This window comes from Colius striatus, chromosome 2 (assembly GCF_028858725.1).
Source record: "Colius striatus isolate bColStr4 chromosome 2, bColStr4.1.hap1, whole genome shotgun sequence".
NCBI lineage: Eukaryota > Metazoa > Chordata > Aves > Coliiformes > Coliidae > Colius > Colius striatus.
This window is the reverse complement of record NC_084760.1, coordinates 67,431,759-67,502,614: the sequence shown is the minus strand read 5'-3', so window position 1 is coordinate 67,502,614 and position 70,856 is coordinate 67,431,759. Positions and strand designations below refer to the sequence as shown.

Sequence of the window (70,856 nt, the reverse complement as noted above, 5' to 3'; positions counted from 1 at the left end):
TTTGAAGATCAGAGCTGGCAGGCCATAAAGCAAGCTCTGGCTTTCTGAAAAATACCCTTCTACCAGTAACTGAGAACGTCTGTCCTTTACCAGACATCTGTGCAGTTTTATTCTAGTACACAGTAACTTATTTTACACTGAATTTCCACAAGGGCATTTGGAGTCACAATTAAAGTCTACTGCATTCTATTGTGTGCATGTGCAGGGACTAGGCTCTCCAGTTGTTCTTTTATGGGAGAAAGATGCACTTTTACATTTATTATTTACATTTCTGAATAGTTCTAGGTTAGGTATGACTGGTGTGGCTGTCTTTCTGTGTTAAATTCATACATATCTGGACTGCATCTATTATTATGCAAGAACATTTTACAGTCATCCTCCTTACATTATAAAGAACAACTGTAATACTGTGCTTAGAGAAAATACAGTTCATGTCTGATGCCATGGTTGCATACTGCATTCCTCGTGCATTTTAGAGACCTGCTAGCTTTTTGAGCACAGCTGTCTTAATTTGCAGGTATTGTCAATATAGTGAATCTTGCAAGTTACTCTTTCCAGCAATGAAACAGGTTTTAGAAAATGTTTACTGGAGTATTCTATATGTCTATAGGAGTATTCTATATTCTATAGTTTGATGTGATTATTGAATCTGTGGTGGGTTTTCTTTTGTTATCTTTTTTAAGTACATAAGAGCAGTTTGGCTTTTCAAATGGCAAAAGTAGTTTTCTTTGGTACAATAACAATACAGTTGCACAACTTACTGAAAATACATTCAAGACAGCTCAAGAAAGGGCTGGCATACTGCAGGTCATCTGACTGACCCAGATTATACAACAGTGTTGAGAAACTAACAGATGCAGAAAATTGCTGTGCAACAGAATGAAACGAGATACAAATAACACCTTTGAGATAATACGTCAAGAATACGACTGGTGTCCCGAGTTTGGAGGGCACAGCAAGATACTGGCACGGGAACGAGCCCCAGAGTATTAGCTGGTGGCATCCTTCATGTTCAGGACATTTACATGATGCAACTTACGGAACAAGTCTATCACCTTGAAGAAAAATTGCACTTCTGAGTCATGAGGTGTTCAGGATTGACAGAAATCAATGGGTAGCTCTTCAGTGAGGCTCCTATCACCAATCCTTCAGAATTTTTAAGTGTGGTTGTTTAGTTGATTTCAGATGAGCAGAACCCCTTTACAGTAACTAAATCCAGTAACAAAAAATAGCGGCCACATATGTGGATTTGAGAGATGAACTCAAATTTTGGCCAGGAATTTCCCAGCTACTGGGTGACAGCACAGAAACAGAAAGATTTACAAGACTGCGGCTCAAACCAGGTTCCAAGGAAAAGGGTATTCTAATGTGTGTAAGCCTCATCTCTGCTCCCTTAGTTTACTCACTGTCAAGGTTGGAATGGGTGTATGAACACTGATTTTTCAGAGAGAGATGCAGCTTGTCTGACTTTTAATTGTTTTTAAAATGGAGGGGTGAAAAGCATAACCTTAACAGTGCATAGAATATCTGCTGATGTTTAAAGTCATCCTACAAAGCTTGGAAGAGCAGAGATTTCAAAATTAAACCATTTAAATGTTACTACAAACTGAAAACATCTTTTCCTGCCCAACTTAACTTCCTAAAATAACTGAAGTTTCCAAAGATACTCCCACTCAAGTACTTGACAGAAGAAATAGTGGCTTGTACAAGCATAAATAATGAAAAGCCTGACTTTTTAGCAGCAATACTCACAGCTGATGTGCTCTGCGTTTCTTTCTGTATCTTGTACAAATTATTCAGGTTGTTCGCTACCCCAATCATCCCCAATCAAATGAATTATTGAAATAGTTTCTGAACTACATTACAAAGAACACATTTTTAAAATTCAGGTAGTCTTAGTTACAACTTTTTTTTAATTCCCTTTGTTTATGAATTGTTTTTATAGGAATATATTCCTTATTAAAAGCTATAAAAGAGAAATCTATAGTAGTCCCATAGTTCTCATTCAAGGATAAGGAAGTGCATCACCTGGTGTAACTTTAAAGTACATAAAAATCAGATTACAAATAACATTGTACTCTTTTTATGGCAAATTTTAACCTATAGGAAAACAGCTATTAGAAATTATGTCCAATATTCTAAAAGAGAACTTATGAAATAACACATCTCTAGAGAAGACCTGTGTACAAAATAAACCTTCTTACTTTGACTCAGTGTGCAGGCAGTGTTAAACGGGGAAAGGGCATCCTCTGTTCTTGGATTAAAAGTTCAGAGTTCCTTGTGCTTACTTTACAATTCAATAGAATTATTGTTTTCTTCATTTGTGGTTTAAAAAAATGCAACAGACAGATTCTCACAGGGAGGCACATGAAGGCAGGAGGAAATAAAAGGGATCATTTTGAAAAGGCATTTTTGTGGCTTCACACACACAGCAGGATTTAATAATTTTAACAACGGCCCTGACCTCTTTCCTGGGAACTGAATTTAACTGAAGATACAGATTTACCTGCCCTGACTGCACAGCATCAGCCAAAGACTTCCTAAAATGAATTCTCCTCTCCCTTGTTATACCTGGGAGGTACTACAGAATTTACAAACTCCACAAAACTGTGGCTACTAACAGAGTGAATTCCCGTCATAGTGTTTAGCCATCTTTCTACCACTTTAAATAAGTATAATAAAATTTTAACACACATGTCCCATCTAAAATGTATTTGCAGCACTACCCACCTCCAGAAGCGACTGGACATGAAACATGGAACGTATTACACTGATTTTTAAAATTCACTTACAAAAGTGAATTTTTTTAGATAGCATGATATTAGGTACCTTTATTTTCACTCCTAAGAGTCTCCAGAGAGTCAGAATCTCCTTCTGTGAGGAGAACATATTAAGAGGTGCTGCATGCCAGCACAGTGGAACTCCTGGCCAGAGCACATGGCTTCTTCCTGAGCCAGCAGATGGTGAAGAGGACCTGTGTAAAACAAGATGTGACTGTCTCTCCTAGTGCCAGTCACAATCAGAGAAGGTCACCTTCACCTTTGTACCTGCATCTCCTCAGCTGACACCATTTCCCCACCACACTAAGATAGGTAAGTGAACCTAGTCTGACTGCCTCACAAATCATCCTCTGCTCCCTAGGCCTCTGCTGTCATCGTTGCAAATACTTCACCTTCTGTGACTGCATTTCAACTGCAACAAGTGGAATATCACAATGCATGATACGTAGAATCACAGAAAAGGTGTGTATCACTTCACACAGGTAATGCCAGATACCTGTTACCAAGTAATACAAAAGATCTCAAAGAGCTCAACTTTCTTACAGAAAAATACAGCACCTGTAAGCCTCTGAAGAAATCTCACAATATGTGCTTACCAGTTATGGGGACTTGAAGAGGAAACAGAATGTTTCACCCTTGGTTCATTGTTTCATACAGTGAAACTATTAACCTTCCTCTTTCTTTGAATGCAGGAAAATCAGATACACCGAGTTTTTAAGGACTGCTTTCTCAATAAAAAGATGCAACAGGAACAAAATACAATACATTTTAACATACTTTCGATAGAACCGGCAGATGTGATTTCCCTACAACCACCTACAAGGCATTTTCTCCGTATTTGTTATTCCAGTACTCTATAATGATCCAAAGTATTTTCCTTGATAGTTTTTCTACCCTCCCATTAAATTACAACAAGAAGTTTCTTCTTAAATAGAGTGTCGATAAAGAAGAAAAATTTTACGTAAATTAACTCCTCTCCCAGAACCAAGGCCAACAGAATGTTGAAAAGCTGTTATTACATTTGCATAATTTTTCCATCCTCATGATTTTATATCATCAAGTTCTTGTGTTGTGGTTTATTTCTTGTTTGTTTTGTTTGGTTTTTTTTTAAACCTTTCATTCAGGCCATTTTGTTATTTCAAAAGACAAAACTGCATGTAGATGATTTTTAGTTAACTGTGATAGTCTGTTTACTTAGATGAAACCATCATTAGACTGACGAGATTCAGGACACTCAGTTCTGTTTTAAAACACAGTTACAAACAAGTATACCATACCCTCACACCCTGCCTGGGATAAACAAACCCACTTATCAAACCCACCTCTTTACTTAAGCCTGCCTAGCTCACCTCTTGTCTCTCATACTCCATCTAACCATCCCATGGGAATTACCCATGATTTTGCAGAGGTCCACAGGCCTCATCAGACTGCCGTGACAGCACAAACACCGTCTACCACTAATGGTGGTTTTACAAAAGCCACATCATGTAATAACTTCATATCGTTTTCTTACTAACAATGATTACCATGTTATCTCCACGAGAAACAATGCCAAGAAAAGTTTCTTTCTAGCCTTTCCTGATAATAGCACTGTTAAAGGTGCAGTTTATACAACCCTGATGTTTGACTTCACCATAGAGACTAAATAAATTTCAAAATATCTTAAAAGAATTTTAGGCAAGGAATTCTTGCAAGACAGATCTCCATTATTCTTTTTCTTAATTAAGATTCTCATTTTTACTTCATTCCATATAGTCCCAGGCCCGAATTTATTGCAGGCTGCTTGTGAAGCCAACATTGAACTCACACAGAGGCACTAACCAACGCTAGTTGCAAAAAGGAAGGGTTCTGCAGTTTCCAAAACTTATGCTCAGGCTTCAAAGCGACATCACATTAAGATATGGCAAAGTGAGAAGAGCGGCAATGGCATGTTTTTAGCTTCTTCTCACGTATCGACTGCTCGCTCAAAGATGTTACATTGTGCTCTGATGCCAACAGATGCGCTGCTTCGGGAGAAACGAACCTTCTCCTTCACCCTGTCCGCCCTGGGCTGCGGTGCGGCAGGACCTCCGCTCCGGCCGCGCACCTGGCCCGGCGAGCCCCCCAGACCCTCCGGCCCAGGCGAGGGGAGCCCCGCGCGGCCGCGGCACCCCCACTGCCCCCTCCCCGCTCGGAAAAAGCCTCGGGGGGCTCCCGGCGCGGTAGCTCTGGGCCGCGGCCGGTACCTGTCAGTCTCCAGCGCTCGGGGTGCGCCAGGGCCAGCAGCCTCCGAGCCTCGAAGCGCGGCGGGGCTCCCGCAGCCCCCCGCGGCGGCGCCGGCGGCTCTGAGCCCGGGCCGGCACTCAGCGTGCGCGGGGAGCTGCCCGCCGTCTCGGGCGGGAGAAGAAGGCGGCGGCGGCATGACGGTGTGCCCGGCAGTGGCGGCAGCAGCGGCAGGGTCGCCCCGCACCTGCTGGCCGCGGACGACGGGGCACGGAAGCCGGCGGCGGCCCGTGCCCAGGGGGGCGGCGCCGCCCGCCGCAGCAGCCAGGGCAGGCGCGGCGCGTAGCCCGCCATGCGGCCGGCGCGGCGGAGCCGAGGCGGCGGCGCGGCTGCGGCTGGTCCCCACCGCGCGCGGGTCTGCGGCAGAAGGAGGCGCCTCCGAGCCGCCGCCGCCGCCCATGGGCCGGCAGTCGGGGGCCCGCGGCGGCCCGGGCCCGAACCGGCCTGCGGCGCGCTGATAAGGCTGTGGTTATCGGCCTGCTCCCGGACACCGGGCCGCGGCTTGGCCTCCAGCCAGCGCCCTCTGCTGCCGACCGTCCGGGGGACAGGATGAGGACGGGGACAGCCGAAATGGCGCCGGCATCTGCCATGCCTTGTCCGGTGACGGCGGGGGCCTACCTGGGAGATGGCCACGGGCTGCGGCAGCCGGCACCGGTAGAAGGAAGCAGGGACTCTGCACCCTTCTCCTGTGCCTCCCAAGCCTGTGTGGGTCACGCTAGGGGAGGCAGTCTCGCGCTAGACATGGGGCCATGGCCTCTGTCCACAGTGTGCCCCTGCCTCTGTCCATGGGTTTGGTCTTGGTCTGAGCGAGAGAAAACCTCTAGCCAGAGGCGAGCTGCCTTTCAGGGACACCCTGTCCTGAATCCATACTCAGGGTGGCACCTACTGAGAATGTGCAGTACTGAAAGCCAGAGCAGGGAGCTGCCCTCACTGTCCACCACAGAGTAGCCTGGTGTAGGGATATTTACACTTTCCAGATTTTGACTCACAGAATCATACAACGGTTTGGGTTGGATCAGACCTAAAAGATCATCTCGTTCCAAGCCCCCTGACATGGGCAGGGTCACCTTCAACTAGACCAAGTTGCTCAAGGCCCCATCCAACCTGCCATTGAACACTTCCAGGAATGGGGCTACCACAACCTTTCTGGGCAACCTCTACCAGTGCCTCTAATCTAAATCTACCCTCTTTCACTTTAAAGCCATTGCCACTTGTCCTATCACTACATGCCTTTGTAAAAAGTCCCTCTCTGGCTTTCTCTTAGCCCACTTTTAGGTACTGTAAGGCAGCTGTAAGGTGTCCCCAAAAGCCTCTTTTCCAAGCTAAATGTCTCCAAGTCTCTCAGCAGAAGTGCTTCAGCCCTCTGATCGTCATCATGGCCCTTCTCTGGACTCATTCCAACAGGTCCATGTCTCTCTCATGTTGGAGGTCCCAGAGCTGAATGCAGTAGCCTCTTTGTAAATTAGTTACCATCAGCCAAGATTTGGTTTGCAAGGGCGCTGTTTGATCAGCCATGCTTTAAACCCTGCAAATAAGTAAAACCATATTAAAAGATCAGGAGAAAACAGGAATACAGCCTTTTGCTACCACAAATGATACAGCCAAATTCCCAGTATTTAGGGAAATTGAGAGGTTAGCACACCCAGCAACCTGGGAAGCTGAGGGATGGAGCCTCATTCTGGGAAAACTACCCTCTTGCCAGAGCTTTTTCCCATGATATTTGAGTAAATTGGCACAAACTTTCCTCGCAGCCGCCAGCTGAGCCCTATGCTGTGAGGGCAGCAACACAGCAACCTCACTTGACAGGTTTTCTCTCCTTTCTCATACCCAGCCTCCTTGCTCCTTACAAGCCCATCCTTTGAGGCTGCGAAATTCCACGATAGTTTTCCAGCCCTTAGGTGCCTCGTGGAACCAAAGCAGAGACAGCCCGGGGACAGTGGAGCACCAAGGCGTAACGACCAGCGCTAGGCACACGCAGGCCGGCGGGTGTTACGGCCACCGCTGACTCCACTCAGGAGTGATCCCAGCCTCACTAGCTGCTGCCGAGCAATTTTAATTTCGGCTTCATTTAACGCTTCGCCCGCCCAACGTTTCCGTCAGCGATGGACCGCGGCGCGTTCCCCTCAGCGCCCCGCGCCACGGCGGCCGCTAGGGGGCAGGACGACGGCCGCGCGAGGAGGAGCGCCAAGGCGTCTTTTCACGCCCCTTCCCCGCGCAGGGACACCTGCGGGACGGGTCTGGCGCGCCCCTGCGCGCGCGGCTCTTCCGAGCTGCCCTCGAAACGAGAGGCGTAACCAATCGATCCCCGGGCAAGGAGCGAGGCTGGCGGGAGGGGGCGGAGCTGCCGCAGGCCGGGCGGTGCCGAGCCGAGCCGAGCCGAGCCGAGCCGAGCGCGGTGCCCGCCCAGTGCCGGCCCGGCGCGGCCTGAGGGGAAGAGGCCTCGGCCTCAGCTTCGACCTCTCCCTGCGCGGAGGCGTCCCGCCCGCCGCCCTGTGAGTGAGGAAGGGCGGGGATAAGCTTGACCAGACCCTTTACCCCAGCCCCAGTTTTAGGGTGGTTTCAGTGTTTCTGGTTACCCGACTCCCCGTTTGGAAAAGCAGTGCGATGCGGTGCCGCTTCCTGAGGGCACGAGGGCCAGGTCGGTACCCTTATGCGGCCTTAGCCTAACCAAACCCACCTCTACTGAACAAAGGGGCTTCTTGGGGCAAAACTATGTGAAATAGAAAAGGGGAACGACCCTATAAGATTATTTTGTTAATAGGAGGAATGTTGAGTTCATCCTCTTGTGGCCTGTGAGGGAGCTGCACACCTGCCATTGTGTGTGGCAGGTACTTCCCAGGGGCAAGCGCTCTTCCCTGTGGCCACGCCACGTCCCACACACAAGGGGGTGGCAGCCCCTTGCTAGCCACCACACTTCAGGGGCTAGGAATTAATTGGGGTCTAGGATGCATACTGAGAACAAACCTTTGACCTGGGTGCAATACTGAGGCCTGGGGATCTTACCAAACCTGCCACAGTCTAGGCTCCCTTCATTTACCTGCAGGATCCTGGAAGGTGAAGACAGGGGACTACAGGTGAAAGGGAAGCAGGTACAAGCATCACAAGAAGGGCATAATCATGAAAGTTTTCAGAGACACGAGTTAATGTCTTCGTAAAAAGCTTCAGATGGTGCAGGTTGTCCTGCTCAGCTGTCCTGTCCCAATGTTATCTGATTTAAGTGTGTGAAAGCTGATGGGGTTACATGTTGTAGATTAAACTGCAACTGCTAAATCTATATTTAGTTATTGCATAATACTGAAATAGTTTTGTAACCTGTTCTGCATCTGCAAGGAGAAACAACTGGAGACTGCAGAACAAAAGCCTTTGCTTTGGGTGAAGCAAGCAGTACAAAAGTGACACAGAGCATTTAAATCCCACAATACATGTTCTTTCACAGCGCTATTTGATGGCAAATGAAACATTTCCATTGTGAAATTAAACCTGTCTGAAGCATGTAGTTTCCACTGCCAGGTGCAGAGTACATCTGCATCAGAGGAGTGCACATAGTTCCAGCAGCAAGGCATGAGGAGTGGAGCTCTGGCATTCCTGCACGTAGATGTCACTGAGGTATGCGAGGTGACCTCTTGACAAAATTCGGCAGGTAAGAAGCACCCCAAAATAAACCACCTTGCAGTAAGACAATCCATACAGATGCAAACAGTGCTTTAGGAAAGCAGGTCCTCTACACTTGGGTGTTTCCTGCGCTGTTAGAGAACACAGGATGTTTTCTTTTGAGACACTAAGGAGAAGGAATAAATATTTATGGATAAGTAATTTAAAAAAAAAAAGCAAAAGACAAAGCCAAGCACTCCCTATCTCCTCCAGGACAAGGAGCTCTGACTGGCAATGATGACAGGAAATTTAGGTGCAGCAGAGCTTTATGTTCCAGTTTGTTTTAGGCTTTGCTTCTGGGGAAAAAAAAAAAACAAAAAAAACCCCAAACCAAAAAACCCCCACATTTCCCAAACTCATAGATGGTTATATAGTTATCCTAAGTAGTCATGAAATATTTACACCTGAGGAGTGGAGTTGCCAGGAGGGAAAAGAGGGACTAAAATTCTGGCTATTCTTTTCCAGTTTGTTTGTCACATGAAGATTGTTCTGCTATTGCCTTAAGCAAAAATGGCAAAACCAACATCATCCCAGCACAAAAGTCTCTAGCTAAGCTGGTCACCAATACAACAACAACAAAAAAAGATCAAAAGCTGTGCAAATGTGCCTCATTTCAACTCCAGAAATAGTCTGAGGTTGTGATGTGCTAGCGTAAAATACTACAAAGTTGCATGTCCTCTCACAACTCCAGACCTTGGGATGACTGAGGTAATGGTTCAGGCTTGGCTGATTTCTGGTGTTGGACTGTAAGCAGCTCTAGAAGGATGTGTGCTAGTTCTAAGGGGCAAGTTGTCATTGCATGAGCATTGCTGTGCTTTTCTGGGTGCCAGACAGTGGCCATCCTCCAGATGCAGTTGGCATAGGTTTGTCTGGGGTTGTCTTACAGCGGGACCTCAGTTTATCACTGCAGCATGCACACAGCAGTTTCTACACTGTTCTTTCCCTCTCCATGAACTACAAAACATCAGTAGCTATTGCAAAGCCAGGTCCAGCACCGGCCTAAGGGAGACATCAAAATGGACAGGTACTATCATCGGTGTCCAAAGACCAAGAAACTCCAGGTAAATAGTGGTTTGTTGTCTAGTGGTCTTGTTCCCCTTAGTGCCCACCTACCTCTCCTCTAACCATTGATCTTAGGAAAGTCCTGAGGCCCATGTACAACTCAGCCTTTGGCTGCTTCAGTAAGAGCATTGCTGCACCATGAAATATAGCTGTGGCACTCACTGCTGCCTAGGTAGCCACCTTACCTAAGCGTTAAAGGGAAAGTAGAGTCTGATCTCACACCTTCAAAATGTGGGGAGAAGTGGTTCAGAATATCCTCTGAATATCCCAAAGAATATTACAAGATCAAAGGCTTTTGTCAAATGGAAACTAGTAGTTGAATATGTGACAGCCTACTGCTGTTAAAACAATGTTAAGCCACAGGGAAAAAAGAAAACCAAAACAAGAAAACCAAACCCGGGCTTAAGGAAATACAGGCAATTTACAAGCAAGGAAGGCAGCTTGACTATTTCAACAAGCTGCTTGACCAGCCCTGCTATGCTACCAAAGCTGCTGGAGTTCGTAGTGTTGCATGATGTGTAGAAGTGTGAACAGAAGCATCACTACTGGGTGCGGGAAGAAGCGATAGCAAAGAGAAGCGGACACCATCATGATCCTAGTCTTGTGCTCTGACACTCAGAGCTTCTGCATTGCCTTCCATCCCCTTCTCCAGAGCTGGGGCAGCAATACCAGTACACCACTTCCCTTTGACAGTGGAGTAGAGGGACTCAGGTGGAGTTTCTTCCTCTTTTTCTCAGACAAAGGGCCAGAGGAGCATTGCCCACATGCACATATGCTTGTGTAGCACCAAACACCATGAACTCCTGTTCTTATCTGATCCTCTGTCTGTATATGCTAAAATATTTTTGTTGTCATGACTTCACTGAAGAGCACACACCTGTGCAAAGAAAAGAGAATTTTATCCTAAATGGAACTGCAAAGATCCAGTAGGAAATGAGTGCTACTGATAAAGCAGTCTTCTGAAGAAATCTTCCTCATCTAACCCTCAGCTTAATGCAGCTGATCTGTTTGAAAACAGGATGGCATGTTTTAGTTACAGAGTAATACCTATGATATCAGGTTACAGAAATAGCTTTCACAGCCTTGTTCAAGCATTTTACTGTCTCCAAAGAGTATTTCTGCAGGATGACACAGTGGATGATGCCTTGTCTTAAATGGGGTGTTTAGAATATACAATCTTCTCTGTACAAGCTGCTGCTCAGTGTTACTGAACAGCAGTGTCCAGGAAACAGAAAGCCAGATGCATGTTTAAAATTGTTAAAAAAGGTTACCAGTCCAGAGACACATTTTACCAGTATTTAGTACTTGAAATAGATTGAGCATGGTGAGCATTGTTGAGTTATTTCAGTCAGTTTGGGCTCTTATCCAGTACTTTAAAAAAAAAAAAAAATCAACTCCAAACCCAGAGCTAACATGCAGCATGACAGGATAGTCTTTGGCAAGGGACATCTAGGCAGTTAATTTAACTGTCACATCAGGGTACGGTTTTAGAGCCTGGCTCACCATGAGCAACTAGACACCACTCAGAAGGAAGGCCATTTGAGGACTTTGTTGAAGAACTTACTGAGGCTGGAGGGCTAACAAAGTCAGCAACAGTTGAAATAAGGTTAGCAAAATGGCCTGAAGTCCTTTTTATTTTCCTTGGCAAACCTGAAGAATCTGTTAATGGAAATACCATTTCTGTAAAACATTTTTAGACTTGAAAGACACTTGTAAGAGTCAGTGTTGTCAGAAAGGAATCAGAATGGGGAGGAACGAGATGAACTTCACCATTGGGGAAATTAAGAGGTTTAGATTAAAAAGCATGGCAGCACGCTGCTCAGGAGATGCCAGTGGAATGGGTAATTTTAACACAGACCTGTAAATGGGTGTAGCAGTTTTTCCAAGCAAATACCCTTTCCCTTCATTAGTATTTGGTGACTAAACACAGACTTGCACCTCAGCTTTTTCTACATGCACTGTGGCCTGGACTACCTGACACCTTTTGAAAGGGTGTTTTGCTGTTCACTGCCTAGACATTAGGGAACCGCATATGTAATTATCAGAGAGTGGATATTAAAACCAAGGAAACAAATTTTGTCCTCGTAAAATCAAGGTGAAGAACTTCTTGCTGCAGCAAACTGTGGAAGCTCTAAGTATAGAGCTGATAAACAAAAGGGATGAAACAAAATTAATGGAAACTAAATACATCAGTGGCTACTGCAGATGCATATCTTGCAGCTCTGGAGGTTTATATAAAAAACAACCCAAAAACCAACAAACACAAGCTGTTAGAAGACAGGAGTATGTAAACCATGTAAACTGTGGAAGGATTGTTATCTATAAGAAGCACCTCTGCCCATGTTGTTAGCCATTGGCTGACACTATGCAGTGCCTGGTACATGAGCACAGAGCTTGGCAGGGCAAGGAGCACCTCCTTACATGCAGACTCACAAGCAGCAACAGTCCCTACTATGACATTTATTAGTACTGGAGTGCTTAACTATGCCAACTTAAATGCTTCTGTGTTTATGACGTATTTAAAATAGAATAAGGCGTATGTGGAAATGCATATTTCTGAAGAACAGTTAATAGAGATTACAGTCCAGACTTTGCTTACACTTAATGGTATTCCTTACTCCCAACCATATTTTTCTCCCAGTTCTGCCGTGAAATTCAGCCTGTCAATCAATTGCAGACATCTCTTACAGTCTAGATTATTTCCTGGCTTTCTGCCTTCAAACATTTACATTCCATGAGCAACAACTCCACACAGTTAATAAAACTCTATAGGTTTGACATGCATCATTAGTGATACTGTTTTTCCAACACCTCAGAAACAACTTTTACATCTTTTAGCCTATGTATGTATAAAAGGATTTGCTTCCTAAGTCTCTTTACTCTCACTTGACAGTTTTGTATGCAACATACTTCAGAATAACCCAACTAATAAACATCCCAATTCCAGTGCAGAAGATGTGAAAGGGAGACTTTGTTCTCTGCCTATCTCACCTTTATCTCCCCCTTTTCGGTTGCTGTTTGCTGTGCTTCAGGACCAGAAGTCCATCTGCTCTAAATCTAAACACTGCTCACAACATATGGCAACAGACAGAAAATTCAGAGTTCCACTGAACACTGGTGAATCATATCTTTCCTAGGTATTCACAAAGCTGTTCAGCCAAGCACTTTTACTTTGCTATGATACAAAAGCAGTCATTTCACAATGAAATATTTGTGCTAGAATGTATAGAATTGAGCACAGAGGTTACTTCTTAGGTTATTTGGATGTTCTCAGGAGAATTCTCTCAAAGTCTATAAGGTCTGAGAGGAGCTGAAGAGAATTACCATTTCATACCAACAGCTTGTCTGTAAGACATTATGATTGTGCCTTAGCTCAAAAGAGGCATTTTAGAATATCAAACTACAAAGTAAAGATCATGCAGCACTATGTAATGAGGCCTTCTGGTCTGGTGCACAGTATCAACCTCAGAGGGCACCTAGATCCTCTATGTGTATTTCAGCTGACCTACAAAGCTGTGTCAATACCCTACTCCATGATCTGCCAAATCAGCTCTGTGGAAAACAAATAGGGGTATACCAAACTAGCACACAACAAGTAAGCAAGGCCACCAGATTCAGCCCTTGGGCGCCCAGTGGGCTCTAGCTTGTGCAGTGTAGGAGAGGCATGCTCCTGGTCTTCTCCTTCCCATGCAAGTCACAAGTTTCCCAGAAAGGGACCAAACAATTTTTTTTTTTAAACTAAATGCTTTTAATAGAAAACAAAATACAAAATAACTCTTTCCAGAAAGCAGAAATATTTAATCTCTCCAAATGACAAACTAGAACGTGCTTTTTCTGCAGATCCTCGTCGTAAATGCTGATGATTTATCTCACAAAGTGTTCATGAAACTGATATTGCAATATTTTGAGAAAATTCCTACTCTGGCAGAGCTGCCTCTGTGTACGCACAATAATTTAGTAATACTATTTTTCCCATGTTACTTTGTGTGTGTGTGTCTCTCTCTCCCTCTCCCTCAACTGCCAACTTCCATTTATGGAAATTCTTCTGTGAGGTGCAGTGGTGGATTGACATGGCCCATTTCCATTAGGAGTCCAAACTTAGCTGCTTCAGCTCTATTGTGCCCTCCCTCCAGAAAAGGCGAGTCATTTATTACCTTTAAAGTCACCACCCTACCCCTAGTGTCTTCCCATCCTCAAAACACAGTGCAACCAGATTCAGAAAGATTCCTAATTAATGGAACATAAATACAAATATCACAGCTAGTACCAGGAACCAAACCCAAATGACAATGCAGAGATGGGCCCCAACTGAGGTCAGATTTCCAGCCCCTTACTAGAAAGATGGTATTTTCTACTTAGCTAGTCCAAAATATTCCCAAAGTGCTATAGGGAGCTGTAATATTTAGGACCACTATCACTGTAGAAGCTAGAAGGGTCTTAAAATGCTGGTCCTCTGGAATACCTGGGAAATAAAAGCAAAGCAAAACAAAAAAACATGAGGCCAGTAGTTCTCCACACACTCAAGCCTCAGTGAACAGTAGGTATGATGTGACCATCAGTCAATCAATATAGGCTATTTAAGTGCAGGTCAACAGCTTATCTGGTTGGCAGTTTCACTTGTCTGGACCACGCTGTTGGTTTCCCCAAGCTACTGGATTTACTCCCCCTTTCCCCATCCCCACAGGTACAAGATTAGAACGTATACATATTTTCATCACTCTTTTTTCCCCTTGTTCCATTCAACAGCACAGGCCTTTTTGTGGGCAAGACATTGTAAAGCATTTGCATCACTCTGAACATGCCTTTCATGGGGGGCAGAGGAAGAGAAGCATTTCACAGTCAGTAATCTCAGCTTGCAATGTACTCTGGCATTCAATACACCCGCCCGCTTCCCTAAGAAAAAAACCCAATAATTAATGTTCCTGATTTTCTTGTGCAATTCCAGTCACTAGAAGAAGATTACAGGCCATAAACTGTACACTCAGTACGTTATTCATCTGTCCAGTATATACACCAACCAGTTCACTGGAAGACCCGTCTGCAGGGGCATTGCAGTAAGTGTTCCGAATGTCCCAGACCCGGACCGAGTTGTCCATCGATGCTGAAGCAATTAAACTACTGTCGGGGCTAAAAGTAAGGCTGGTTATGTTGTCCGTGTGCCCCCTCAGCTCTTTGTAAAGAGTTCCCGAGGCCAAGTCCCACAGCTTGAGCCGCTGGTCTTCGCCTGCAGATGCCAGGTACTTACCATTGGGAGAAAAGGCGAGTGCCAGCACGGGGCCACGGTGCCCGGTGAAGAGACGCACCGAGTTGCCCTGCTGAGTGCTCCACAGGCGCACGGTTTTGTCCGTGGAGCCCGTTGCCAAGTAGTTGGAATTGGGGTGGAACTTGACACAGTCCACGTCGGCCAAATGGCCCGCGTATATCCGCAGCGGGTACGTCCGATCGAAGGACCAGAGCCTTGCTGTGCGGTCGTGGGAACCGCTGGCAAAGTACAAGCTGCAGGGGCTAATATCCAAATCCCAGACAGGGTAGGCGTGTCCTTGGTACAACACAGTGTTTGTAAAACTTCCGAGGTCCCAGTATCTGATGGACATGTCCTCAGAACAAGATAAGAGTCCTGAACTGTCTGAAAGGAACCTCGTGCTGTACACTGGTCCACAGTGCCCTCTCAGGATCTTCATTTCCGTGCCTGCGCTGTCATCCTCTTCCTCCTGGTCGGAGAGGAGAAAAAGAAACAAAAAAGGAATGCATGTTTATGTGTTCCAGCAAACACAGGAACCACCATGAGGAAAACAGGAGAGTTACAGAAGTTATTTTAAAGGTGGCACGCTTTGTGCAACTCAAAGACAAACATTGCTAGCACATTTGCTACATCCAGGTTAATGCTGAAAGAGATGGCAAGATAGGGATTGTACATAAACAGGGGAAAAAAAAGGAAACATTTAATGACATTTTCACACTTGCAAAAAACATCTACTTGTTCCCTATCTGCTCTCTACTAAACATTTGGCTAAGATGTTGAAACAGATCTTGGTATCTGCTCTTTTGGTGTGGCTGTTATTGGAAATGAATCTCCCAGCAGAGAAAAAGAAACGCAGGTGTCTTAAAAAAGGCAGGAGATGAAAAGACAAAGCCTGTTTGACAAGCTGTTTGCTGGACATTCCTTCCTAGCTCCATAGGTGAACAGAAACCCAATAAGGCCATATCTATTTCTCTGTGCCAGCTCCATCAGGATGCTTTCACACCCTTACCCTTCAAGAACAGCAAATATATGCAGCTTATTTAGGTCAAACGATCTATTTTGGGGGAGGAGAAGATGAATAATCACAAAAGGGATGCTACTGGAAACTTCTTTATCCTGCAGTTCTCCAATCCGAGTGCCAGGCTACATAGTCAACAAGTAAAGGCTTTCACATTTAAAGGTTTAGTGAGCTGAGCTGAGCTAAAGGACTCTCCCAAAGAGTCTTTGGAGGTCTACTCCAGTAGCTCTTGACACTCAGAGGCTTCAGACTGCAAAAGTTTCAACAAATCTCAAGAGTATCCTTGACTGACAAGCTGTGGTCTCACTGGCAGAGTGCAAGACTTGGGGTGCACCTGTGTGGTAGCTCAAGCCCATCCTTCCTCAGGGCTATCAGGCAGATAGTTTTCCTCAGTATTGAATCAGTAACACTCATCTCTAGACAATCTCTGCACATCAAATTCAACACAACCCTCCTTTGTGAGCAGCCCCTTTAATTTTTATCATCATAAGGTTTCCTGCAAAAGGAGCACTTCCTGCCCTGGGAGGAAACCCAACTCCCCAGGGCTGCCGGACAGCTGCCGGACTGCTGACGACCAGCAGGAGTCAAGTCAGCGTGTTGTGAACGGCTCTCTTGGCTGACACAACATGTCCCATCCCTCTGACCTCAGAACTCCCAGACAATTTTGCTTCAGACTTAGCAACAGTCCTGAAAGCCTTTCTCTTCCAATGGTTTAAAATCTCACATCAGAGGTGAGCAGACTGACTTAGCTAGATCCTTGCCTTTGTCCATCTCAACTTTGTGTTTAGTAGCAGACAGCACATTGTATTTAGCAATGCTAATTCTCTTCAGAGTAGTCAGTGCCCATGGGAGTTTTAAGATGTGGCCAGGAGCCAACTTCATCTCTAATATGGAGGTGAGAGGCAGAAACAGCAGGCTTTAGCATGCAAAGCCCCATTCTTATTCAAATTGTTTTTTCTACCTCAGATACAACATTAAGCTTGCTGGAATCCACAGCATCTCTAGGCTATGTTACCACATTAAGGGAGAGAGGCTGGTACCTGCAGCATTTTTTACTATTTAATTATGACCATAAGATTCCTGACAAGTTACCAGTGGAAGCCCATTCCAGTTACCTATATTGTACTATAGTTTCTGTAAATTCTGCAAGTCCATGTACTTAATTTTATGCCTTCAAATTAATATTTGGGCTGTCTGCAAGCCCATAGTCTTTCTCTCTAACAGGCACCTATTCTCCTTTTCTTGTATTACAGGAGCAGCTTATTTGTCAATGGCTTTGGCAGCACTGAAAGCCACACTCATATATGGTCACAGGTAGCAAATCTTATCTTTGACTTCTGTTTGACATCCACTTACAGTAAAAGCTGCACACTGCTGTTACAGTTCATCGAAAACATTGAACCTATAATGATTCTGACTCCCTACATTTTCCCCTTTCCTCCCTATCCAAGTTAGCCTGCTGCCCATATGAACAAAGCATCTGGAAGTGCAGCCACTGCCTTGCAAAATTAAGCTTTGTTTCTTTGGCAGATCAAGCAAACTCTTCCTTGTATCCCACAGCTACTACCATATAGGTGAGCATTTGCAGCAGCTATAGAAAAGTTGCAACCTAAGTTATAAATCAGCAGGGAATCTTTCCTCATGATATTTTGTCAGGATTTGGATTTCACATGCTGGGTGTGCTCCTTGGATATAACGTACCACTGGGCACTACCCAGATATCCATTAGCTCCCTTCTAAAGTAGTTGCTGCTGCAGGTTAGCACAGATGCCTTGTATTTCCTTAGAATGAACAAGAAATTAAGTGATATAAGCATATTTTAATCAATAACCTGCCCACACACTAAAACCTTTTATTGCTTGAACTATCCCTTTTGAAAAGAAGAACTATGAAAACAGATTTTAAGTAAGATGTTAGAACTGGAAAACCTACCAACACTTCTAAAATGAGTTAAAAAATAATTTCAGTCTTTAAGAGTGAACAAGAAATCTTCCTGAGCAAGTACAAGACAAACTATAGTATTAAGAAACTGAAAAGAACAAAAACGTCGGCATGTTTTGTTACACAGGATACCTTCCAAGTGATACACCTATGGACAGACTGGCCAACTCCTCAGCTTTTACTTAAATGAGTAACTGATTTTGCATGACAGTCATTTGGACCCAGAAAAATTTACTGCAGATTCATTTAACCTTGTGAGCAGCACACATTACCTATCTAACAAAAATTATCTTCATCTTTCACCCAGAATAGGCCTCAAGAGAATGAATGAGCCTAAAAAACCAACAATAACCTCAAAGAAACCAAACCAAATCACACCTCACCTAACCCCTCCTCCTTCTTTTTTTTGCTAACCAGTAACAAGTTTCCCTGTCTGTCATCATGTCTCTCATCCTGGAGTGCTCCTAAGATGCCAAAAGGGAAGATCTCTTAGCAGCCTACAGTAGGTATCTCCTACCAGGAACACGTGAGGGAGTAGATATGATAGCTCTCTTAGCAGGACATGCCTTACTGCTCCTTCCAGAATTCCCTCCCATCTGCCACTCACCAAGGTGTCAGCACCATCTCTGCTAGTTATCACTTGAAAGGCCACTGCCATTTAAAACCAGAGCTGAAAGAAGAGTCAAGTCTTAGCCTTCACAGAATTTAAAGGCTGCCACTTTTGTGGCTTGGAACAGAAAGTATTATTTCCTGTTGTTGATTTATGTAGTACCAGTGATGAGCATGGCAAAACTGCACAGAGACAAACAATAAGTTAATTTATACAGCTGCAAGGCCACATTTTTATACTGGATCTTAAGTGACGCTATAGAGTGGCATTTGTGAGATACTACTGTAAAGAAATTGGTATTACTTTATTCCAGAATAGTAAGACTCCTGTTTCCAAGAAACTTAACAACGGTAAAGTGCACTGAGGCATCACACCAGGAAAAACTTTCTAAAACTACACTTAGTACGTGATTTTGACCTTAGTGATACAAAGGCTTTTACATAGACTAGTAAAACCCATAATTTTCTAATACTTTTTTCAAATCTTGACTTCATTTTTTATATATATATATAAATACGTATGTACAAAAGAATGTGGTTTCAGTGCCACCCTGAACAGAGCCACTGAAACTAGCAGAGTTTTAGACTTATGTATCCTCATAAACCGAAGGACCTCCTTGCTTGCAGCAAATCAGAAGCCAAGCTGAAGATTAATTATTTCAGGCACCACTATTTAAACACGGTATCCCAAGCTAATTACACAATAGAGAAACCAACCAAAACAAACAACATTTAGAAACCTCGCAAAACTCAGCCAAGTTTAATATTCTCACAAGTTATCCTACAGAACTCATTGAAGTAATGTCAAACAAAGTTCAGAATTTCTGTTCTTTCTCGAAGTTTTCATCAGATTTATTGCTATGAACTGCTGATCAGGCCGCAGCACTGGTCTGAGGCACAGCCCCTGTTCAAACTGAGCTGTGCTACTGACAGCTGCAGCCCTGTCAGGGATGGTCTTGTTTGGGCTTAGTATCTACAGCTTTCACTACAGTGGCACTACTGGTTTATTTTCACTGGGTATTTTCACTGAGGGCTACCAGATGAAGGAATTTATTTCCTTTGTAGTCAGAAGACATTCATTCGCATTTGGGACACGTAACCCCCAGCACATTCAGGTTGTTATCCTCCCTTAACTCTGAACTCCTGATCAGGTTACTATTTGTTTTCTCAGTGGTGGGAGTTACTCAGGGCAGTGATGACTTTCATCTTTGCTGACCATTTTTTTTTGGTTGAGATCTGTGCACAAATACTGCAGCATATACAAAGTATTAAATAACCAGAAAGAGCCATTTGCACTCAAGCTTCTATGTCTGTTTTATAATATATATATGATGTGCAAGTACGTGACTGCCTGACAAAAATCCTAATACACACTTCTGGTAACTTGTCAGTATCTCACTTTTCTATAGTCTGGAACCTGCTGATTTACCAGAGAAATTCTCTGTTGTCATGTGTCCTATGAACTCTTGCAGCTTATCATGGAAACAAGTCCACAGTTCCTCCTTGGGCTAGTCTGACCCACTTACCTGCTCACTCTGCAGAGAGTTAACCTGGGAACCAATGAGAATGCTGCTGTGTTATCTTAATTGGATGCCTTCCTCAAGTTCTGAAGCTAACAAAGTAATCCCTAACCATAGATCTCTGCATACCAAAAGCTCGCTGAACTCTTCCAAAATAAACAGAATCTTGCCACTAGGTATTATTTGAGAGGTAAAAACAGTGGAAAGAAAAAGGTGTTTCTCCTGCTAAACACTCAACACAAGAACAAATGGGGCTTTTTTTTTTCTTCAGGAGAGGAGTGATTAAACAAAGGAAGAGTCACAAATTCTGATCTTTAACCAGATATAAGATGTTATGTGGGCAGCTGTGGTAGAGGGGAGAAGGACGTGACTAGAGGACAAAAAAAAAAGATGCTATCTAGCCTGACATGTGAAGGCACACACATCCCTGTCTTGACTCTAGAATGGGAAGCTGCTAAAGTTTCTACACTGCAGATTCCTTGAGACATTTTGCATAACTTTCCCATGCTATCTCTTCACCTCTGCTTAAGGTGATTTCTACAGTTTTGCACTTAGGCATCTCTCCTTCTTCCTGAGGCCTCAGACTAGCCTCCTTTGTCTCTTTCCTTACTTTGTCTTTATTTTCCTCTTGCTGCATCTCTCCCTTTCACTCCACCCTTCTGACTGGTTGTTCTGAGCTGCTTTCCTTCACCACTATTTTTACTGCCTGCATCTCCTTGTTTCTTCTTCCCATCTGTTAAGAAGACTCCATGCTCAAGGAAGAGAGCCTCCTCCAGTCACCTGTCCTTGCTGAACTGCCTGTGTAGTCATCTGTTCACAGATAGATGGAGGAGGAAAATCAGCACTTGGGATTAACAAACTATGACCCAAGTATAAACTCACTGCATCTCCTGATTGAGATGGACTTGCATTGGCAGGTGGAGTTGGACTTTAGATGATCTCTAAAGGTCCCTTCCAATCCCTACCATTCTATGACTCTGTGATCTCAGTGAAACATTTACAACCACTGCAGGAAAGAACAAGGATGAGAATAGGCTACAAAATTTGTGCATCAACGCAGATACATAGGTTATGGAACAGCCTCACACTCCCCCATTACTAAATACTCCCCAATGCATGCCCAAAGCATGCCCAAAGCAAAAAGGGTAGGGGGCAGGGGGAAAAGGGGGATCCAGACCTCCTCATCCAGGATGTCACAAGCCAGCCGGATGCGGGACACATCAACAAGGTGGGGCTCGGATTTTAACTTCCTGGCACGCAGGCTCCACAGCTTCACACATGAATTGTCAAACCCAGCAGCGAGCAGCTTGCTGTTTGGTGAAATCTCTGCAGTGTTCAGCAACTGCTCTGTGTTATAGAAGGCATAGAAACAGATGGTGGTTAAGGAAGGGGGCCCATCCTTGACACGTTTAATGCTGTCCTGCAGTAAATCCAGCGCTGCCTCGTTCTGTAGGATGGACGCTGGCACATCGCTGGGCTCTAGGCCGTTGCTCTCACTGCGCGAGGAGCTGCCCCCTGCATAGAGCTGGTAGTCAGTCCTCTTGGCGGGCTGCACGTCCAGGTGAATGTGCAACATCAGGACTTTGCACAGGGCGTTGTTGTTGTCACTTTGGAGGTAGCGAAGAAGGTAGTTGTAGCTGTCCTCTTGAAGGCGGATGACGTACTTGTTGTCCAGAAAAGCCCGGAGCTTCAAGTTGGACAGGATATCTTGAATAGTCATGGTAGTCTGCAACTGCTCAATGATATCCTTCTGGCTGGCATTCTGCAAGAACATGCCATGGAAGCGGCTGTAAAAACTGTCCACTGTGCTTTTCAGGCCATTCTGGACCATGTTCAGATGGAGGTAGACGAAGAGGGGATACAGAAGAGGCATCACTTCATGGCTGTGCTGAGAATCTGAATCTATATTAAAAAAAAAGCAACAAACTTTGAATGATTTCTCAAGCCACTTTCCACCAGGAAGAAAACAGAGCAAGGACAACTACTGCAAAAAGTCTTGACATCAAAGTAGCATCAGAGAGCAAGCAAGAGGAGACTTTTGTTAGCATATCTAAGTCAACGTCTTCTGTCACCTAAAGGGAATACACAGTACCTATTACAGATCTGAAGAGGGATTTTGAAGTCAGTGAGGTAAAATACAGATTTCAAAACACTTTTTAGATGCAAGACAGCTAATAAAATATCATCTCATCAAATACATAACAGCTGAATCTTCCCTCTTTGAAGAAAAACTACATCCTTTGTTTATTGGAATAAGTGGACTTTTAAATTTACTCCTTACATTTAAAAAATAGTATTTAACATGTTTAAGTAAAAATTATTTACCTAGCTTGTGTGGGCTTGGAGTTTTGCTTCCCCCCCTCTTCAGCTTCAATAAAACTTGCATGTGGTGCTTTGGATGGAATCAATTTGTTTTCAGAGGAAAGGAAGCTACAGTTTCCAAAACGGGCTGCAATATGCTGGGCTCTTGTTTCATTTCTGTGCCTGCTCATGTGCATACTTTCTCTGGCTGCCAAGCCAAATCCCAGGGGTAGCTCCTAGTACACAGTGTAACGAACTCCCAGTTCGGCTGTGCCTTTTCTTGGGGCTGTATTTCCCTCCCACCTACAGGGGCTGCAGGAAGCTGCAAGGAGCGGAGCCCTGCCACAGAACACCATGGCAACATACAGGGCCATAACAAAGAGTTCTCAAAGGGAAAAAAGGTCCAGATGACTGGAAAAAAATAGGCATTGATGATTCTCAAACAACACTGTTTCTTTTCAACTTGTTCTTCCCTCCTGCCACTCACCAATGCATTCCTTTTTTTCCCCCCTTTTCCACCAGCTTATTTTTCCTCTCCTGTTGAATGCTCTTTCGGACCTTCTCTGGTCCATACTGCGTCTCTCTCATTTGTACGAGTAACTACACAGTGCGCCTTACACATATGTATTTGCATAGTTAGGCATCATTTTCCTTTCTGTCCCACTGAGATTGGGTCAAAGCCAGTGAAGTCAGTGGTCTGTACGCAGTAAAAGCTCTAAACAGCGAGCAGCTGCTCTTTTCCTTGCAGGTGCTCTAGTCCAGAAATGCAAAAAGGGGAAGGACCTCACTGTAGCAGGGGAACATAGGAAGAGATGGGAAGTTATCAGAAACAAGAATGAAGAAAACATTCCCTAGGAACATAGGAAAAAAGGTCACAGGGCGGGATTTTCTAGCCTGGAAAAGAATAAGGAGGTATCAAACCACTGCCTTCAGTACCCAGTGGGATATTATGGAGGAAAAGGAGCCAGCTCCAAGCTGCTGCAAAGGCAATTCTCAGCACATCACCCAGCCCTGCAGCTGGGGCCCAGAGGTGCAGAGCAATCTCTACACTTTTTGATTTTCAAAACCTTGCTGTACAAGGTCCTGAGCAACTGATGAAACTCCGATCTCAGCCTGTTTTGAGCAGATGGTTGAACTAAGGATGTCTAGAGTAATTCCTAAATGATTCAGTGGTCCTAGTTCCCTGACTGCTCCTCACTGCCCCTTGGGGCAGGCATCACAGGAACAGGAAGTGTCCTGCTGTGCCTTATCTCTGGCAAGTTACTCCCTGGCAGAAATAAAAGCAGTTCACAGGTGTAAGAAGTCAAAAGTAAGCAAGAGAGATAAACAAGATGAAAACAGTCAACCTGGACATGAAACCCACATCTAGCACTTCCCCAAGCAGTATTTAAACCACTGAAGAGAACAATCATACCTCTCAAAAATCTTATTACACTGTAAGAATTCACCTCACAAACTTAAGTGCAATGGTGTTGAACTAAGTGCAACTAAGTGTTGAAGCTAAGGGGCAAGGCTGAGAACTGACAAATTTCTGCCTTCCTCCCTTTCCTTTCAACAACTATCAGGAATATTAATCCTAGTGTTACACACACTGGGATAAAATTCCTACACTGGACAAATCTAGAGGTGCCCAAAGGCAAGAGGGGTGAGGCAACCTCACCTCCCTCAGTATTAGTCCCTAAAATCTTATCTGCTTTCTTCTCCAAACATTTAAGACTAATAGAAAAAATAAGGATATTCTCAGGAGCACCTTTTTTTAAAAATTATTAAAACCAAGAAAAATAATTACTGTCTTCTGCATCACACTACAGAATGAGATTTTTTTAACATTCTGTCATATACCTCCGGTCTCAAAGCCAGTTACAGACGAATTTAAGGGAAAATATTCCCCCTAAAAAATCTAGACCATCACAAACATACAACAATTATGAATAAAATTAAAACCACTGAACTAGAAGACAGCAGAGAACTACACCCATTTCCAAGTTACCTGCCTCTCACATAAAACACACTAATCTTCCTCTTGTCCTGTAAATGTGTGCTTTGGCGTAGAAGGACCTACAAAGGTCAAATGTTTGGTTAAGAAAAGCCAAACAGTCAGCTGTTTACGACAGCCAAAGGTACTCAGCACTCACACCGCAATAACAAAAAAGAAAAATTAAATATTTCTAATGGTAGTAACTGAAATCTCAAAACTGGAAATGAAAATATTATTAGAGACACAATATTCAATTTTATTATGTTGTTCTTTACTCATTGCAATGACAAAAAAAAAAAATCTCCTTTCTTCTTCCTTGCTTTTTGGTATTTACCTGTGAGAAAATTGCGTAGTCGTCCAAACTGTACTTCATATTGTTGTGGCTCTGCCACGCAGGGAGCTGCAGACACAACGTTGGCACAACCAGATTCAGATTGGACTGTAAAATAAGTAAAAATTAAATAAGGATTTGAGGAGTTTTCCCATGTATGTCTGGAAACAAAGTTTCTCATAACATCCACAGTAATGCAGCCACCATGATGGCATCTAATCTTTCAAATTGTCCAAGGATGACATCTAAACATGGCATTAACAACCTAGACAGAGCATGAATGAGAAAGTCCACCAAAAGCTTAAAAATCCCCTCTAAAACTCTCAGTAACTCACTTGCTCCCCCCAGAATACATTTTTAAGTTTTCAAATACAACCATAAGTCCCCAAAGAAATTCAGAGTAACACCATTACAGATCTCTTAACAGTTATCCAAGACACTCAGTGGTTTTACTACTTTCCAGTCACAAAAGATGAAGAAAGCAATCTAAAACTTTTTCCAAAACAAAGTTTCTTTTTCAGGTGTACCTACCAACCATTGTGGACAGGTGGTTTGCAGTGACACTATCTCAACAGTCTCAAATTCCTTGTCCTGGTCATTATCATTTACAACAAATGATAATTCATTATCATTTACTAGTCTCCCAGAGGTGGAGGTGAAAACACACTGAATCTCTAAGAAAACAGTTTTTAATTAAAATGTGTCCTTCTTCCTGAGGATTTTAGGTCAAACTGTAGCTAGTATTTGACCATAAACCTAGTTGCTAGTTTCCCAAGGTGGTGTTAAACTGATTCTCAGAACTAGTATCCACTCTGGTAAAAATAGTTATGAACTACTTAGAAAAAGCTTTATCTCTAGCACCAAAGCTTTGTTCTTCTGCTAAACTGAGAATCCAATGGGAGACTATGCACCCATCAACATACCCTAAGCATATACATATACCAGCGATTAGAAATGGAACTTACAGAATTTCAAATTTACAGGCTACAGAAACTAATATGGCTATTTTTCTGCAGCTAAGAAGAACATGGAGTTTCACTGTTTTGCTTTCCTAATTTTTGTTTCAATTTGTAACTATTTTCCCCTCCATATAACTTACTTTCATTACTCTCACTTTCAACTCCTTCAACATCTTTCTGAGTCTCTCTTTGCCTTCATACTCCTGACTGATCACTTTGTGTTCCAGCATTTGGCTCGTGCACACAGGCACAACTCTGACAGTCCTGGAACTCTATAAACAACATCATCAAATGTTCGCATGCTAAAGAGAGATAGGCCAGCCTCCAGCTCGTCTCAATGCTTCTAATTAAAAAGAGATCACCACATGGTGTGCAGGCAGCCTGTCGCTATTCTTCTCTCTCCTTCTCTCTGGTAAGACACAGGTCTATCTTCCTGGAGCTTACAGAAATACAGGAGCTATGTTTACCAACTCTCCAGGGCAAGCTGAGTTGAGCTTTGGAAAAAGAGAGCTGGGCTGTACTCATCATTCCCTCATGGGAAAAAACAAATACAGATTCTAGCATCAATACCATATCTTCTCTCAAATCAGTTTAGAAATAAACAAATACAACTTGTTGAAAAGTACAGATGCACTACACTTCCCACAGACTGGCTGCTTCAGAAACTCAAAGCTGATAAGAACTCCAGGTTCACACACTGGTATTACTTAACAGCTACAGTAAAAGACTCTGCTGTTTGGACTTTTAGTATAATCAATATTCAGTGTAAGTAAACTACATGCATACACATGCAGTAACTCAAAAATGCATAGTGACAGTTTTCAATGTCACCCACTCTACTCTTTTTAAAAGCAAAGAAAAGCAAAAATACAAAGGCCTGCCTTTTATGTCATGTCACAGTGTTACATACAAAGGCCAACTCTTCACAGAGTTCTGGTGGCCTCCCTTCAGAAGGAATGGGAATGACTTGCCATCTTGCTCATGCCGTGCAAGCACAACTTACTGTCCTTGGCTTTATGAAGTGCTCCCTTTATGCCACCTAGTTAACTTTCTCTGTGTAAACAACTCCAAATTTAAGTTATATTTCATGCTTCAGAAAGAGAAACATCACCTTTGTCTACTTATCCTGGAACATTCTCACTTGGGCAATTATTATGCATCAAGTAAATGGTAAATGAACCCTCCAGACAGTTATTACACGTTCAAATTCTAATTTTTTCTTCACAAAACTTTACACCAACCAGAACTGCAAAAATGATCAAGAGCTCAACTAATTCCAAAATAAGAGTAAATTTCCAAGTATGTTTTTCTCCTGGTGGAAGTAAAACACTGGACCTATCCTTCTCATACATTAATACAACTACTGTAATTTCTTTTCCGTCTTCCCCAATGGTCCTAAGAACATCCATCCCTATGTGTTGACAGCGTCGTCCAGCAGTATTACAGGAACCCTTCCTTAGTCACTCATTCTGGCCTCAAATACTCTTCTAGCTTTTTACAGGAGTACGGGACAGTCACGAGGAAGCCCTGTGCTGTTCTTTACTGTAGATGCGATTGGACTGGGTGCTAGATAATCTCATCTGGGCACCTTTCCCCATGAACGGTTGGGCCAAATGATCTTTCAAGGTCCCTTCCAACCTGTGTTCTCTATCATTCTGTGAAAACAGAGCTGTACAAATGTAACATGTATATGAAGCCATAGAGAAGGGATGAACTGAGGAGACTCTGGAAGATGACAAAAAGAGATGTTGAGGTAAAACTAACTAAAACCCAACAACAGATTATAGTTCTCGGTGTGAAAGAAGAAACAAAAGAATTGAAGATAGAAGTAAGCATCTCTCTCACTTATACAGGCTTGTTGACTTAAAAGTCAAACAAAAGAAGAGAGTTGAACAGAAAAAGCAATCTGAGTTTTGTTAAAGAATGAGCAAAAACATCTTCAGAAAAATATATTTGATCCCTTTCCCTGAAATAAATGCAGGCTTTAGAATCTGGTCAGTTTATTCAGTCTACAAAACTATGATGACTGCAGCAGAAAGTATTTTCAGCCTCTTTTGTCAGAATAAGTACAAGCTGGGTTTTTCTTTTGTGACAGTCAGTCACGGAACTGCAGCATACTCACTGTCAACTTACTACGAACATGTTCGACAAGAAGCAGTAAACAGCTGAATACATGAAGGCAGACTATTTTCAGTTCTAATGAAAACTGATGACTAAGTTCTGAATCACCAGTCACAATCCCTTGCCCCAGTGCAAGGGGATATGGAAGATACAAGCTAACAAGAATAATTTTAGTAATAACGTTTGGTAGAAGACTAGTAAAAAGACAAAACTCAATCATGCACTCATTCAAACTTTTTCTTCTGCATAAGACCATCTGGGAACGTGAGGGCTTGCAATCCAATTCATCTGTTTTCAGATACTCTTGTGTCCTGCTATGCACTGCTCCCCGATTCTAATCCCATTTCAACATCGACCTTTCTGCTGACCTCTCCTGTACAACCTCCCATCAAAAACAATTGAGCATTTTATTTTGCTTTCATTCCTTTGCCATGTCCCCCACCATTACTTCATGGAGCAGCAACAAACTTTCGGTAGTTACTCTGAAAACAGCCAGAAAGTTAAAAGTACTAAGATAATGCAAGTCAATTCAAACAAGGAAATATTACCCAATTTCCTTCGGGCTGACACAAGTCGTTCACTTTGGGTTATAACTATGACAAAATACTCTACAGGTGGAAAGAGCTATTTTAGCATCCAGTCTTATCTAGCTAGAAGCACAGCAACTAAAGTTTTGTCAAATCAAATTGTATCACTAAGGTCTCCACCACCCTTAGCCTGCGATACTGTCACAATCTAAGCAGTTTCATTATCAGAATCCTCCTTGCATTTTCACCCAAAGGTCAGCCCAGTATTTTCTATATAAAGGTTAAATTTACTTGTAAAAGTTGATCTCCACATTGCTTGCACCTTTTAAATATTTGTACACAATCAAGCAGTAGCATAGTTTGATACAGTAGAAAAAGTAATTACAATGAAGACTGTCACAAATAGAATTTGAAAAGCAGGTAGTCTAATATGATTCAGAAGTCTTTAAGAAAGACGAGAAAGCACATGCAGGGAAATAAACCATCTCATCCACTGAAGGGGTGTTTTTTTTTCAAGTGACAGCTTGGAGTTTTCACAACTAGAAAGCTGAAACAGCTTGTATAACTCCCATTTCACACAATATAGTTGTCCTGGAGTACAAAGATACAATACATTTTTCTACATCTGCTTAATTCCTCATCTCACCTCCACCCTAAAGCACCACAACTCACCAGACTTCATGTTCTTTGGGATATACCACATGTGTTTTCCACTACCATAACCTGCTGTTTCAGCCTGTTGATTCTCTAATGATGAATCTCATCTTCTTACACTTTCATCCACATTTTCATTCTTCAGAAGTTCATAACTCACCAAATTCACACTGGGAAAACTCTTGGTTTGTTCTTTTTTTTTTTTACCAAAAGGAGAGTTGGCCATACATACAGACAGATTAATGTAATTACCAATTTGTCACAATTCTGTCGAGAACCACGTGTGGAAAACGTGACAGGATTACCTGTGAGATTAGCTGCCATCTCTTCAGCAGTCTGACACAGCCTCAGCCCTTGTTTTAGGGGACCTTCTGAGTCCACATACTGACGGCGCTTGAGGTAGCAGGACACTGCCATCTGAATCTGTTCTGTGCGTACGCGTTTCATGACCTCAAAAGACAAGAAAGAGATAATGGGGCTCATACTGTGTTGGCACATCCTAAGACCGATAGAAAACAAATGGCTCAGTATTGTCATCCCTAAAGTAAAACAACTTCATTAGTCGAGTATGAAACAAAACCTTAGGGCACGTGCCTCTTAGAACTAAGGTATAACGAGAAACTTTGAATCAGACTCATGAAGATATTTTGCTGTCTTATTCTACTAATTTCACTGAGGAATACAAAATACTTTTGAGGATTCTGCACTAAAACTGCAGTGGTGAGCTGAAGTCTCTGATCTTATTAAAAACTAATTGATTAAAGGCGATGTTTCTCCCCTTTGCTTTTTTACAGTAGCAGTTGGGGTATTCTTCAGTCATTTTCTGATTCTTCTGCTTGACCAACCAACAGAACCATACCAGAATAGTCAAGGGATTGAGAAATATACAGGAAGGAAATTTCAGAATCATAATGCCTTAAATAACATACCTGTTTAACTCACTTGAGAAGTCCAAGAAGCAATAGCTTATTGCCTGAACTTAAAGGTTAGAGACATGCTTCTGGCACTTCAGTCAGGTAAGTCCCCAGAAAAAAAACCCAGGGAGATTATAAACAAAAGCAGAGCACTCTACCTTTTTTGCCTGTCCCTATCTACCTAGATTTTTCTCCCACAAAAGTTTTTTAAAAAATCCTTTGAAGTTTTCTTTCTGTAAATTTTGACAGCCATCCTCACAAACACTGCTTGGTAGTATCCCAAAACTTTTGTTTTTGGGAGCCTGGTGTTACCTTTCAGCTTCAGCTAAACCTCAGTAATATGAATGAATCAGAATCTTTGCTGCTTGAGTAGTCCCTGACTGCCACCAATCCTTCATGACAGCCATCAATTTTATACAGATGTTTAGATAACCTAAATGTCTTTAAATAAAGTAGAACTAAGTAATAGTTGTATACTACAGAATAACAGGTACTGGCTTCCTCGAGAGAGTTCTACACCTTACAGTGCCACTGCCTCAAGAACTGCGTATATATTACAAGTGCTTTCTGGTTTGAGTAGCTAAATCTGAAAAACTGTGTTTCATTGGAGAGACAGACAAGGATGCCCATTCCTCTCCCTCGTAAAAACCATACTTCTAACAAAATGACAGTTTAAAAAATTTAATCACAAATGAGCCTTTTCTAATACCCATGTACACTTTAGTGCTTATCGCAGCTGTTAGAAGAGTAAGTCCTCTGTGGGGCTTCCAGTGGATGGGGATACAAGGTTTCAGTAAAAGTTAGTTAAAACTCAGATATGTGGAACTGCAAACCCATATGCTCTGGGTATAAGTTTAAAAAGATTTTCACCTCTTTTCACAGGTGAAATAACTGTTGAGGGTGTGGAAGGGGCATCAACAGGCGTGGAGCCTTCAAAGCATTTCCAGATAGACCTATTAAAATAATGGGTTTCAACCACAACTTTATCCACTCCAAAAGCAAACTTCCTTCTCATCTTCCTTGCAATTAAATAAACTATATTTGAGACTTACACTGTCTCAATTACAATACTTTTTCTACTGCACAAAATTGCAGGAAAGACAGAATTCCCATGAAGGCCTTGAATAAAGGGTGGACACCAGGATGGACCATCATCTTAGCATCCTCCTAAAACACACCCTGAACTAAGCTTCACAATGTATTATGTTGCCATTCTGCATTTCAGGTGCCAGCATAGACTCACACACAAGTGATTTGCCTATGTCAACACTAACACCTCTGCATGCTGCCTGTCACACAGCTTAGGTTTGGGTAGCAATTCCATTATATTTGAGATGCTTTCACACATGCATATTTCAGGTCTAGAAACCATTTTGGAGAGTTTGCATCTAGATTGTTGTACTTGGCTTATAATCCAAAAGAAATTCGCTCCCAAAATGGCATGGAGCAGATCCAACTAAATATTTCTGAAGTGGTTCAGTAAGTCAAAACCATGCGAATGAACCTCAGGTCTGTGGTTCAATCACAAAGGAAGTACATCTAGAAATATCCGTGACCATACTATTTGCTTCAGTTACAGGATGAATTTGCACTTAGGTTAGATTTGGTGAGAAAATCATTATTCATTACGGCACAGCATGCATGTACAGATAAATTCAAATGCCTCAGACTTATAATGGATTGGAAAAACTGAAAACTGGTGTGAAAGATGCAGAAATCCAGAGCACTGTTTGAAATGACAGCGACAAACAAGAGGAGCACTGATATCAGCCTTTTCAAGGTGCTGAACAAGCAGATGACCAACAGAGAAAACAGTAAATTTTAAACAAAAGGCAAAAAAAAAAGAGCAGTAGCTTACCCAGTAGTTTCAAATTCTAACATCAACATTGGACACCTGAGCACCAAGAAAGAAAAAACTGGGAAAGGAGCAGTTGCTGGCAGATGATTCCAGTCCAAGCTTACAGGACAAGAAGGAAGCCCAAATTTCTACAGACAAGATTAGCAGGGTCATGTTTGCAGCTGCTTTATGCAATCTGCAGTTTCTTGCTGTCTCCATGTACCTTGTACACTCCTCCCAGCAGTCACAGCAGTGAGTAACAATGCTCGAGGAGATCTCTTTATTCCCAGATGATAGAGCACAAACTACCTTACAGGAAATGCTTCTTCACCAAGAAACACCCATTGGCATCAGACACATTATCATTCCTATTTCTATTTCAGATCTTTGCTTCTTCATTCACTTTGCCTTTATACTTCACAAAAAGCAATGTCACAGGAGCAGGGTAACCGTTCATTAAAAGTGCAAGAAGAGCAAACTCAGTGTTCTTACAAATATTCTTTATCAGGCCCTCAAAATAAAGATTGTATAATAAAATAAAACTAAGGACAGCCTGCCAAAATGCCTTTAGCTGGGTTCAAGCTGAGCCAGGTCACAACAGGTCAACAATGCAGAATTTACAGGCAAAAAGGGACAAGACTCTCATTTTAACCTGCAATCAATTTTAAGACTCTAGTTCTCATCACTGAAGATAATCACCAAAATTTGAAACAAACCAAAATGATTCTAGTGATCCCTGTCCACGCCTGTAGAGAGCTTGAAGCAATTATTCAGAAGTCTCAGATGCCTTGTTCTTCTTAAATAGCCACCAAGAACAATAAATACCAATACTGTTAACTAATTTTACTGATAGACAAAATACATCACGAAAGACAGAAGAAAGATCACAACAGGAGTCTGCAGAGCTTGCATGCAGTGTCTTCTGCAGTGTCACAAATTGGAGCACCCCCAAAAAAGGATATGAAGTTACTTTTTTTGAGGAACCAAAACCACTGAAGAAACACAGAGGAGAGGCTGATTGTACAAAACACATCACAAGTTCCTCTTCCCTAGAAAAGCTGGAAGTTAGCTGTGTACTAAGCACTGTGCCAAGGAAATTAACTTTTCTGTGTACGCGACCTCTCAGATACAGGTTTAAGGTGGATTCCACGGCCTTGAAATATTACCAAGAGAGGCATATGAAAAACATCTTGAAAACCAGCACTGCAAATGCTGCTTTTAAACTCTGCCCTCCTATCCCGACACTGACAGCAATCTCCTCAACAGGCTGAAAAAAGACCTGTGAGGATCAGAGAAGAACCAAAGACAAGCAGCTTTAGAAAACACAAGAAACAATAAAAGACTCCACAGAAGCACATTTTGACCATCTGCTACTGAGAATGGTCTCAGGCCTCAGTTGTGGACAGTGAAGTACCATCTTTTACCTCTTATCACTACAGGTGAAACTTGGGATCTACCAACACCACAAAGTCACCAAATCTTTTATTTTGTGACATTAAGTTAGTCTAAGAATCACCAAATTTCAGAATAAACACGATAAGTCTAAAGAGGTACAAAGGTAATTGTGACTCTAGAGCAGAGGGGCTTCATTACAAAAACCATCTGCAGTTCAGAAAAACAGACAAGTAAACTGTACCAGCGCACACGGAGACGCAGCGTGGTGGTGGTGCAAAACAGGGATAGTGCTGCAGAGAGCAGGAACTACGGAGAAGGCTTTTGCCTGAGCAGTGGTATTGATGGCGAAGAGGCAGAGAGGAAACAGCTGTGACTTTACAAGTGCCTGCATCCATTTGCATTGGACCTGGACTTGGCTAACCGTCTAGGGATTAAGCTTTGCCAATTCTGTGGCACTTTTTTTTCCTTTCCACCCCCGAAGACAGAGCCAAACTGCGTGGGATCTCCTCTGCGTTACCTGGGCAGGACGTGCTTCCCTTCTACACCCACCTTAACCCTACAGCCTCCACCACCCAAACCCTTCCTTCTTTCTCCTCCTCCCCAGAGCTGCTGGACTAAGTGCTGCTCGCCTTTAGGCCCTGCCAACGGAAACCCGGGCCGAGCGCGCAGGGGCTGCCGCTGCCGCCTGAGCTGGTGGGAAGCTGCGAGTTGCTCGCTCAAGGGACGCAGAAGTAAAAGTCTTCTCCTCTTAGGATTAAGGGAAAAAAAAGGAAAAAAGAAAGGAAGAGAAGTAGCGAGATAAGATGTGGCTAATTAAACCCACGCACTTTTCAAGGGAAAAAAAAAGTAAAGACTGTACTGAGGGTAGCCGACCCCGCCACCTCCGGGCGCGGGGAAGGCGGCCGGCCCTGTCCTCCCCCGGGGCTGCCCTTAAAGGCCGCGCCCCAGGCCCGTCCCGCCGCCTGCCCGAGGCTCCCCCCGCGGCCCGCCGGCCTCCCGGGAGCCGCCTGCCGCGCCGGGCCGGGCCTGCGGGCCTCCGCCACGAGGCGGCCCGGCGTGTCGCCCGGGGCCCGCTCCCGCCACCGGCTGGCCCGGCGCCGCCTCCCACCGCGCTCCCTCCCCCCCAGCCCTGAGCGGGCCTCGAGCCGCAGCCCCGCGCCGGTCCCCGCTCCCCGCCACTCACTGAGCATCGCAGGCGGCGGTGGCGGCGGGAGGCGGGGTCCGGCGGGGCCGGGGGGGGGCGCTGTCACTGCGCCCAGCAGCGCCAGACGCTGCCGGCGGGCGCGCCGCCGCTGCTGCCGCCTCCCCTGGGTGCCGCTGCTGGTGGCGCTGGCGCGGCCGGTGCTGCACGGAGACCGGCGGCGGCGGGCGGCGGCGGCCGCTCCATAGCTGGCTGACACACGCCGCGGCGGCCGGGCGGGCGCCGAGCGGAGCGCAGGGGTGGGGGAGGTGGGGGAAACGGGGCTGAAACCGCCCCGCGCAGGCGCCCTCCAGCCGCCAATGGGCGCGAGCTCCCCCCGCACCGCCTACCCTCGCTCGGCGCTCGGCTGGAGCTGCCTGGCGGGGGCCTGAGGTTAGCGGGTGAGGTAGGGGCAGCGTGAGGCGTGCGGCGCGCGCCCGGCGGGACCGTGAGGCCGCGGGCAGCGGGTGCGGAGGGGCCTGATCCGCGCGGCCGCGGGAGGCGGCGAGGAGCGGGGGCCGCGTCCACGTCGGCTCTGGGGAGAGGGGGAGTGTGTGAGGGGCCTGGTGTGCCCCACCGGCGGGATGACGGCTGGGTAGTGGGACGGTTAGGCCTTTAGCAGCGGGGGGGTGCGGTGGGATGCGGTGTCGCGTGCCCGTCCAAATGCCTTCACCTTCTTTGGCGTTTCTTTCAGCCGTGTCCCATGTGCTGTCCTCATGGCAGCGATCTACTCTGGGATTTACCCGAAGCTGAAAAGCTCAAAGACTTCTTGGGAAGACAAACTCAAACTCGCCCATTTTGCGTGGATTTCTCACCAGTGCGTTTTTCCTAATAAGGAGCAAGTAAGTCTTTTTTAATGGTAAACCGCAAAAGGAAAAAAAAAAATCCCAGTGGTAAATTGCTGCTAAGGATGAATTGTTTCATAAAATGCCAATCTAGTTGCTTAAGCTTTTGACCCTAGGCAGTGGTGCAAACATAGCTCTGATGTAGAATTGTGGGCAGCTCTTAATTTCTGTGTTCTAATATTAAATGTTTTCACATCTTCATCTTTCAAGTAGCTTCAGAAGAAACATCAGTGTTAGGGCAAGAAGAAAGAACCTTTTTTTATAGAGAGGATGGTGTATGTGTTCTGTCTCCTGGATGAGTGAGAAACCATTGCCTTCAGAGCGGTCATTAACATTGGTTATTATATCATAGAATTAGAGGATGGCAGGGTCCAAGCAGGTTTGGAAATCTCCAGAGAAGGGGACTTCATACCCTCCTTGGGCAGCCTGTGCCAGGGCTCCATCACCTGAACACCAAAGAAGTTTTTCCTTGTGTCTAAGTAGAACTTTTTGTGTTCCAGCTTATGTCCATTACCCCTTGTCCTGTCACTGGATGCTACAGAAAAAAGTGCCGCCCCATCCTCTTGACATCCACTTTTTAAAATATTTTAAAGTGCTAATGACATTCCCTCACAGTCTTCTCCAGGCTAAACAGGCCCACGTCCCGCAGCCGTTCCTCATCAGAGAGATGTTCCAGTCCCCTGATCATCTTGATGGCCCTGCACTGGACTCCCTCTAGAAGTTTCTTATACAGGACGCTCTAAAGTCCTGATGCTTTTGGGCATACTTGAGAACAACAACTTGAGGGTGGGAGGACCAACTGTAGATGCATACTTGCAAAGAGTGCACTGTGGATTCGTGGACTTCTTGGAAGGTAGTTTAGCATTCTCTGCTCAAGACCCACCCTCTCCCTCAAGTCTTGTGTTTTGACCTTGTTTCCTGAAGGTCTGTTCAGTGTTTCCCTGAGTGAGAGGTGTCTTGTGCTGCTACCTCCAGCCTGGTAGTTTAGAGAGGTCTAGGGTTTGCATCATCTGAGATCTATATTTTGAGTTCTTGTTATTTCCGTTACTTAGAGTATTAAACAGAGCCATAGACCTTCATTTTGTTTTTAAGTCAATAATTTAAATTAGTTGGTTTTAACCTTTTGTAGTTTGCACACATCTAAATTCCTGGGCAGTAAATTTCATCATATAAAGAGAAGGATGTGAGGGGAATACCGGTTGTCAGAAAGTGAGGACCATCTGACTCTTGATTTAACTGTTGGAATTATGCACTGATGAAAGGGCCTTAAGTTGCCTCATGAAAGCTGTTTTGGGATGGCACAGGGGAGCACAGGGATAACACTGGATTTAGACTGGAAGCTCTTAGGAACTGAAACCTACAAGGATGGATTTCTCTGCTAGTTCAGAGCCCATTCTGCTTGGATGTGGAGGAATTCTCAAGGCAAGAGTTCTGTGATTGTGAAGAGATACTACTTTTGTCTTGTTTTCACATGGGGATCATTAAAGATTACTTCTTTTCCCATTTCCTAACAGGTATTACTTGATTGGGTAAGCCATACATTGGTTTCATGCTGCAATAAGAGACTTGAACTGGAGGATGAAGTTGTGGAGAAGCTTTGGGCGTATCTAAACAGCATTATACATAGCAGAAGACTACAGAATCTCTTAAAGAATGGGAAGACAATCGGCCTCAGTTTTTCAATTGCACAGGTAACTAAAACTGTGGATATTTGGTAACACACTGGATAGCAGTTTAAGTCTTCTGCAGTACATGACTACCTCACAGTGTAGGATGTTACGTGAAATATGTAATAATTAATAACTAATCTCATGGCTTTTAGAAGCTCTACAAAAGACATCTCTGTTTCTGTTTTGCAACCAAGTTTGTATTTATGCAGCCCTAAGGCTGCAAATGTAGCAGCATTCTAACAATAATCTTCTTCCTTGTCTTTAACTTCTTCAAACTATCAGAGTGAACTATTTAAGTATTTCAATAGGTAAGTAAGTAAAGGCTTGGTTCCATATGTTCCTCTTCTGTATTATTTACTGCTTCTGTTGCTGTTTTGCCTGGGAGTCTTATGGGAGTCTTAGGGAGAGATTTTCTCTCACTGTGGGGCTCAGCAATGAGTTTGGCTTGAGTACTTCTGCCCTTTGACATGCTGTTCATCAGACCCTGCATATGATGGCTCTGAATGGTGGTGGCACCAAATCATTGTTATCTTAATCATCTAATGAATGGTGGACAAACCTAATTATGTCCAATACCCATCTAATGGATAATGGACATAAGCTGAAACACAAAAGCTTCTACTTAAACACAAGGAAAAACTTCTTTGGTGTTGAGATGAGGGAACCCTGGCACAGGCTGTTCGGGGAGGATGTGGAGTCTCCTTTGAAGCTTTCCAAACCTACTTGGACACGTTCCTCTGTGACCTGATGGAGGGGAACCTGCTTTAGCAGGGGATTGGACTGGGTGATCTCTTCCCAGGTCACTTGGAAGGTCACTGGTTGGAAGGTCACTTCCAACCCTGACCATTCTGTGATTATATGATCTTATTATTTTAGCTTCACCTGCAAGAGAATGGGGGAGACTTCAATTACAGTTTAGAACTGAACCAGAAAACGTAACTTCTTGTTCAACTTTCTGGTTACAAAAGTAGCAGAATTGTGGGTGGCTGCAAAGGCAGTCAAAATGACTGGAAAAAATGACTTTTTTGGGTGTGATCTGTTTAGAAGCAGGAAAAGATCGTCTTTAGAGGTAGAAATTGACTTGTAAAGTACAGAGAATTGTTTGAATGAAATCTGCTTCAGAAATGTTATGCCCAAAGTGTGCCAAATGTAAACATGGTCTTAGTGTGAAGACCTGTCTGACTGGAGATTAGGTGAGAGCTACAGGCCTGAGTACCCTGAAGACCAAGGACAGAGGTGGTAGAGGGTCCAGTGGAAAAAATTTAAGGATTCATTTTAGTTCAGTGGGGCTTGAGGTGAACCATCCTATGAGATGGACCATCCTCTACAAAGTGTAAGAAGGCAGATGAGGTTTTTAACTCTGGAATAGAAGTAGATTTGTAAATTACTACTGAATTTGTTTGCTGACAAGATTATCTGGAGGTGAAAAGAAGGGAGCAAATAAAAAGGAAATAGAAGGAGAAAACTTTAGGGAAATCAACACAAAGTTTGAGAAAAGGAAGGGAATTAAAGTCGAAGTAAATGTTAGTTTTTTAGAACTGTGTGTACCTCAAAGATGAGGGAGAAGAGTCCTTTGTGTTCCAGATGTCTCTGGAATGCATCTCTTTTTAAAGAAAGAGGCAGGAAACTGTCTCTTTTTAAAATACAAAGATAGTATTTAGTCATGTGTATTCCTACTAGATAATCTTTCTGGATCAGAAGTGGTGTGTGTGTTGTGTGTAGGTTTGTTGTTGGTTGTTTGGAGCATAGTTTTGGGGATCTTGTAAGAAAGGAAGAAATTTACCCCTATTCCCTTTCTGTGGGATCAACCCCATGCACCAGTGCAGGCTGAGGGTTGACCTGCTGGAGAGCAGCTCTGCAGAGAGAGACCCGGGAGTCCTGATTGATAATAAACTAACCATGAGCCAGCAATGTGCCCTCATGGCCAAGAAGGCCAATGGCATCCTGGGATGCATCAAGAAGAGTGTGGCCAGCAGGTCAAGGGAGGTTCTGCTCCCCTTCTACTCTGCCCTGGTGAAGCCTCATCTGGAGTCATGTGTCCAGTTCCGGGCTCCTCAGCTCAAGAGGGATGGAGAACTTCTGGAGAGAGTCCAGCACAGGGCCATGAAGATAATCAGGGGACTGGAGCATCTTTCATATGAGGAAAGGCTGCGGGAACTGGGCCTGTTTAGTCTGGAGAAAAGGAGACTGAGCGGGGATCTTATTAATATTTACAAATATCTAAAGGGTGGGTGTCAGGAGATTGGGGCATCCCTTTTTTCTATTGTAGCTAGCAACAGGACAAGGGGTAATGGGATGAAGCTGGAACACAAGAAGTTCCATTTAAACATAAGAAAAAACTATTTCACTGTTCGGGTGAGGGAGCCCTGGCACAGGCTGCCCAGGGCGGTTGTGGAGTCTCCTTCTCTGGAGGTCTTGAAGATCCACCTGGACACGTTCCTGTGCGACCTGATCTACGTGAACCTACTTCTGCAAGGGGGTTGGACTAGATGATCTCTAAAGGTCCCTTCCAAGCCCTACCATTCTGTGATTCTGTGATTGAGGATGGATAGTCTTATGCCATTGCCAGTAGCACACGTACTGAATGAGTGCTTCTTCACTCATGCTAAGGTGCCAATGAAGGGGCACAGTTCTGGGCGCAGGAGCTTCTAGTGTGAAACCTACAATGTGAGAAGCCCAGCAGCAACTATTGGCAGGTCCCTATTGCAGGTCCCCTCTTGTGAGCCAGAGTTCACAAAGATGTTGTCAGTTCATTATGTTGAGCTTTACCTTTGTCTGCAAAATTAACTGTGGCGTTTTTTTGTTGTTCTTCTTTTTACCTCCCAATCTGCAGGTGATAAATCAAAGGTTATCAGAGGCCTGTTCTCAAAAAGCACAGCGAAATATTGGCACAGTGCTAAGTTGCTCCAGTGGCATCCTTTCTACTCCTTCTCTCTCCATCATTTATACAGCAAAGTGTGAGCTTTTGGTTGATCTCCTCAGCAAGCTGTCCAAGCTGGCATGTCAGCAGCTGGCTTCTGAAGATGCAGTGGGTTCCCAGTTGTTCAGTGTCCTCCAGCTTACCTTTGCTCAGTACCTTCTGATCCAGAGGCAGCAAACCAACCCAAATCGTGTGTTTGGGCAAGTAACGAGTCACTTGCTCCAGCCTTGTCTGCTCCTGAGGCACTTGCTGACTGTGAGAAGCTGGACACAAGCAGATGACAACCATGTGCATCAGCACCTGAGCAAGGAAATCCGAAACCAAATAGAGACTTTGCTGCAGGCTGGGTTATTCCAACCGGAGCTTTTCTCGTCCTACAAAGAGGAGCTGCTGCCAGAACAGGAACACCAGGAAAAGAAGAAAGGAACTTTGAAAAGTCTTTTGCTACCAGTCAACACGGTGCAGACCAAGCTGGGCAGTGGCTTTTGTGAACCTGCCCTCCATGGAGCCGTTGTGGCTAGTTCGGTGTCCCTGCTCTATAAGCTCTTTGTGGACTCTTACTGTAAGGCAGAAAACTACCTTGTGTGTTTCCACATGTTCCACAGGCTTTTTGGCCAGCTCAGGCTCTCTGGCCTACTGCAGGATGTGAGGGAGGACACACTCTCCCCTGCAGACTGGAGCATGGAGCTGCTTGCTTTGGAACAGCTCCTGAACCTGGTGCTTAGCAGTGATATCTATAACGTCGCCAGTGACCGCATCCGGCACAAGGAGGTGCAGTTTGGGTTTTATCGCCAGCTGGCACAGATGTTGATGAAGCACTCCCAAGCTTCCATCCCTGCTTGGTTCAGGTGTCTCAAACTCTTGATGTCATTAAACCACCTGATAGTAGATGCAGACCTGGATGACTTAGTGGCCTCGGCCTGGGTTGATGCCAGGGCCTCCGAGCTGCGTACGAGGAAGCCTCAGGAGGCTCTCATCAGCACCCTGTTTCAGACTTACTCCAAGCTGCGACAGTTCCCACGGCTCTTTGAGCAGGTGCTGACAGTCATTTGCTGGCCAGCTGCTGATGAGCTGAGGCTGCCTGTCTTCTCTGCTGGCCTGACAGTAAAGCTTCGCGAGTGCCTCCTTGAGCTGCCACCCAACCAGATTCTGGACATTCTGTGTCTCTCTGTGGAGAAGTGCCAGACTCTTATCATTCCTGCTGTTGAAGGGTCAGGTGACATGGCCTTGAAGCTCCTGTCAGTGAGCTCAGTGCTGCACGCTTTTCTCTTCAACATGAGGAGCCTAGATGATGCCACTCCTTCCCCTGTGGTCCTTCGCACTCAGAGTCTGTTAGCAAAGATGCAGAAGGGAATAATTCAGCCACTGATGGAGATGCTGCAGGCTCCTAGAAGAGAGGAAGAGAAGTCAGACCTTTGGCTAAGAAAGGCCTGTGACTCTGCTCTTCTCCTTGCTTACACTTGGGTTGAGGTAGACACTTTGTTTGGCTTTAGCTGCAGTAAATACGTGTCTCCAGCAGCTGAAGTTGTTTGTGCTGTTACTCCATGTGCTGTGAGGCACTGGGGCATTTCAGCTTTCCTCCCTGCTGTGGAGGAGCAGTGTTGGGAGAGGGTCACAGACCTTGCAAATAGTTTTGCCTCCACTAGTAAATACTGCTTAGAACTGCTCACACTTCAGAAAATGAAGATGATCTTAATGCAGACCCCAGCTGACCTACAGGCATTGCAGCGTGCTGCAGCTTTTATCCTGGAGTCTGGGAGATCCAGCATGAGCAGAGGAGAATCAGAACCATGGGATGGAGATATCAGCACAATAAGTGATCTTACTTACCCCACGGCACACTGGCACCTTGTCATCTCCAACCTGACCATCCTGTTGCCATATATTTCCCTGAAAGATGTAGAGTACATTGCAAATTTGCTTCTAGAGACATTAGTATTGGCCAAAGCTCAGGAACCTGCCTCAGACCAGGAGCCTTCCATCAGCATTGGGAAGATATCTCTCGGTTTGATGCATAGCTCCTTTCTTCCCGAAATGAAGGTCCTGCATTGTGCTTTTCTGACCAGTCTTATTCATCAGTTCGCTGGGGTGCTGCCTACTGCTGCCGGGGATCCAGTAGATCTGCCACTTCAGCAGCTGACTGCAGGTAATATCCCTTGGCATGAAGAAGTCCTCGCTTCTTGCAGAGCTGTTGACCCATTGGAAGCAACATCGGAAAACAAACTGCTGAAGGATGAGCTCAGCTTGTCGTGGAAAACACTGCAGAAAGTTGCCCAGTGTATAGTGTTGTTAGCAAAAAACGACTGCCCCATTGTCCTGAAAGAAAGTCATCTAGAAAGCTGTTTGGCTTTACTAGAAATTGCTTCTCTCCTGAAGCTAGACAGTTTTCTTCCTGCTGACTGTACCCGGTGTTCTCTGGTCCTGCTGTCCCTGCTAGTCAATACCAGGGCTAGTGTCTCTTGTAGCAAGCTGTTACTGATGAAGTTTCTAAGTACCTGCTTCCACCTCCTGAGGTGCTTGCAAGCCGGCAGGAATGCCAGCTCTGTTTTTAAGGTGTTTCATGCCAGCGATGTTCTTGAGGCTGTCATGACCTCCCAACTTAAAACTTGCAAATTCTTCACTAATGTCTTGACTGTTCCTGTTTGGGCACAGTATCTCCAAGAGGTTCAAGATTTTTTTGAAAGCTTTCTTCAGATGGTTATTGAAAGGAGGCAAAGTGTGAAGCTCAACTTTGAAAAGTTCATGTCTTTCCTGATGAGCTGTAAGCCAGATGTCAGTGCAGGCGAAAGGAAAGGCTGGAATCCCGCAGCTGGACAGTTACTGCTCATGGTATTCACCACCCTGTGTCATGTCGTCACCCTCTACCTTCAGCAGCTGCCAGAAAAGAAGCTGCAGTCTCTGGACGTACTCTCTGCTCTGTTGGAGGCAGTAGTTGTGCAGATGGTCAGAACTGTTGAACATGGCCTGCAGATTAACACCCGAAACCAGCCTTTGCCTGTAGCATTCATCCCATCTGTAACTACTCTTCTTAAAGCAGATCTGAGCCACGCTGTCAAGAAGGAGCGCTGTGGGTTTTTGGAGCAACCCCGTGTTAAACTGTACCAAAAGTTTTACTCTCAGATCCTGAAAGAGCTGCCCTGTGCGGGAAGTAACCTGCAGTTCCTTCAGCTGGCCTTGCAGTTCCTCGCGGTCTTCTGCTCAGTGCCAGAGATGTATCCTGAAAAAGAAACTGCTGTCGTGGTTGTTCTTGCCATAAAAAGGCTGCTCGCTGGTATGAAAACTCCCTTTCTCTACTTCCTTTGCTAATTTTGGAACACATAGGCCATTTAGCAAAACATCCAGCTTTTTGAAAAGTCTGTATCTATTTACTTGGGTTAAAGCAGTAGGCAGGCTATCCTTTTATAAATACATGATAGGAAAATTTTCAAGGAGGCAGTGTTGTGATACCTGGACCACAGCCACCAGCTAATTTGGTTAACAATCTTCTAGAAGACGTAAACTTCTTAATATTGAGGTCCTGTGTTACTCATCGCTGTAGGCTACTCATGTGGTCGTTAGAGCAGGCACCACTGAAGCAACCGACATGCACCAGGTCAGACCTGAGCTGCCTTATCTGAGGACTTTACAGTAAAATACTCCTCTATTTTTATATGATAGGTGAGGTTATAGAACAGTAGAAGTCACCTAAATGTTAAGGGTGGTGATCACTCGTAATCCTGATAAGAGTTTGTGGCGGATTGGCAGATCAGTCCCTTTATCCCCATCAAATAAAGAGCCAGAGCTAGAAATGACATGAAAAACCTCTCTTGCTGGCTGTGTGACTAATGGCTCCTTTACGTTGTCTTGTTTGGAAAGAGAGATGAGCTAAACATCCTTCAGATGTAAGTAGTCTCTTTGACTTCTTCAGAGAGTTGGAATTTGTTGAACTTACTACCGATGTGCTCTATCACAGTAATCCCCAAACATTTTTGGTTGCACATACCTATCAGTAAAAAAAATGGAGTATGTGGCCTCAATAGAAATTATATGCAAATGGTACTCTACTAGTATATACAGTACAAAGTATACACAAAAAATGGTTTTAAAAGCATAATAAAGAGATGAAATAAACACTTTTAATGTTTTATTTATTAAAGATATTTTGGTTTTAATCCCTTCACCCCAATCTGTCTGTTGCACACCTGGGGTGCACACCCCACTGTGTAGAGGCTGCTGGTCAAGTGAACTGTAGTGATCTTAATGTTTATATTGGCATTAAGTAGTTAAGAATAGAGCACAGCTCTTCATGGAAAATCTGATATTGTGCTTGTGCAGTTGAGTTTGAGCTAGAACTTGCACATAGATACAGGCTTATTTTATCTCTTCCCCGGCCTGCAATTTAATCCTTTAGCGTTGCAGGGTTCAGTAAATGCACAGAGAGTTTCACTGATTTCACATTGGAACTAGGGACCATGAGGACATGTCAACTGCTGTAATTTTTCTGCTGATTTTTCTGTCTCTCCTACTGTGCCTTGCTTTACTAGTGTAAGACTGGTAAAGTGCTTTAGCCTGGAGACATAATAAATCACTGTAAAAAGCAGTAAGAATTTCTGATGAATAAATAAAGTATTTAATAAGATGAAATACAGATTCCTATTGAAGGCTTTTGGCATTGCCACAGATCCTGTGGAACTAAAAAGCCTTCAGAATCAATTAAGATATCAGTCAGTCTAGAACAGTCTATGTAGGAATAACTTAGTAAGTGGGGAGTGTGACTGTCATCAGCAGAGGCCTAAACCTTGTCAGCTTAACGCTTTTGTGACTTGTGATGGCTCTCTGGCCAGCATTTGTAGTAAAGTCCCTTGGCTTGTGCACATGCTTTGTTGCAGTGTTTCCATACTGAAGGCTTTTTGTTGGTATGGTGAGTGCTCTGTGAACACTGGGGAGTAAATAGTGGAGAACAGCAATTCATTGCAGTAGCAGAGAGGGAGGTAAAGCAGAAGCATGAGGTGCTCTATGCATTTGAATGTTAAAAAGGTACCCACAGGTTTTAAGGTTCAGTTTGATTTGTTCTTATCAGTAAAAGTCCGTATCTTGGGAATTAATTAAGATGTGCTTGTATCTCTTGAATATGCAGGTCCTGCAATCACAATGCAGGTGATCCAAAGTGTGGAGATGGAGCTGACAGAGGTGTTTGTCCAGCTACTGGGAAACTGTTCTGCGGAGGAGTTTTATACCATAATGAGGCTGGTGCTGCAGGGACTTGAAATGAAGAATGTTTGGCAACAGAAGGCTAAAGTAAGACATGAGCTTAGTTTACTGTCAACTTCTTTCTTCACTTTCCTGTATCTTGAAAAAGTTCTGTTGGCTGAGTGACATCTGATGAGTGTTTTTGTTCCTCTTCCTGCTTTATGTTCAATGGTCACGTCAAATTAATTTACATGGTTAAGGGTTTGATGACTGTGCTGAGGTATGTTCTGGATATAAATTGAGAGAAGCAGAAAGGTCATGGGAGCCTACTAGAAAACTTTCTGTCCAGTTCAGGGACTCGGCAGTCTTAATTCCATGATTGCCAACAGAAATCAAGCAGCTGTGATGTAACAGGCCATGATGAATATTTTTTTTCTGCTTGCTGATGAGAGCTCTTGCACCACAAGTATGAGCAATCAGTGAGTTTAACCACTCTTTGTCTGTGGCTCTTCTTAACAGAGTTAAAGGCACCTTGAGAAATGCTGACCTTTTTAAGTAAAACCAAAACTGCACCTGTGCTTTTGTTGTTTGTCTCTATAAAAACTTTTACTCTCTACTAACCAGATACCACTCAGTAGCTTTTCAAGTACTGTGTCTTTCTCCAGAGCAGTTTAAGCAGCAGTGGCATATGGAACACTTCTAACTACAAAGCCAGCTGTACCCTCTGTAGAAAGCTCAGTGACTTGAGAATGAAATTTGGGGCTTTATCTGGCTGTCTTGTTTGTCAGAAATAGAGAAGGATGTGCTGCATCAATTCTTGTTATGTCTTTTTTGAAAGTGTATCTGGAGTTCCTATAGTGTACGTATAATTGCTGCCATCTGAATATAGCTGATAATATGTTTCTTTTATCAGTCTGTCATAATAGCAGCAAGTTAAAAATACAAGCCCTGCAGTATTCTTAGCATATAGTATAGTAATGTCCCTGTATTCCCTCTACTTCCCTCTCTTATCTAGTGGCAGTTGAAGGAGAAGGCTTTCCTTTCTTAAACATCACATAAGCCTTTTTTTACAGTCAGTTGATTCTAAAATAAATGTAGCATGCTGGACATTGAGGCCAGTGCTGCTCAGCATACTGAATTTTGTTGAGTTGCTGCCTGCTTCACTGTTTCCAAAAAGATGTGCTGGTGGGAGGACTTTCATGTATCAAGGGTCTGGTAATGTTCAGAACTGCCACTGCCCTTGAAGGAGCTCTTCTGTACTGGAAAGGCGACAATGCATCTTGTACGCTGACTGATGATCAATCTGCTTTCTGCAGGAAGTATTGTCAGCTGTTACACTAACCAAATTGTTGCTCAGCTGCCCATTAAGTGGAGACAAAGAGAAAGCTTTCTGGTTTGCCAGCCCACAGATTGTCACAGCTTTGGCCGTAAGTATCTCTTTATTGTAACTTTATTACCTTTTCCTTTTATTTGCTGTAGTCTGTAATGATTACATCTCACATGCATAAAGGCATACAGGAACAAAAATGTTGTGGGTACTAGGCAAATCCATACCAGATTCACCTGCACTTTTTTTTGTCTAGATACTTCCTCACCTCCTTCCTCAAGTAAATCTCCTCCTGTGACTGCAGTGTGTAGGTCATCCTTTTCTTATCATCAGTAGTTTTCTGGGACTGCACCATATAATCTGGAGTTTGGGAGAAACTTGTTAGGCTGCAGAGAAGAGTCTTAGTTTAACTGTCCTTCCTTCTGTTGAAAGGAGAAGGTAGCTGTCAGCCATGCGTAGCAGCAGAAGCCAACAGCAGCTAAACAAAAAAAAGGGCAATAATATAAAATAAATATGTAAATGTACCAAATAATGAATGGAATCTTAACTGAAAGTAACCAAACCCAGGTTTCCTGTCCTTCATTTGTACAGCACAGAAACCTAGTGATGTAAGTTTTTCTTCTCTCATAGTGATGGCGTCTCTAGTCCAGAATTTGTCAGTTTGGCTCTGCTGTGCCTGGAAATCATGAGCAGGCAGTTTCTACCCTTTTTTCGTATACCTTTGAGTGCTTATGAAGGAGAGAACAACATCAATGCATTCATGTGTGGAGATGCAGAGAGGTGCTGGTTATCAGGGGACTGGGGAGTAGTTACAATTCCACACTCACAGCAGTGCTTGCTTGAATTGCATCACATGCACCCTTGCCCAGGGTGTGGTTGCACAGAAATGGTGAAGTGCAGGAATCTCCTTGCCACTCCAGCGTGCACCAATTTAGTACCCTTGACTCAGAGCATTATGGTTCTCTGGTGTGTGATGCTAGTGATAGGTGGCTAATGCACTCCTCCTTATGTTTCCTATCTTCATGTAGATGCAAACCAAAGAGGCCTGTCGGGACCCATCACTGATTTCCACCATAGTTGTACCTATTCTAGAAACTGTAGCAGCTCTACTAAGGCAAGGAGAAGGGGTTCTCTTGAATCCACATCATGTGTCATTGGCATTCAGCATTCTTCTCACAGTCCCTCTGGATCATCTGAAGACAGAAGACTATCACAGTGTATTCCTGGGGGTCCACGAAGTGCTCTTCTCTATTGTGCAGTGTCATGCGAAGGTATATCTGTCAGGGATTGGGAGAATGGGGAAAAAGGTAGAAAGAACCAACACATAGGCCAGTGATGGGATTTTTTTTTTTCTAAGAGTGGTTTTGAAGTAATTTGTCTTGATAGTGTGAAAGTGCTTTGTACCATTTGTCATTCAAAAGCCTGGGAATCTCAACATGACATCATCTCAGTTGCTTTCTGTCTTTGTGCTGTGCCTGCATTGTTGGTCTTTGCCAGCAGATTGCTTATCAACCTCTGATGCTAGATTATAATAAAACTTTGCTTTTTCTGTGATTGATTTCTAGAGGCATAAATGGCTCAGGCCTTAGGACCTCATTCTCACTGGAGACTAAGATTCTGCAGTCTTGAAAACAAAGCTTAGACATATTAGAGGCTGTTGATCTTACCCTTAAGATTCTATGATTCTGTGACCTTCAAATATTTTGCCATCCTGGTGTTCTTGTCAAGCCTTCTGGCATGGGAAAGTGAAGCCATGCCAGGACTTACACAGGATTGGAGATACTCCTACGTGGAATATGGTGGTGGAGGTGGAAGTAAAAAGGAAAAGGGCCTCATGCATTTGTATTAGGGCTGAGAGTGAAGAACGTTAAAGATGGGGAAATGGCAATTTCTAAACGCAAGGCAGTACAGTATGTATTGCTAAAATGCCCTTAGAAGAGCCCTGTGGTAGAGAACTGCGTACAAGGCAGTTTTCACACAATGATCTGTAGTGCTACTGGACCCCATGGTCTGTGAATCTTTCTGGTTACACAGGTTCTCTTCCAGCAAGGACAAGTTCCGTAGACATTAGGGTACTAAATCAAATGCTGCTTTGGAGAAATGAAGCAACCCCGATATACTGTTTACTTGTTACTTCTGTTTGATTATGGCCAGGACTGCAATCCTGCTCCAGGTTTCTCATGGGCTAGATAGTGTATAGATTCAGAAGGAGAAGATAGTCTCTGCTTCTGACAGTCTATAAGCTGTGTATTTTCCTTCACATTAACCGATTTTCCTTAGACTGTGGGGTGATGTATATCCACCCTCTCTTCTCCCTTTACTGCATAATCTCAGATGTTTTTATTTCATGTCTTTGCAGGTGCTGTTGAAAGCAGCACCATCTTTTCTGAACAGTTTCCATCGTCTGGTTGTTTCTGTCATGCATGAAGGACGTCAGAAAGGAGACAGAGGTACCATATCTTTTCTACTTTTACATCATCCATACACACCATAACTTTGTGTATTCCAGAAGAGGAGATGCAGAACAGGCAGTCTAAAGCCAAGTCCTCAGAACCTAGCTGTGGTGTTGAAACCTTTAGCCCTGTCTGTCTTTTATGTAAAACAATGAGCTTTGTAGTATTGTGGGCTTATGAAGATAACTGGGGCTCCTGTGGAGCTGCATGCAGACAGCACTGCTTCAGATGAATAAGGTATTCTTTACTGTCTGTCTGACAACTAGACAGGAACTGGTAAGGCTTTCTGTGCCCAATTTCTGCTCTCCCTATCAGCCCTTGTGCCTGAAAGCATGATGGCCGTGAACTCTGGAGATACACGCTATTATGCCTGAGTTAAAACCCCAAATGAAGCTTCTTGAAACTGGAACTCTGTTTGCTAGTCTTGAATCATCACCATTTTGTGCTGAGCATAAAGCCAGAACATTACACATATGGGAAGCATTAGGTGTGATTAGATTATTTGTATGGTCAAGGATTTGGAATTAGTATAGTTAAATACCTCAAAAAGAAGAAAAACCCCAAGTCTTATTACTGGAAGTAATTAAAGGATTTGCATTGTCAAAATAGTCAAGTCAAAGGTGTTCACAGTGATAAAAAGTAATCATCCTGTGCTTTATGCTGCTCAGGACAAAAATACCCATCATAAATAGTCGTGACTTTTTGAGATGAGTTGACAACTCATCTCAACTGATTGTATCCCAGCTTTCTACCCATGTCATACAGCTTATGCTACGTTCACATTTATCTCAGCTGATCTGTTGCTCACAACTGTGGGCAACGTAAGTGTATGTATGCATCATGTAGTGACATACTAAGAAAGGCTCGGTGATAGAGGAAAAGATACATTCAACTGGTGTCAAACTTTGAGAATTGGCTTGCTTCTGCAAAATATTTCCGTAAGGCAATGGTCACAGGAAACTTGGGGATACGTGGCATCCTCAAGTTGAAAAATATACTGCTTGTCTTGCAGGATTGTTCTGTTTTTGTAGCAGATAACAGAAAGTAGTTTCTAGATTTCCCTCTCTCTTGTTTGTGTTAGTTCTCTTCATTCACTGCCTACTGAGTAAGTTCTCTGGTGATCTCTCCAGTCTCACTTTAAATATCTCCAGTGATGTGGCTTCTGCTGCTCTATTCCAAATAATAGATTTCATCAGAAAGTTTTCTTAGTATGTTGTTTCTAAGAGATGTCTTCTGATTTTTTTGGAGTTGGAGAATATAGTTTTCCTGTCTCCTTGCTCTCTCCTTCACAATGTTGAGGCTTGAGAGACTTTTTCTCAAGGGACCATAGCTGCTCCTTTTAGCAGTTCAGCATCTATAACAAATACTTTTTGCCTTGCAGAGCACGTGGAGTCAAAATTGGTGTGCTCTTAAAAAATAACCACTGTAAGAGATGCACGTGGTGGGCTGTGGGGGTGTGTGGGGCCTCTCAGCTGTGGCTTGATAAGGAAAGAAGGTGAAATGGATAACCTGACATTGACTTCATGTAGTTTAAGAATCATGGAAGACTGGATAGTTCTTGTTTTTTTTTTTTTCTTAGTGTTTGTAAGGCTGCTACTTGCTTTCTGTTTTAGGCAACACAGATGAGTTTGAAGTTATACTGAAGTGTGCACACTTGGTGGAACGGATGTATACTCATATTGCTGCAGAAATGGAAGACTTCACTGTGTTTTCTGCTTTCATTGTGGCTCAGTATGTGACTGAATTGCAGAAGGTAACATGTTCTCATCCATCTTGAAAGTGCCATAGTGTTGTGCTGGCTTTGGAGTTCCTGTTCCAAAGGCAACTGTGTTAAATTTTGTAAAATCTGTGAAGCTGTAGAAGTTGCTGTGCCTCATGGGGTACAGGTGTGATCCAGACAATATAAGTTTGGGCAAGAATTCCTGAGAATCTTTCTTGCCCAGCTTCTGAAAACTCTCTTAAGTTGTGGGCTATGTTTTGTTTTTTAAGACAAAATCATGTCATGCCTATTTGCAGAACTGCTTTGCTTTTCTATCATGTTGGGTGTTGCTTTTTCTTTATGTGGTAGTTAGATTCTTCTCCCAGCTAGGCTCAGTTGTCCAGCACTAACAGCAGTTAAGGCCCCATCTGGCAAATTAATGGAGAAAAGTTCTCCTGGAAAATATCTTTTCTTCTGATAGAAATAAGTGAAAAAATGTTACCAAGCCAGAGAATTGTTACCTTTTCCATAAATCTTCTTCCATATCAGAGATATCATTCCAATTGTTACTGAAAACAACTGCTTCTGCTATTACAGATGCCAGAGTTGGGTCACTGTATTCTCCAGACCTAAGTTCAAATTGTCGTTCAAATTGGATGCTTCAAACAGGGTTTGAAGTACCTGTGGATTGATTGTGGCTCTGGCCTGGGCATGGGTTGAAATACAGAAAGGAATTTTAGTCTTAGTTTTTAGGCTCTCTTACCACAAAAATATCCTGCCTGATGCCATTTTTATGGCGGATTATGGTGTAGCTAGTGTAACTAACCAAGAAGCAGAGCTTAAGCTCAGCTGCCTTCTCTATTACCCATCATTTTTCCAAGGTTTGGGAGCAAAACAATGGACTATGTCAGTTTTTAGCCATGTCATTTAGTGTTCCTGCTAAGTTGGTTATTGTTTAACATAGTAAAAATAACAGTTCAGCAAATACTAGGGACAAATTACTGTTAAGACTACATCTGCTCTACTTAAGTATCTATGAACTCTGTAATCTGCTCATGACTGAATATAAGTCGACAGCCTGCCTTAGATTGTCAAATGACCTTTCCAAGTTGAAAGGACATTTACCTCAGTATTAGCTGGAGTACAAAGTCTCTTGAGACTTCAGGGAAAGTTTTATGCAATACTTTCACTGGGAAATGGAAAGTGATGGATGATAGCTGAAACCATAAATCAGTTAAATTATGCATGGAACCTTTGGGCGTGGAAAGGGAATTTGGTGTAGTGAGCCACCAGATGCTATGACAAAGGGGTGTTTTCTATCTGACAGACCAGGTAGATCACAAGCGTGAGGTGATTTATTTGCTTATTAGACTGGTGAGAATTGATGGATATTAGAGGAAAGGAAGGCCTGTCTTTCTTAAGGAGGGCATGTACACATCTTTCATGTTGCTCTGCAGAGGGAGAGAAAAACTTCTTTAACCATTCTTCTCTTTTGAGTTGAGACCAGTGGCTTTCAGCCTGTGATCTGAAGACCCTGGGGGTCCATCAAAGGTAACTGAGAAGAGCATATTGGTAGATTTTAGTCTTTATATGGACATCTGCACGCTTACTGGAACCTTTTTAAGGGTCTGCAGACTAAAACCAAAGAAAGCTACTGGCCTAAACAGTCACTTACTCCTAAAGCAGTTGTATAACAATTCCCTCTGCTTTCTCTTTACACCAGCAAATAAAATATCCTTGTGAATTATTTTGTGTTAATCTGGAAAGATTCCTTGCTGGAGTGAGTGGTATCTATAGCCTCTTTCATACTGCTGACAGTGTTTTTCCCTTGTTGTCTATGAACCGTTGCTTAATTCAGCAATAGTGAAATACCTCTTCACACACTTAATGTCTCACATCAAGAGCTCTGTAATGCTTGACAAATTGGTTGTGCTAACTATATAGACCATAAAACACTTGCAAGCATAATTAACTGCCAGCCAGTAGTGGCAGCTGTTTAAATGTTTGGTTCTGCTTCCTATAGTGTTAGGGAGAGTGTTTATAGGAAACTGCAGTGCAAAGCAACAAGAGTGGCCCAAAGAGGGCACAAGTCCAGATTAATTTGTAATTTGAGGGATGCAGTTCCATTAACTATTCTCTCTGTCCTCAATCTGTGCTGTCATTTCTCTGCCCTAGGAAGGGAGAGCCCAGCCCAGTGCATTCACTGTGAGTTGTGATGTTCAACAGTTGTGCTGCTTCAGCACACGGTGTAGGGAGAAAAAACATCTGTTATAAACTGGCCAATAGATCAGCTGACGTAGAGGAGAAAAAAATGACAGCCTTTTGGGCATGCAAACTCTTCAGGGTCACAGATCCAAAAAAAGCTTACGTACCTTAATGCCTGCTATATGTTTTTTCCCAGCTATATTAGCAGGTCTAATAAAATATACTAGCGGGTTTACATTTAGAGCAGAGAGTGAGAGCCTGTCACAGTGATTAGGAACATGCTTCATTAGTGGGAAGTTTATTAGTTGCCTCAGGAAGAAAGAAATCTGAATTTTAATGACAGCTTTTAATGTAATTTTCATTCGGCCTGGAGTGCAGAGGCTTAAGTCTGGAGTCATAAAGCTAATTTTGGTATTCCACTAAGATAAGACATAGTCCTGCAGCAAGAATAATGTGATTATGCCAGAGGCCAGCACCGCCTCGGGCAGTGAAGTATTTAGCAAGTGATTTGTGAGCACAGGACAAATTTCAGTTAACCTGGAGTGTCAGGGGATTCAAGAGTCAGCTCTCATGTTTCTGGTTGTAGTGGCAATTCTGCTGGCTGTGGGGTTGAGCAGGGGAATAGCAGGAGCAGGGCACTGAGTCCCGAGTCATTAGTCGTATTCTTTCAACTTCCTGCATGACTTCAGGCAAGGTACCTGATTCTTGATATTAAAACAGATGAAGGAAATGCACATCCCCTGAGCTTTTTGAATGCTTCTTTTATTAAGGCTTACATGTTGAAGTCCTCAGGTACAAATTATTAGAAAAACACCAAGTTCTTAAGTGATAAGTTAAAACTGATTGACTACCCAATGTAAATGATAAGTAGCCTAAAGTCACTCATTTGAAACTGAGGCTTAGTAGCATACAGCTCATATGAAACACACAGAACCTACTGACATGTGTAACGAGGCAAGTATTTTAGGGCTTTTTAATTACAGTTTTTTCTACTGAGGAGTTTTCCTGTGATTCCGAGAGGATCAGTGTCTTTGCCTCTGCAGCAATGTATATAGTACAGCTCTTCTGGATGTTATTGCAAGGGACGTGCCTGTTCTGCAACACGTTTGCAAAAATCAGGAAAATATTGCACAAGTCAAACTCTTGGATTTTATCTTATGGGCTGTTCCAGGTGGTCTGATGCACTGGATAACACGTTGTCAGCATTTAATGTAGACTGACTGTGGGAAAGATGTTTTCCTCCCAACCCTACCATTCTATGATTCTTGCCTTTTTGCCTTCAAGTTTAATGCAGTTTTGTTCTTCTTGTAGGTGACTTTGCACCCGTCTGTGAAGAAACATCTCACAGAAGGGATATATCACATCCTTGACCTTTGCATTGAACGGGACATCAAGTTCTTAAATGCATCGTTACCAACAGGTGTAAGGGAGGTCTTTAAGGATCTGTATAATGATTACAACCACTACCACAAAGCAAAAAAACATGGGGAGGAAAAGTATACTGCATGATGAATTCTGTCTAGTGCTGCATAATCAGTTATGAATTGATGTTGCAGTGCTTAGAAAATCCTCAGCTGCTGTTTGGTTTGGGACGACTAGCAAGATCAAATCTGAAGAGGGTCCTCTAAACCTGGATTGCATCTGTCTTTTTACAACCAGCCTTAATGAATGGGAAAAGGGGAGTGGGGAGGGAGGGATGTGCTGTTAGGTCTGGTCCTGCTGTGTGCCACCAATGGCAGAACTGCTACGCCTGTGCTGGCCCTGGCAGATTCGCTTTGAGCCTTGGGGAGTTTGCTGTAGTCTGGCAGCAGATGTTGGGCTTCAGGCTTTGGCATATCATGGTGCTTTTCTGTGGATGCAATAGTCTGGTGTAAAAACCAGTGAGGGTTGTAACTCCTGCTCTCGCTTACATGGTAAGCAGAATGAAAGCAGATAAAGTGCTTAGTTTTGTACTCTCTTATTTTACATTTGTTACTGAAGCAATTTGTGAATGTTACACAGCTGCACAGTAAGTAACTGTGCAGAACTGTGGAAATATAGTAAAAAAATTGAAAGTTTGTATTTCTTTGCTTGATTGGTTTTGCTTTTGAGTCCAGCCTGGGGCAACCTGGTCTGACCTATTGAATTTCCTTCCAAACTACATTATCCTGTGATCTCATGATGATCAAAAAGACTGACTACTTAGAGCTGTGGTCGATTTACTGTCATTAAGCAATTACATTTAGTCATCTGAGCTGTGGTCACTCTCAGGGTACAATTTCAGGTTGTGACAAATGCCATGTACCAAGACCTATCTGAGATCTTTCTGGTCTAAGTTGAGCCTTGTTGCTATGCATTCACTCTAGGTTAAGAGCAAGCCCTGGACTTACTGCAACTCAGCTGACAGTAATTTAATAAGCTGTGGTAAATTAATCACATTTTAGCCTGTAAGAAGCTTTATCAAATCCCTCCCTTTCATTAGCTTATATTATTAGCTTCTAAGTTCATTTTCTTGAGAATGATAGAGACTAAAGATCTAAACTTTTATGTAAGTGGTAAAACAATCTTCACACATGCACGCAGTCAGTTGTAAGAACTCTGCGCTCTTGTGTGATTATCTGCCTTAATCTATTGGTAATGGTGGGCAGAGGAATGGGGCCTGCTGCTTTTACTGGGTTCATCTGCCTCATAGCAAGGCCCAAAGGATGAAGTTTGGCTGGGGCAGGAGACTCCCCATAGCAGAGATGAGGGAAGTGAGCAGGGTGTGGGGAGCTGAGGCAGGTGGAACTAGACCTCAGGGCAGGCAAGGCAGGGCATGGCATGGCAGCTGCTGTCTGACATAAAGCCCTTCCAGCGCCTCCTGCACTGTTCTGCTGGCTATGGCCTTTGCAGGACTCTTCTGGCACATTATAGACCTCCACTGGGATCTTGACTAAGCTGTTCTCACAGGTATCTCCTGGGCAGTGCCTGCCCTTGTTCTGGGGCAGCTACTTCTGTAGCTCACACTAGTGCCTGCTCACTTCCTCCATCTTTGTGTGGAGCCTCTTATACTGGCTAAAATTCATCCTTTGGACTGGAGATGATCCTCCTCACCTCCTGAACAAAAATCTTGGAGCGAAAGCTTTGAATACTGTGCAAACACTGTTCCGAAGTGTTCAGCTGCAACAGTGGTATGTTATCCACCCTCTCCTAGCCACAAATGCAAAGCACAGCACCATATGGGCTGCCAGGAAGAAAGTTAACTCCATCCAAGCTGGACCCTGTACATCACTGTGGCAACTGTATATTTTATTTCAAAGCTGAAAAGCTGATGTGAGCCAGTGTTGGCACAGGCAAGGACTGCTGCCCCATCAGGCTGTGGGACACCACAGTAGGTCCCAGAAGGGAAAAGTGTGTGAGCTGGGTGCAGCCAAATGGGTACCAAAAGGAGGAGATCTCCAGGGTGAAGACAGTGAATGCACTAGAAGAACAAAGGAAGATTATGACTCCAGGTTATGATTCCCCTGGGAGAGGACCTGGAAAGAACAGTGAAAAAAAGGAGAGCTAGGTTTGGAGTGTGGGAGGAAGGAAGTGAGGTAGCAATTGTGGCCTGTAAGTGTCAAGGCTCTCAATGTAACCATATGGTTGCAAGCCACACACATAGCTTAAAATCTTCTGAGCGTAGACCACAGAGTAAATAACACTTACTCATTTCTTTAAGAGACGTAAACTACTTGAGTTGATAGCACTTTTATTTCCTTAATATTAACTTCAAAAATTTTAAACCATTTTAACTTCTTGGCTTGGAGGTGAAAACATACAACTGACTTACATGGAGAAGGGTAGATGGAAATAACAAACTCCTACTGTAAAAGGGACACAGCACTCAAATGGATGGAAGCATGAAACCTTGCTACAATTAAACCTTTATTTCAAATATGCAGAGCAACTGCCACTTACCCACAGCCCTTCCCCTTCTCTAAGCCAAGCAGCAGAATTCTGAAGCACAAAGCATAATTTCTATCTCGAAGTTACCAAGGGGTTAAAAAGAAGACTGTATTTCGCTTGCTAATCCTAGGTCTTTGTCCGAGAGCCGCTCTGTTTTTTTTTTTTAGCTAGAATAAATTAAGTCACTGGCAGAGGACCACCTGCTGAGAAAGCAGGCTTTATTTTATTGAGTACCTTCCCATGTGGGTGCAGTGTTCCTCTTTTGTCACACGATGGAGCCATCCCGCAAGTGTACAAAGGTACCATCTGCAATCCCAGTGTCAGAGTCCTTTCTCCTAGGCTGGGTTAGCTTGTGAACTCTGAGCACCAAGAAGATAAAGGGTTTGGGAGACGCACCATCTCGGGGCTAAAGGACAGGATTTGGACCTTTTGTTTCACTTGAGCATTAGCTGCCTGCAAGTGCACCTAAAAGCACAGGCCCCACAGGCTTCTGCATGTGTTAACCTTGGCCAGATTTCCATCTGTCTCCAAAGAGCTCCTCTCCCTGCTGCTGTAGTGACAGAAATAGCTTCCAAAGGCAAAGCTGGCTGACTGGGACATCAGGGCTCAGCCTGAGACTCGGAGTGTGGTGGTTGTTATCCCGGGTGACATAAAGGTGGTGTGATGCCCCGGAAGTGCCCAAGTCTGCAGTGCTGAAACTAGCTCAGATACAAAGAAAAGAGATACAATGGTCAAGAATAATAGTCACGACTGACAAAGATGACATTGACATTTATCTCTTGGGTTTGGGTAGCTGCTGTGCAAATCAGCTGATGTTTCAGTTTACCTGGTGGTGGGACTCGATGCTTGATTTATCTTGCTATTGTGGCTAGAAATGCTAAAAGAGATGATGGTGTAAGATGGTAGAAATTATTCTACTGGAAGGTAATAGAAGTTATTTTTTCCTGTTCTTATCTCCTGAGAGGAAACAACATTCTGAGTACTTTCCTTTGAGTTTGAAATGGATCAGTAACTTCATATTTATTTCCTTCTTGGTGTGGGTTTGCGGCTGTTGGGCAACGGAAGTCTCTGAGACTTCCTAGGCTTTCTTGATGGGTTAAAACATAATAGCATGAATAAAGGAGTACTTTGAGAGAGTCTCATATCATTATTACCGAACCATTAAATGTCTGCAGTGACAATAGCTATGCTGGGATTGGGTAATCTTTGTATGTTACAGGCTTGTAAGGATGCTTGCCTTGAGATGCAACAATTGCTTTTCTACTTGAAGCAGGTTCTGTCCATTCAGGTGGAAAACTGAGTTTGTGTACTAAATAGTGTTTGTAAGCATGGAGAAATGATTTTGACAGAGTGTTTTTCAGCTAACTGACTACTTGGGGTTTTTTTGGGTAAGAAACATACAAAATGGTACTGTATAATTGTTGACAGCATTGAAATTTGCTGCTGTATGATCAGTGAAGTGTTCTGCAAATGGTTAACTTTTCAAAAAGGAGGATGTTCCCGCTACTCTATCTGCACTGTAAGATTTATGTCCTAGGCAAAAATAAGTGAAACTCAACTTGCTATGGAGTGGAACTGGTTTGTATTCATGCACCTATTTTTTTAAGTATGAAAGGTGGGGTTTTTTTTTAGTTTTGGACAAATTGTGAAAGAAAGTGTGTCCCTGTGACCTTCTCAGAGGTTTTAGTCTAGGAGAGCTCTCTAGCAAACCCAATGGCAGTTCTCCAAGAGAATTTGGGAAGAATAAATAAAGGCACTCCAAGTACCTTAGCTGTATTGCCATCCCTATCCTCCTGAAGATGAACACTGAGAGGTCTTTGTACTTATTTCTAAAGATGGTAATGAAAGAAAATCCACTTTGTCTTTTTTAGGCATCTTTTAATGCAAGCATAGAGCAGCAAGAGGTATGGGCCTGCAATGACTTTCCAGCAGTGGCTGCTTGGTCAAGGTATAGAGTTGTTTGTGTCAGAAGAACCTTACTCTGACACGTCGTTTTGGGGCCTCTCTTTTAAGTTTTATGAAGATCAGCTTCTGCCCCAAAACAATTTCTTTGGTTTGATTCATTTTTTTGTAGAAGTTGTTTTCAGAATTGCTTCTTGAAGGGAGATGTTACACAGGTGATGTCTGAACTAGACATATTCTTGTGGAAGCTGTTGTAGAGCCTGCATCCTCTTTTACCAGCGAAGTCACTGTAATCCCTTTTCAACTCTTCTCCACTACCAGAGCACAGGAGTCTTTTTGCTGGTAGCTAATGGAGAGGATTTGGAAAGCAAGCAAAGAATAAAAGGCGAGGGGAAACTGAGCACATCACCTGAGGGATTGTTTCTGCAGGCTTTCACAGAGCTGTGCTGGGGCTTCTCAGGATGGTGCACAAAGATGAACATTGCTATCCTAAGGATGAGGACCATGGGCTGCTTCTGCTGTTGAAAAGGAGAGAAGAAAAAGAGCAGGAGTGGAGGTCTGAGATGCAGTCAAACTATTGCCAGAGCTCTTTACTGTTGAGATGACTTTGTTAATGATCTGATTTTGGGTAGGAATTAGCAGCTTACTCCTGTTAGCTGAAAGCAGAGCAGCTTTGAAAACCAGGCTGTTCCTGTTTTGCTTTATTTGGTGTCTAGAAACCTCTTTCAGTGGTGAGCCTCTGTGTGTGCAGCAGTGTGAGCTGTAAATGGGCACTTGCTGTCCCAGCACACTGCCAGGTGTGAGAGACGGTGGGAGGAGGCACAACATTATGGTGATAACTGATGGATTTGTGCTTTGTTCTTCATGCAGGTTTTAGAGCAGCGTGTGGGAGTTCCCTTCAGGAACCACAAGGAATAGTAGTATTGGGTTTGGAGTTTGTTGATATCCCAGGAAAAAAAAAGGACAAGTAAATGACCGTGTTACAAAAAAAAAACCCATTTTCATATGGGACACAAACAGACAAATCCATAACAGACAATTTGATCAACTGCTGCCATCAGTAAATTACGTGGCCTGCACAAACAAAACCTCAGCTTTATTGGACAGTGTATTAACTCATGGAGGGAAGGCTGATTTATTACTCTTCATCCAGTAAGTAATTGTCAGCCCGTAATCCCCTGAAGGGAAAGTGGCCATCCATGCTCAGCAATTGAGAAGAGACACCAGAACAAACAGATGCTGATTTTGTTCTGGCCAAAAAACATTGCCACTTGAACGCAGCTGGTCTGTGTGCGTTGCTTGCTAAGGCCTTACATTCTTTGGCCTTTGACACAGGCATCAGTCTTCCTCGTAAGGGATTTGTGAGGTTTGCAGAGTGTTTAGTGCTCTGTGGGTACGTAGGTGAACTGAGAATTTAAAAAAGAAACCCAAAATGCTACAGAAGAGAGTGATTTACTTGGTCATCCCTTTTTTCTATTGTAGCTAGCGACAGGACAAGGGGTAATGGGATGAAGCTGGAACACAAAAAGTTCCATTTAAACATAAGAAAAAACTATTTCACTGTTCAGGTGAGGGAGCCCTGGCACAAGCTGCCCCAGAGGGGTTGTGGAGTCTCCTTCCTTGGAGGTCTTCAAGACCCACCTGGACGTGTTCCTGTGTGACCTGATCTAGGTGAACCTGCTTCTGCAGGGGGGCTGGACTAGATGATATCTAAAAGTCCCTTCCAACCCCTACCATTCTATGATTCTATGATTCCCCATATCCCAAGTGATAACCAGAGAACATGTAGACTGACAGCATAATTAACATTTTATATATATATAAATAACATTTATAGATATTTATATAAATAACATTTATAAATATCTAAAGGGTGGGTGTCAGGAGGCTGAGGCATCCCTTTTTTCTATTGTAGCTAGCAACAGGACAAGGAGTAATGAGATGAAGCTGGAACACTAAAAGTTCCACTTAAATATAAGAAAAAACTATTTCACTGTTGAGGTGAGGGAGCCCTGGCACAGGCTGCCCAGAGGGGTTGTGGAGTCTCCTTCCTTGGAGGTCTTCAAGACCCACCTGGACATGTTCCTATGCGACCTGATCAAGGTGAACCTGCTTCTGCAGGGGGCTTGGACTAGATGACCTCTAAAGGTCCCTTCCAACCCTACCATTCTATGATTCTGTGATTCTGTAATTTCTGCCCCTTTTGTCTTCCCACCAGGTGTATGTTAAACTTGGTATTCTTTTAGTATGCATTTCACTTTCTTTTCTAGGATCTGTTGAGACTGCTCCATGTTTTCAGGAGACTGCTATGCAAATGTGAACTGCTTGTACCTGATTTCTTCAGACTGACATTTTGAAATATGTTCATTAAAGTTTTCATAACCTAAGCCCATAGTAATGAGAGCCTAGAGTATGTGCCTCCTGGTACCACATGCAAAGGAAACATGTCAAAGAAACCTGTTATTAGCAGCTCGTATTTTGTTTGTGCAGTGCCATCTGAGAGACTTTCTAAGCAACTTACTTTCACTTGCTGTAAAGGCAGATTTCTTGCTGCAGCAAGAGGAAAATCTGTTCTTCAGATCTCAGCCTATGCTGTGTTGTCTGAATGAGGAGAAACCAGGGAAGGAGAAATACTTTTGTTCCTGAGCCATGGAAACTTCAGCAGCTAGAAAACTTTGACCCACATACCCTTTCCCTGCAATAGCTCAGGATTATGATTTGTCACGGTATCTCTGCCCTAAGCTGCTATTTCTCTAAAAGCATCACCAGACTTACTGCCTCCATCTATTAGCAAGGGGACTGTCCCAGCAGCTCTCATGCCTTTAACATGCTGAGAGTTGGGAGAACCCATTCATGTGCGTGGTAAGAAATGGTGGTGTTTAACTTCCAAGATGTGAAGTTTCAATTTGTTCTTTCTAGGTAAGCAGAATGGTATTATAGCTGCACTGTGTAGCCACAGAACATGGATGAGCTGCATTAAATGGGTCCTCCTGGCACTCCTCTGTTTCTTATTTTGGAGGAGACTGTGTAGCTGGGTTGTCTCAAGAGAAGTGTTGCTTGGAAGACAGGTTAACCTCTGAATGCAGATACAGTATTGATGGGTGGTTGTGTATCTTTTTCCTTGCCATGCTGTAGCCCTGGTAATGTTTAGAATTAGCTTCTGCTCACAATTCCTAGGGACTTCAGAGGGCAGATGCATGCCCTTAGAGCTCATGGCACTTTTCATCTTCAAAGTGCATTATAATCATTAATACATTAATTAGTCATTCTATCCTTCCTTCCTGCTAACAAGGTTTATTAAGCTGAATGTATTTATCTTTGGGCAGCTTCTACAAGCAATTGAATGAATAATTTTGCTAATAACTTTAATAGCAAAGACATGAAAGGGAACAGGAATGATGAGAAGAACAAGAGACTGAGGTAAATAAAGCTGCACTATGAAAAGAAAGGAGCAATTTCATTCTAGGTTTAACTCCACCTACCCCTGCAACTCCCAGCTGGCAGCCATGTAGCCTTTCCTGTGTCTAACCTACATGTAATTGCACATCTATGCAGCATTTCTGCTAGCACACACAAATGCAAAAAAAACAAGAGGAAGTCATGGATGACTGGGACCTGCAGGAAAAGAGATGAAAATAGCTTGCAACTGCAAGGTGAAGAATGCCTATGTGAACGTTTGAGTTTTACATATTCTTACAATGTCTTAGGTGTTTTAACGAGAACCAATGTAATCTAGCAGAGTATTTTACAGTGGGTAAGTTGCAGGACCCAGAAGGTGGAGAAGGGTCATGAAAGTCTATGTCAGGGGGGTTTAATGCATTGAAAACTGTAATCTAAAGCAAGTGAAATCTCATTTTCCTTCTCCATCTTCTCATGTGTTGTCTGTTGTACCCTCAAAGCACACACAAGTACATGATGGTTAGATGTTATCATACATATGCTGTTTTGCACTTGCTCTAACAGTAAATGTTGAAGGAAGGACATAAAATGTTTTCTCTGAATAAGGACATGCCCTTAAAAAAGCTCAGAGAGTCCGGTGATTTCGTGGCTGGGATGCTGCACTGTGAATTTAGATGTGATTTGCATCTTAGGCAATGCTCTGCCATTTGCTAAGTGATTTCACCTTTGTCTTCTTCCTGTCTTGTTTATTTAGATTCATAAGCTTAAGACCAGAAGTAACCACTAGATCATCTGGCCAGACCTCTTGTTTATCACATCACAGTCCATTGAGCTTGATATAGTTGCTGCTGTAGTGAACCCAATAATCTGTGGGTGGTTGCAACATATTTTCCACAAAGCCAAATTTTTGACGTTAAGCTCTTCAGGGCAGGAGCTGTGTTCTATCCATACTTTGAGTAGAGTTTCTCAGCAGTGTTATTAAACCAGCACCAAGAAAAAAGAACCACCAAAGGTAATGTCAATAATGTTAATTATAACAACATTCATTAATATTTTTTGATTAAGCTTGCAAAGATTTTAACTGTTAAGCCAATCATACTATATGAACTGTAGCCTTCAGAAAGGAGATGGAGATGGGGCCATTCTGGCATGCAACTACTTCTGCAGGACAACAGGCCAGGTATTGAGAGGGCTCTGTAATGAAGTGAAGGAGGCTGTATCAAATAACCTCAACATAGCTAGGAGCTTTCTCCAACAATGCAGATTTGCAGTAAGTTGCAAATAGTTATATTGTTGAGCTCCATACAGCAGTAAGGGAGTGAAATGTCACAGCTGATGGCATACAGGATGAATGTTTTGAGCTTGAAACGTAGATTTTATTAAACATGGAGAATCAGCCCTGTTCTTACTGCTCTTAATTCCTAATTTAGAGTTCAAGTAGCCTGCCTGTGCCACTTTGATGGAAAGTGGCTTGCCATATTGAGAAAATAATAGGTTTTTTGGTAAAAATTCTTGCAGCTAATGTGGATTTGACACTCCCACAGCTTCGCTCAAACTCTGTCAGACCAGGAAGATGTTTGTCAGCATCTTCTTTTGCTGAAAAGCTAACCTAATCTGAAATCCTAAATGAAAAAAACCTTTGACTTGAAATAGGAGTGTTTGTGACAGGATAGGAATAGCCACCTGCCTGGCTGTCAGAGGAGCTCATCTCTTCCCCATGGCACTTCTGGGTGTGTAGAGATTGCCATAGACTGCCTGCAGGCTGCAATAGGACCTAGGGAGATGTACACAGTGCACTGAGAAGCGAGTAGAGTTTATTTGCTGTGATAGGAGCAGTGCCTGCCACCACCAGCAGCAGTCACCTCATACAGCCCAAGGATAGAGGAGCTTCAGTTGGTCTAACCGAAGCAGTGTAAGTTCTCACCACACTCCCTTGGAGGGTGCTTTCCCCACAGCAGCATCAGTGGAGCAGAGCTGTTGTCTTGCCTCAGACCCTGCAGCTCTAAGCCTGATCCATTACCCCAAACCACTGGGGAGGATGGTTTAAAATAAAATACTAAGTTGCAGAGAAGCTAACACCATTTCTGTTCCATCCAGTCTCTGCTGTGAGGCAGTGATCTTGGCACAGAGACAGGACAAGCAGGGCTGGTAGTACACAAAAGAGATGGAGGCAGCTAAGTCTGACCGAGTTGGCCCTGAAGTCCCAGGGCACTGCTGGTCCTGCACACACTCAGTCCCATCCAGACCTCCCACCCTGCCCCGTGGTGTGGCTGCGCTGCAGATTAAAGTGCTTACAGCATCAGCAGGCGAACTAGCTCTTGGCTGCTTTTCCACAGATGCTAAAACTCAAAAAATCAGGCATCAGACCTGGCTAGTAATTGCCTTGGGTGGGGGTGCTGTCTTCCCTTTAGCTCTTGTTACTCTGGCAACACAGGTGCTACCTTGATTAAAGCTGGCGAAAGCATAGCTGGAAGCTCTGCATTCCTACCTTTGATGGCAAAGCAGATAGGCCTTGGCCTTAAAGCCTTGCATTGGGCTTTAGCACAGGAATGGATTGGCTTTCTTACAGCAGCATGGGAGTTACTCAGACTCTGCAGCAAGAGAGAAAGAGAGTGAAAGTGGAGTGGAGCTAATTGAAATTAATTGTTACAGATCTTATGATGCAGTTTCATCTCTAGACAGACCTGAGCTTTTGACCTGGTTCAGTGAATGAGATGAGCCACTAAGGGTTCATTATTTTAAAGTGCAGTGATAACACCCTGTTGTTTGGGAACCAAACATCTTGGGAGTCCATCTTTTTGGGACAATCTTAAAAATAAACATTCCCAGGTTCAGATGCAAGTCTGTTTCAAAGCTAGTAGCTAGTAGGAAATATTCAAGTGGAAATATGAGCCAGCAATGTGCCCTCGTGGCCAAGAATGCCAATGGCATCCTGGGATGCATCAAGAAGAGTGTGGCCAGAAGGTCAAGGGAGGTTCTGCTCCCCCTCTACCCTGCCCTGGTGAGGCCTCATCTGGAGTCCTGTGTCCAGTTCTGGGCTCCTCAGCTCAAGAGGGACAGGGAAGTGCTAGACAGAGTCCAGCACAGGGCCACCAAGATGATCAGGGGACTAGAGCATCTTTCATATGAGGAAAGGCTGCAGGAACTGGGGCTGTTTAGTCTGGAGAAGAGGAGACTGAGGGGAGATCCTATTAACATTTATAAATATCTAAAGGGTGAGTGTCAGGAGGTTGGGACATCCCTTTTTTCTGTTGTATCTAGCAACAGGACAAGGGGTAATGGGATGAAGCTGGAACACTAAAAGTTCCGCTTAAATATAAGAAAAAACGATTTCACTGTTCAGGCGAGGGAGCCCTGGCACAGGCTGCCCAGGGAGGGTGTGCAGTCTCCTTCCTTGGAGGTCTTCAAGACCCGCCTGGACATGTTCTTATGCGACCTGATCTAGGTGAACCTGCTTCTGCAGGGGTCTTGGACTAGATGATCTCTAAAGGTCCCTGCCATTCTATGATTCTATGAAAGCATGCAAGAAGACAGTGAAGTAGAAATCCCCAGTGCAGCTCTGTTCAAAGCAAGGTCTGCCCTGATGTTTCTATTTATAGTGCTTCAAGAATATGTTTATTTTATTACAAGAGACAGATGTGATGGGGATTGCAATGTGTAGTGGGAGAGGTTAAGACAGTAGCCACTTCTTCCTTTTGTTTTGGAGCCACTGTAAGACTGCAGGTGAGAAAGACCATAATGAGTCTGACTTCTTGCAGATGACAGATGTTGCCCCTGAAGCTGAAGTGCCCCTGTCCAGCTGAAGTGGTGGATTTCCAGAGCTTTGAAAAGTAGATCTTGAAGTGTGTATGGCCAATGTTACAGTGTGGGTGGTTCCATTCTTCTTGCTTTGGGTTCCCAAATGATATGCTACTCTTCCTTGTTAATGTGTTTAGAACTGGATACAAGCCTTACTTGACTGTGGCCAGTTAGCATCGGGATGTGTTAAATGTGGGTTCCTTGTGTTGTAGCCTTCATGTAAGGTAATGTCTTCCACTGCTTCTTAGCTGATCAAAGCTTGAGGTGGCTTTGTGCTCAGCTTTTGTGGATATCTAGGCTCATGAGCTTTTATCTTGCCCAAGCACTTGCTAAGTGCTGTATCACAGCATCTGCAGTATTTAACCCCTTCATGCACTTAATCTGTTTGTGTAGTGATACCAGAAATAATTTTTGTCTGCTGTACAGCATTCCTTAGGTTCTAGAAATGCAGACTATTAGTGTGGTTGTTAGAGAAAAGGAAAGCTGCAGCTCGGTACTGAGTCTCAAATATTCCCCCAGCCAGGCATGGTAACTATATCTGTAACTTTCAGGCTTCTGTGATGTTTGAACTGGTCTGAGAAAGAAATGTGGTGCATAAGATCACTTGAGGGGATTCCAGCCTCTATGGTGGACCACTGAACAGCTTCAACTTTTCAACTATTGTTTTAAATGTACATTTTCTGAAGTGCCTTCTCTTTCTCTGGTTGGCTGACAACAGTTTCCAGGGGACTTCTGCACCTGCATGAAAATTGTAAGCCCTGACACTTGTTGGTCTGATGACTGCTTTTCTTTTATGTACCATCTGCAGGAAGCCATGCTACTGTGTTGATCCTTTTGCTCTTCCGGTCTTAGGTTAGCTATTTCCACAGCTAAGAATTGGTCAAATTGGCTAATCTACGTTTTGTGGGCCAAGGAAAGATTCTCAACATCTGCAAGTACCCTGCTCTGCCCTTACAGGGAGAGAGGGGAAACCTAACGTTTTTATTGCCATATAGTTTTGGCTGATTTGTGGCTTTAATTGTTTCCTCTTGGCAGAGGACTGTGCAGCTCTCTGTGCTCTCTACCGGGAACATTTCTACATGGAAATGGAGTTTTCCCTTAGTGCACTGGAATAGTAAAGATCTGTGTGTGTAAGCCAGTGAGCCAATGTGCACATGAAGGTTTATAAATGTGGGGGGAAACCCATATTTGGCTCTTCAAACAAACCTTCTCATTTTATGCATCAGCCAATTGGAGGCCCATCTATTCTAAATCAGAGATTTGTCTGCCTCATTGATCACAGATTGCAAAGCTGGTGACCTGAGTGTTGTTGCTTTACAGAGGTGATGATTGGTAGTGGATAGAGCTGATCAGATACCATGGTGATAAGCCTGATATAAAATAGAAACTTTAGTCTTGCTGTCAGCTCTGCACAGATCTCATGTCCTGTGTTAATATAGCATCATGGCCTTAGGCATCATCTAGGCTTGAACCTGGGGTTTGTGGATCTAAAAGCACAACCTGCTATGAGCTGGAGGCTCAGGCAGGCAAGTGCACTGTGACCAAACATAAGGTAAAGTGTATTTGCGTAAGCTGCAATGAAAGATTTAAGCAAATACATCTTTATCTCACTTTTGTGTCGGGCTAAGTGTGTGTGCAGTCTGCCACTGCAGCTCCACAGATAAGCAGAGTCTTCTTGAGCTGCAGCAACTAATCAAGTATCTGAGCTGTGAGCTGGGGGGCCCGTCTTTGTAATCACAAGGCTGAACTGTCTCAGTAGTATTTGTGGTCCAGCCACAAGAGCTGCTGTAGGCAGAGGCTCAGACTGAGGTTGCAGGAAATCCGGTTGATCACAGTGGAGCTCTGGGAGGGGTACTGGTATTTGTGTGTTTGGGGACCTCACAGGATGGGTGCCTCTGATAGAAATGTCTTGGCAAACCAAACTCATTAAATTATATGGTGTGTCACCTTTACTGTAGAAAAGTTGGGGATTTTTCATGCTATTTGTTTTCTTCTGTCATAGGATTAAGCACTCCAAACAGAACTTTCTCAGTATCCGTGGGAAGTTATTTCCTACCTTGAAAGATTAATGTCATTGAATTTTTTCTTTGATCTCAAGCCTGACTTTCATTGGCTCAGTGTTATCCTCTTAGTCCTGGATATGAGGGACAATGGCAGGAGAAGTAGGATTTCTTGCATCGGGGTTTGGAGGCCTGGCATCGCTGTTGGAGGAGTTGTGAGTGGCCTGGCTTTGAAGCAGTGATGCCTTTCCCTTATAAGCACGAAACCTGCATTTTAGCTGTGTTGCCTGCTGACCCTTTGACTGATCTTTGATGTTTTTTATTTTGAAACACATCCCATTGTACCAGATATATGCATAGCTTTGGCCCTAAAAGATTATCTGTATGCTGTTGCACAAGAGCAGGCTGTGCCCAAGGCTAAATCCTACAGCCTAGCTGAGTATTAGCTGACAAGCAGGTGATACACGGAGAACAAATGGGGAGCACAGAGGGTGTTTGTTAGGCTCCTGGGGCTGAAGAAATGGGGGTCTGTGCCCGGGAACAAAGACGATTTGCATTTAATTTCTCTGGGCTGCCGTGCTGACAACAATGGTAGATGTTCATCTGTAGCATTAAAGCACTGCATGGCCTGGGCTGAATGGCTCTCTTTGTTCAGGGCTGGAGCAGTAGCAGCACTGTGAGTTGGAACAGAGGCACTGTGCTGTACAGAGTGGCCACAAGCCTGATGAGGGGAGAGAAACTGCATGCTGGTAAAGCCTACCTCATCTCTCTTCCTGTCCTGGGGGGTTGTTCTGTGACCCTGGGAGGTTCTAAAGGGAAAAAGATGCCATCCTCAGGTGGTCACTGCCTGTCCATGCTGGCATTTACCTCTGCTCTGCACTCGGAAGGGGAGGTGAAGTTGGCTGCTGTTCTTCCCAGAGGACTATTGCAGAGAATCAGGCAGCAGCAAGCCAGGATATGCACGAGGTGCACCCTGCTGCTGCAGCTAGCTGGGGCTCCACATGAGAGTTTGAACAGCCCTAAATCTTACCTGCTGAGACTGGGTCTTCTCCCTAGATAAGTTCTTCAGACACTGGTGAAGAAGGGTAGGAGTAGAGACAGAGTGAGTGTGAAGTGTGGTGCAGAGTCCTGTTCCTCTAGCAGGCAGCTGAGTTCAGCCTGGTGTTAAATGGTTGTCTCTCCACACTTTGCTGGGGCAGGCTTGGCACTAAATCTATTATGATGCAGCTTAAAAGCCTTTGTAGAGGGCCAAGGCTTGGGAAGCCCATCCCCAGGGGACTCCAGGCAGTCACTGGACTACAAAAAGCATACCCCCTCAGACTGGCAGCTGGCATCCACATGTTGCTGCGTCCTCCGTTAGCGTAATCTTCCTTCTTGCTTATTTCAGTACCTGTCTTTCTGATACAAGTACCAAAGCAGTAGGAGTTTGTCTGAGTCCCCCACTAGGCAGCAGGTGACTGCTGGGGTCTTCTACTGGTCTCTTACCAGGAGTGATTTGAAATCTGCGTTTGACTGCAACAGGTGAGCGGAAAGTATGGGAAATAGGATCCCATTCTTCAGCCCCACAGAGAAATGGTGTTTGGCTCAGGATTGACCATGCCAAACACTGTCTCAGAAACCTAAGCTTCTCCTGCAACACCTATCCCGTTGCTACACCAGCTAAATAAGTAGTGTTAATTGTCTGTGTACTCCTAAGCTTCTTTCTACAGCTTTCTGGAGGCTGATTAAGGGAGAAAGTAAAGTGGGAATTACTGGTATCCTGGTAGAGGCTAGTGGAAGGGTGTAGGGGGGAAGGAAATACCTTAAAAGGGGTAAAATAGAGAGACTTGAACAGCTGATGGCAAGCCTCTGCAAACAAACCGGGAGAGTTAGGCAGCAGATGGACTAACACTGCCTGGGCTTGTGCCAATGCATCAGATTGATTTTAAAGATGAAGCACCCACCGCCTGGGAAAGCAAGCCAGTAGCCCTGTGAGTAGGAGCACTTGCTGGCAGCTGTTCAAACGCTAGCTGCTTTACAGTTCACTTTTGGTGCACCAGGAGTCAGTGAGAAGCATTGGAGATGTGGGATATGAAATATGACCAGTGGGGACTACAGATCAATGCAGGGATTATTTTTGTAGGGAGGATTGCGTGGAAAATAGTGTCCAGTTGCTCAGAAACTCATGGCGTGCAAAGGACCAAAGCAGATCAAAGGCTGTCAAGTCAACATAGTGAGTCCTGAATCTTTCAAGTAAAGGTGTAGACTTCTCTAGAGTTCAATTCCAGAGGGGAATTTTTTTACTGGACCTCATCTGTAGACTTTGCTGTAGATCAGTTTACATCCTGAGATATGACTGCTGTCCCAAATGACTCTAGCTGTGTTATGGACATCTACCATAATGTATTTGAACTGAACTCACAGGGTATCACTCAGTGATGGGTTTGGATACGTACACTGACAAATATCTCCTCCTCCCACACCATCTCTTTCCTTCTACAGAAATTATATGAGCTGGAGTGGTTTATTTTTCCCTCCTGCACTTTTCTCAAAATGAAATGAAAACCCTGCTGTTGATGAAATAAAACTACTGAATAATAAAACACATGGAAACTCTTCAGTAAAACAGCAGTTCATTCCGTTGGATTATATATATATATATGTATTTTTAATATAGCCTGATGGCCCACCTAATTTATGAAGACTTTTCCATTGTTTTTCCTCTTAATCTCCCTTTATATATAATTTGGTTCTCTTTTAAGTATGCTGTACACTGTTTTATGATATGCATGGCAAAGAGAAACAGACTCAGACCCTGAGCTAATGCCAGCTTCCACATCTTGAATTGCCCCTTAAACATAAGCTTACATAAAAGTTAATCAGTTTTTAGGCTGATTGTACAACATGTGCAGTTGTGATTAGAGTCTATATTTAAGACTCGGCTGCCAAAAAGACTTCAGCAATGACAAGCTTACAAGTATTTCAGCAAAAGGCTGACAAAAATGTGGAGTGGCCTGGGAGTGCCACACAATTTACGCTCTGCCCCAAGGAAGTAGCACCCCCCAACTCTGGCATGGCACCTTGCTCTGCCTCCCTTGGCACTGCAGATGAGAGTGCTTGTCTTTGTCATCCTGCCTCCTGCTCTGTCCCGGGGTTCCTGATTCAACAGGACTGGAGTGAGAAAACAAGGATGATGCAGCAGGCCTGGCAACGTGCCGCCATGGCAAACAGAAAATCTCTGGGAGACTGGAAGCAGTTCTGATATTGGGGATTTCAGGGGCAGAAGTGGGGAAAGGTAAAGA

General features: G+C 43.7%; 3 protein-coding genes across 8 annotated transcripts in view; 1 reads left to right on the top strand and 2 right to left on the bottom strand.

The window, feature by feature from the left end:
• ABCB10 (ATP binding cassette subfamily B member 10) overlaps positions 1–5,351 on the bottom strand; it is a 25,060-nt gene extending 19,709 nt beyond the window's left edge. Inside the window, exon 1 of one of the 3 annotated variants that reach the window (XM_061990970.1) lies at positions 5,006–5,351. In XM_061990970.1, the coding sequence (XP_061846954.1) occupies positions 5,006–5,336 (331 nt within the window). In that variant the 5' untranslated portion in view covers positions 5,337–5,351. Of the gene's footprint in view, positions 1–2,829; positions 3,245–4,601; positions 4,760–5,005 lie in introns of those variants that run through there. The other 2 variants (XM_061990973.1, XM_061990972.1) reach the window with 2 other exon arrangements.
• Positions 5,352–12,199: 6,848 nt separating this feature from the next.
• On the bottom strand, positions 12,200–34,393 carry TAF5L (TATA-box binding protein associated factor 5 like). Its single transcript, XM_061990957.1, has 5 exons — positions 34,286–34,393; positions 29,262–29,406; positions 24,699–24,803; positions 21,263–21,987; positions 12,200–15,466 (listed from the first exon to the last, which is right to left on the bottom strand). Exons 2-5 carry the CDS (start codon positions 29,401–29,403, stop codon positions 14,669–14,671), a joined length of 1,770 nt encoding a protein of 589 aa, XP_061846941.1. The 5' UTR covers positions 29,404–29,406; positions 34,286–34,393; the 3' UTR covers positions 12,200–14,668.
• Positions 34,394–34,547: 154 nt separating this feature from the next.
• On the top strand, positions 34,548–54,629 carry URB2 (URB2 ribosome biogenesis homolog). Of its 4 annotated transcripts, none has more exons than XM_061990952.1 (10): positions 34,548–34,675; positions 34,977–35,124; positions 36,642–36,818; positions 39,631–42,988; positions 44,834–44,994; positions 46,203–46,313; positions 47,242–47,484; positions 48,573–48,663; positions 50,280–50,419; positions 53,882–54,629. In XM_061990952.1, exons 2-10 carry the CDS (start codon positions 34,999–35,001, stop codon positions 54,077–54,079), a joined length of 4,605 nt encoding a protein of 1,534 aa, XP_061846936.1. In that variant the 5' UTR covers positions 34,548–34,675; positions 34,977–34,998; the 3' UTR covers positions 54,080–54,629. The 4 variants fall into 4 exon arrangements, with proteins under 4 accessions (XP_061846936.1, XP_061846938.1, XP_061846937.1 ...); XM_061990954.1 differs by having other exon boundaries at positions 34,548–34,688; XM_061990953.1 differs by lacking the exon at positions 34,548–34,675 and adding an exon at positions 34,694–34,749.
• The last annotated feature ends 16,227 nt before the right edge of the window (positions 54,630–70,856 follow it).

Bases quoted from the DNA above. Each gene is read 5' to 3' on its own strand.
- URB2 (XM_061990952.1), top strand. From the start codon at position 34,999: ATGGCAGCGATCTACTCTGGGATTTACCCGAAGCTGAAAAGCTCAAAG. The intron at 35,125-36,641 runs GTAAGTCTTTTT...ATTTCCTAACAG, and splicing joins TTTTTCCTAATAAGGAGCAA to GTATTACTTGATTGGGTAAG. The intron at 47,485-48,572 runs GTATATCTGTCA...ATGTCTTTGCAG, and splicing joins TTGTGCAGTGTCATGCGAAG to GTGCTGTTGAAAGCAGCACC.
- TAF5L (XM_061990957.1), bottom strand. From the start codon at position 29,403: ATGAAACGCGTACGCACAGAACAGATTCAGATGGCAGTGTCCTGCTAC. The intron at 21,988-24,698 runs GTAAATACCAAA...TTTTTAATATAG, and splicing joins ACTACGCAATTTTCTCACAG to ATTCAGATTCTCAGCACAGC. The intron at 15,467-21,262 runs GTCTGGATCCCC...CTCTCCGACCAG, and splicing joins GTGACATCCTGGATGAGGAG to GAGGAAGAGGATGACAGCGC.